The sequence below is a fragment of the Haemaphysalis longicornis genome, unplaced genomic scaffold, assembly GCF_048455015.1.
Source record: "Haemaphysalis longicornis isolate Haplotype H1 unplaced genomic scaffold, Haemaphysalis longicornis Haplotype H1 scaffold_2, whole genome shotgun sequence".
Taxonomy (NCBI): domain Eukaryota; kingdom Metazoa; phylum Arthropoda; class Arachnida; order Ixodida; family Ixodidae; genus Haemaphysalis; species Haemaphysalis longicornis.
Genome location: NW_027526295.1, coordinates 161,893,480 through 161,962,413, shown reverse-complemented (window position 1 = coordinate 161,962,413; position 68,934 = coordinate 161,893,480). Strand labels below are relative to the sequence as shown.

The window sequence follows — 68,934 nt, the reverse complement described above, 5'->3', positions numbered from 1 at the left end:
TATTTCTACCGGAGTCCTGAACGTATAGCCCGAGGACTCTGAGCTTGTCCTTTGCGGGTATAGGCTTGCCGCCGGCCTTCAGTCTTATGTCGCAGTCATTTCTGCCCATCCTTCTGTTGTTTTTGGAGACGAGGAAAAGCGCCTCGGATTTTTCGGCCGAACATTTGAGTCCCAGCGGCTCTAAGTAGCTTTCGATCTCGTCTATGGCATTTTGAAGAACGTTCTCAATATGTCCATCGCTGCCACGATTTACCCACAGCGTGAGATCGTCCGCATACATGGTGTACCTTAGGCCTTCTATCCTGTCGAGTTTTTCCGGGAGTCCAATCATAGCCACATTAAAGAGGGTGGGAGATAGTACCGAACCTTGTGGCGTTCCCGTGTTGCCTAGATTGATGTTTTCGAGGGACATACCTCCCAGTTCTACGTTTGCCGTACGATCTGAGAGGAAAGTTCGCACGTAGTTGTACGTTTTAGCGCCCATGTTTAACTTGCTCAAGTTGTGAAGGATGGCTGTGTGTCTGACGTGGTCGAAGGCCTTGGCAACGTCAAGACTGACGATGGCTCTCGTATCTTTACCCGTGTAGTTTATGATGTCCTCTCTGATCTGGAGCATTACATCGCAGACCGAAAGCTTAGCTCTGAATCCTATCATTGAGTCCGGGTACAGCTCCTCGTCCTCGAGATATCGGCTAAGTATAGTCTGGACTACGCGTTCCATTAGCTTGCCGACACATGACGTGATAGAGATCGGTCTTAGATTTTCGAGGCTTAGTGTCTTTCCAGGATTCGGAATGAGGGCCAGATTGCCTTTTTCCATTCCAAAGGAATCTCCCCGCTTTCTCAGCATTTTTGCATGTAAGCGGCTAAGTCATAGATAGACTCTTCGGTGAGATTTCGTAGCATTTTGTTGCTGACTTTGTCTGGCCCGGCGGCAGTTTTGGTTCTAAGGCGATTTAGCTCTGCTCTAACTTCCGCTACTGTAACCGGGGCGTCCAAGGCCTCGTTTGCGGCTCCCGCGTATTCAGGAAGAGTTTCGCGGGTGGACGGCCCCAGGTATCGGCTACAGACCTCGTCTAGTAAGTCTTGCGTGGTTCCTTCGAACTTGAAGACAAGGGTTTGGAGTTGCTGGCGCGCCTCCGATCTGGTCTTTTGCGGATCGAGTAGGTGTCTAAGTAACTTCCACGTTTTCGCGTTTCCAATTTCTTAGTTCATCTGACTGCATGTGTTTGCCCAATTTAGTCTGGTCAGCTCCAAAGAATAGTCCTCTATCTCCCTATTTAAGGCTGCAATCCTCCTACGTAGGTTCCTGTCCCATTTTTTTATGTTTGAGTTTCTCCTCTAATTCTTTCTTTTTCCTCCATAAGCCGACGAGGCGGCTGTCAGTCGTTTTGATCCCTTCGTCCGTCTCTATCTCGTCCGTTGCCGCTTGAGCGGCTTCGATAATTTTCTTACTCCACTCCCCAATGTCGCGTATCGGAAAGCTTCTGAAAGTTTCCCAGCTAGTGATTTTGTGCTTGCGCATTTTCGGAACTGGGGTGACATTGCTGACTACGATTTCTATGATTTTATGATCGCTGCCTAGGTCTTCCCCGGTATTTCGCCACGTGGCTCCGCCGTGTGTGAGGGTGAGGTCGGGTGTTGTGTCTGACGACACACTATTACCTTGCCTCGTCGGATTCATGGGGTCGGTGATTAGCAGTAGATCGTCGTGTTGAATTGTCTGGCACAAGGCCCTACCTTTGACTAGAGAGTGTTTGTACCCCCAAGCTGGATGTGGGGCGTTGAAATCCCCCATGACCAACAAGGGAGCACCTTTGGTTAGATTTTTTGCTCTGAAAAACAAGAAACGCTCGTTGGTTTGGTGCTTGCGAAAGTAAGCGAAAAACGTGGCCGCGGAAGACACGCGTTCAAAAGTGCGCAGTAAGGCTTCTGCTGAAAAATCAGAGCTTCTCGTAGTAACTAAGCACAATAGCAAGCAACCACAAGTCCAACTTAAGGTGATACTGCAAGACAGAGCCATACCCCAGCGTTCGCACATCAAAGTACTCGGATTGACACTACAAAGCAACGGAAAAGCCAATCATACAGTCCGGAAACTCTTAGATCAGGGAAATTAGGTGATACACATGCTCCGAAGAATTACGAACAGGCACCGGGGTCTTCGGGAAGGTGATGTCCTTCGCCTTAATGCAGCTTTCATCACTTCCAGGATACTTTATCATTTGCCATACCAAAATCTGAACAAATCTGAACTCAAAAGCATAGAGGTGCTTTTAAAGGGACACTGAAGTGAATTTGTCAAGCTCCCGTTTTTGCTTGCACTGCGTAGACTGGCTCAAATTGGCACACTTTTCATCGTTTTTACGATTGACAAATCGGTAATTATTTTACAAAGCGCGAAAGAAGAAAAACTACCATGCGCGGTTTGCGGCGGCCGCACCAACTAAAGCTGTGACGTTAGGAGGAGCGGGCACCGTGATTGGACGATGCCCAAGGTGAGCAACCAAACAAGTTTCGGTTTCGGTTCTGTAAAACACAACCGTTGGCGTTGTTGGATGGGCATTCTCAATAACTCAGTAATCATCGTACCGCGCTTCTGCCATGTTGTCAGCTGTAAAAATGCATAAAGATAAGCCTCCTAGGACGGCTTGGAATCGTAGCATTCACTAGCCGAAACCTACGCAGTGCATGAACGCCCTCCGCGTACCCGCAGACGCCCAAATGTCATGCGCTTTTCCCCCATATTTGGAGCTTGCCTCCCTCATGCCTGTATCGTAAAAAGCGCGTTCGCACCAGGCCAAGGGTCTGTTCATTCTGGCCTGTGCCCACTGCCTGCAAGCAGTCGGTGCTTATGGCAACAGCACGCCAACGAGAACTCGCTAGCGAGAAAACGAAAAAACGAAAAAGTTAACTTACAGAAAAAAAAAGCACGTACCCGCGGGGATTCGAACTCCTGACTTGCAAAATACTTGCGTTGGCATATCTAGCGCCCCAAACAACTCGGACACGGAGCTGGCTCCGCTGGCCATGGTAATATAGGGTATATATTGTACAACCAGTTTACACTTTTATTTAGTTTTGGCATTTCAAGCAGCTTAGGTGACTATTTGTTGTATTGCGCTTGTGCAGTAAGCGTCGCCCGAGTTTGCACAATAGCTCACGTCTAGCGATTGCATTTCTTAGACGGAAAAGCGTTCGCAGATGCGTAGTCGTGCTGCTGACCGCTGTGCTTGTTCGCCCAGCGCAAAAAAGTGCTTCCCGCACCCTAGTTTTACGCGGTACGGTAAAAATATCAGTTGATTTTATTTCCTTAGTACCTATATTGACTTCGCTGACTCTTCTCCCGCCTTCAAGAGGCCTTATATTTTCCTACTGGCGTACCAGTCAGCGAAGCGTCGCATGTGCGCTTGTGCAGCGCTTGTGTGAAGCGACCTTGACTTGGAGCTAGATACAGTGTACAAACTAACCAAGTAAAGAAAGGCAGATTCTACCACTCACAAACGTGTCCTGGCTTCGTTTCAACTGAGCGAACGAATTGCGACGACCCGTCGGCGGCCGGCGGACGAAACGCTGGGCCGACTGACTGTCTGAAGGCAGGGGAGCCGTGCAGTAGCGCAGCCACTTGCGAGCTCGGCTCCTCTCGACGTCACACGAAAACGCCGCAGAAAATGGGCGAGCGTAAAGAGAGGAGGACAGCATTTTCGAATTAATTTTTTTTTTCTACTAAATAAAATCGCGTAAACGCGCCCAGGGTGGTTGAAACATGGTCTGGGGACTCCGGACTACAATTTGCGCAAGTAATCCCGCAATGTTTACATATCACTTCAGTGTCCCTTTAAGAAAGGCCCATAAGATCGCACTCGGAGTGCCCCCGTATACCTCAACAAAGGCACTGGAAGACACCGGCACAACACATTCTTTGGAGGAACTGCTTAACGCGCACAAAATCAATCAGCTACAACGACTGCGAAGCACGGCACAGGGCATAAGCATCCTTCACAACCTAGGATACGACACCAGCCAATATGAGGGAAGCACGTGCGGACAACTGGAGCCTTACATACGGGGGAAAATCTGCACTGCTCCTCTACCCCGCAATATGCATCCGGAGGGGAACAGGGAAAGACGAACCCTTCGTGTTAAGGCCATCCTGAAGCAGATCAACAAGACCGAGCCAAACCTAAACTCTACTACACTGACGCCAGCCTCCTAGATGGGACGGGTGCCACCGTTGTCGTAGACGGAAGTCATACCCTCATCACAGCAGCCACAGAACTTGACCTCAGTGCAACCGTCGATGTGGAGACTAGGGCAATCGCGCGTGCTATAGAGCACTCTTGCCGTTCTGTGCCAGACACAGGTACAGTGTGCATCTACACCGACTCTCAATCTGCATGCCGGCAACTTCTCTGCAACCGAATGCACAGAAATACCGCTCACATACTGAACAAGGTACTCGCTTCAAGTCAAAAGTGCTACAAGGTAATCTGGGTACCTGGGCGCGAAGGCATGCCAGGAAATGAGAGCGCACACGCACTTGCCCGAGCGTTGAACCACCGGGCTCCTGAGCATGCACTTACACATTCAAGTGAACGTAGGGCGCAACCAGGACCTCAAGAACCAGTTGACACCAGGGATCTGCTACAGACAGCCCGTCAAAACAGACAAAAGTACCCAACACCACACAAAACACTCACTCGTCGGGAATCCGCTGTACTAAGGCAAATTCAGACAAACGCGCTACCTACTGTACACCTAACACACCGATTCCAACGATTACCGGTACCCCCAAGTGTCCTAACTGCGGGGACTACCCTAGCATCTATCACACTCTCTGGACATGCACCACAATCCCTAACCTTTCCCCCATACCCAATCCTACCCCCCCTTCATGGGAAAGAAGGCTGTCCGACTCTAGCGCGGAAGTGCAAAGAACACTCATTGAACGCGCAGAGAAGGCCCTGTCGGCTATCCCGGGAGCTCCGGACTAGGGGATCCTTGCAAAAATAAAGTTTTCTTCTTCTTCTTCTTCTTCTGCACGTGTGACATGAAAACAAGCACAAAAAGAACAGAACTCCCGCTCGTGCCGTTACAGGCACAGTGCGCGCAAGCCCTGCGTAGGTGGGAAATTTGGATTGCATTGGACAAACCTAGCTGTGATCAATCGACAGAGCACTGAGACAGGGAGGGGAAGAGCGTGACCGGTAGTCGCAAAGAGCAGAGAACGGCCCCACAGCCACTCTGTCGAATCACTGCTCTGCACTTCCGACAGCTTTCACTTTGAAAGGAACGGCTTTGACTTTCTCACAGCAAAGCAGCATACCTCTAACCACCCAAGGAAATGTTTGTGTCCGTGTCAGAAGAAACCTTCCAGGCTACTACAGGCTACACAAACATCCCAGACTACTACTGGCTACTGGCTGCCCGCTGGCTAACGAAGCAAGCTACTGGCATCGCCAGGGATAGAACCTGGGCCCGGAGAGAAGCGAAGCCAGAGCCGTCATCTTGCCGACTTAGCTACTCCCACACGTACACAGACGGCAGACAAGACGGTGGTTTGGTTTCAGCGTCTTGGAAGGGGAGAGCGCTTTTTGGAGGCGACGCATGAAACAAGAGCGAGGGGGAGACAGTTCGAGATATGACACCATAGCTTTGCGGGCGCCGCTCCTTCTCACCCTTCGAAAGACGCTCCTCTACGTTTTGCTTCTGCCAACGCTGCTGCGTTGGGACGCGGTGCCCGCGAATCCCGGTTAGCGGCTGGCGGGGTCCCTGGTTTCACTCTTGTAGAGCCACGTGTGTGAATTCAAGTGACGCCGCATGGGTAATCGTTGTGGACGTCGTCTACAGCTTCGCAGTCCAACCACCTTCACAGCGTGGATAGGAGCCAATTTTTTAAAACGCGGAGCGTTTCTTAATCGCACTATGTACCTCGACCGTCAGCGGCGGCGTCCACACGCTCACTGCGCATGCGCGTCGCGGCGAGGCGCAGGTGCGCGCTCTCCCCCGTACCCTCCTCGCTCTCAACAACAGGTGCAGCGTTGTTGTCCGTCCGCACCCCTCCCCCTACACTATAAAAAAAGTAATAGTTATCGGCGTCTGGTTTCGATCCCACGACCCTGTGGGCGGAACGCGAGGTACATGGTGCTCTTCCCACTGCGCCACAAAGCGACACAGAATCAAAGGCTACGAACGCGCCTTATATCCTTGACTCATTCAAACTACGTCAAGAAGCTGCTGATACACGGCAGCAGTTGCATCGATCTCGTCTTCACCAGTTGCTGCAACGCACGACCACTGCTTAAAGTCCCCTTAACAGTACACTTTAGCGACCACAAAGCCGTCGTTCTCAGCGTCCAATACAACGACAACAGCAACAAATAAATAAATAACGACTTACAACAACCTACTCCTTGCCTTCACTTCTTGCGTCACACAAAAAAAGAAAAATTGGGCCCATCTCTCCACGAGGGGTGACTCGAGTCGCAAAACCACGAAAGTAATATTTAATATATGAAAGAAATAATAATAATTAATAGTAATAAGCAATAATAGTTGACACATTCACTACCACCCCACCACCACCCCCCAAACACTAACGTTAACGCAATACACCCACCCCCTACGCGACGCATTTACTCGAGTCCCCCTCGTGGGGAGATGGGCCCAATTTTTTCGTGCTTGCTATCATCTCGCACGTGCCCGAGCCTTACTGCGCGGTTAGGAACACGTCGTTTTTTGCGGCCACTTTTATCGCTTACTATCGTAAAAACCAACCCAACGGGCGGTCCTAACTAAACGGAAGCGGGGGCTGCCGCTTATTTACGCAGAGTTTGCCTCAAATGTACCTGCAGTTTTCTTAGCGCTAAATAACAGAAAGATTTACGACAAGCGCCAGCGGTTCAGGAGTTTCCAAAGGTTATGACTATATTAACCGCTTGTTTTTCGAAGGCGCTTTTTGGGTCCGTTACGCCGCTACGCCGTGGGGCTCTGTTTTGGTCCGTTACGTCGCTACGCCACCAGATCGCGGCGGGGCTAGATAGCGTGACAGCGACCGAGCTGCGATGACCGGGCGGGACCCTAAAGTTCGCTGCCCCTCTGCACTTTTGGGTCCCGTTTTGTCGTCGTAGCTCATTCGCTGACACGCTGTCTAGCCACCACCGAAATCAGGTGGCGTAGCGAAATAACGGACTAAAACACAGTCCCATGGCGTAGCATGGTAGCGGACGCCAAGAGAGGCTTCGAAAAACAAGCGGTTTATATTGTCATAACCGTTCTAAACTCCTGAAAAGCTGGCGCTTCTCATGCATCTCCCGGTTGTCTAGCGCAAAGAAAACTGCAGGTACATTTGAGGCAAAATCTCTGTAAATAAGCGCCAGCCCCGTGTCCGTTTAGTTAGGAACGCCCGTTGGGTTGGTTTTTAGGATAGTAAGCCATAAAAGTGGCCGCCAAAAATGACGCGTTCTAAACTGCGCAGTAAGACTCCAGCACGGGCAAGATGGAAGCAGGCGGAAAAAAGAACAGAACTCACGCTCGCGCTGTTCCAGGCAGCGAGCGCGCTAGCACTCCGTAGGAGGGAAATTTGAATTGCATTGGAGAAAAGCCTCTGCTCAATTCATCGAGAGAAGAGTGAGATAGGGAGGGGAACAGTGTGTATGGAGGTAGCAATGAGCGGAGAACGGCACCACATCCCCTTTCGCGGATTAGCCACTGCTGTGCACCTCCGCCCGCTTTCAGGGTGAGTGGGACTACTTAAATTTGAAGTTGGAGGGCTGGATTTTCTGGTCACAACTTCATAAATGAATCATTTCTTTTCTGCCCTTCAAATCGGTGTGACCGCTAAAACGCGTATCAATGTTAAGCCTTGGCTGTGATCATACAGAGAGAATATTTCGTTGTTTTGACACTCAACACTAGCAAAAATAAGTTCTGAATGCGCTTAGCTCTCTTCTGGCAAGGTCGCGAACGTGGTTCCACGTGGCAATGCTGAAAACGAAGCCAAAGAAAAACATACTGCTGCCATATTTATTAGCTAGTAGGTGCCATCTGCGCTTGCTTTGGGCACATCCGCAAGCGAACTCAAATTTTATTTTTCATATCCCCACCTGTTTTGCAAAGACATGCAAAAAAAAAAAAAAAAACAGAAACCGTCTCTTTTGGCTTTACGAGGCGAATGCTTGCAGAATAACACATTTAAGTGCCATGGCGTGGTTTGTATGGTACACGTGCAGGACGCCATAGTGGTTAGCCACCTCGATATCTGCTGGTGTTTGTTACAGCCCTTCGTGCCCGGAGGTTTGTTGCCAAATCCGGCTTTTCTGGCTTCCGACACTGTTTTGTTGAAACCTGCATGCTGAAACGACAAAGCCAGAATGTGCACTTCCCCATGTTGGGATGTTTTCGAAATCTCCGCCTCGTGGACTACTCTAAAATTTTCGAATGCACCTAAAACAAGTGAATTGTCAACAGGCAGTATTGCTTCGAGAGTACGTTTTTTGCGTTTTATTCTAAACAAGGTGTACCTTGGGCGGAAAAAAATACCTCACATTTCAGCGTAATAAATAGGGCGATATATTCTCTGGCAAACCATTCCCAGAGGTTAACGGTACCCTGTAGCATAAGACTCAGCCTCGCCATGACCGCCCTGTTTCTTCTCCTGGTAATCTTCGTGCCCGCAGCCCTGGTGGACGCAAGTTGTACGGCACATTGTTTCATCCCGTACTGGTATCACCTGCTATTATGCAATTACGAGCCTCCCGCAATTGTGACAGCCGGCGGCTGGTTAGATGGCTCTACAGCAATATCTCACTATTCAGGTCAACACTATTGTGACGGGGCAGTCCCTGTTCGCGCCAAACATGCGGTGGGCGCTGCGCGGCTGATAGAAGACGACGAGAACGACAACGCTTGGCCCCGGACTCACGCTGCTGCCTAATCCAGCGCTTCCCAGCTTGTTCGCACTTATAAATAGCTTCACCTTACGCGTCTTCGCCACGTAACATCCTTGGTGGAGGTTGCGGAGTTCGAGTGAACAACTCATCCCGTACCATCGCACGGGCGTGCTCCACCAGCTTCACCCACCACGGAGCTTCGTAGTGGACGCTCGGTTCCTCGTGTCACCATGCCGACCGATGGAGCGACCGCGTCGACAACACCCCTCGTCATCGTGTCTCATCCCCGGGAGCCTGGCCTGTTTACCGGAACAGACGACGTTGATGTTGACGACTGGCTCAGCCTCTATGAGCGTGTCAGCGCTCACAACAGGTGGGACCCTACCATCATGCTGGCGAATGCCATCTTCTACCTGAAAGAGGAAAGTCCCGCGCGCAAGTGGTTTGAGACGCACGAGACCGAAATGACCAGTTGGGAGGTGTTCAAAACGAAGCTGCGAGCGGTATTCGGAAAGCCTCTTGGCCGTCAGCTTGCTGCCCGAAAGGAGCTCGCATCGCGCGCCCAGACGTCGACCGAATCTTACGTCGCCTATATCCAGGACGTCTTGGCCCTCTGCTCGAAGGCTGACAGCACCATGACGGAGACCGATAAAGTAGGCCACATACTGAAGGGCATTGCGGATGACGCATTCCACCTTCTTATGTGCAAAGACTGTGCCACAGTGGAGTCCATCATTACGGAATGTCGCCGATTCGAAGAGGCCAAAGGACGCCGTATCGCCCATAACTTCACAAGGCTTCCGCACACAGCAGCTACATCTTCATGTGAAGATGGACGTCCACCAGCCTGTATTTCACGCCTTCAAGATCCCGTTTCGCCGTCGGCAGATATAACAAAAATCGTGCGCCGAGAACTGGAGGCTATGGCCCCTACTACTGCGGTGCCATACGGGCCGGATCGGAACGAGCTCCACACCGTTTCCGCCATCCAAGCCATTGTCCGCGACGAAATAGCCAACCTGGGCCTTCACTCTGTGTGCGCGATTGGCTCTACTTTACAACGACAGTTTAGGTCTCCCGGTCCCCACATCGACCATCTTCCTCCCCGCTACCCCCGCCGGAACCCTGCTGAGTGGCGCACACCAGACGACAAACCGATTTGTTTCAGTTGCTCTGGAGTCGGCCACATTGCTCGGTACTGTCGCAACCGCAGGCCCCCGACCTTCCGCAACGGCTACAGTAATCGACCATCCTTTGGCTACCCCAATGACTGGCAAAACTGCTTCTCTTCCCGCACTGACTTCAACCCGCCCAACTCTACCAGTCCCAACACCCGAATGAACCGATCGCCGTCGCCGCTACGCCGCCAGTCCCGATCACCGCAGCCTCGCCGCTCCTCCCCCATGGCCGACTACTCTCGACCCCCTCCGGAAAACTAAGTCATGCAGCTCAAGGAGGTGACGCTGCATCAACGACCCGGCCCGTAAATCCTCTACTGACTTTGCCGACTATACACAATTTACTTGAAGTCCTTGTCGATGGAGTTGTAGTACGAGCTCTTATCGACACCGGTGCCGATTTGAGACACACCTGGAGCGCCTGTCAGATATCCTCGAAATATTACGACGCGCTGGTCTCCAACTAAATTCCAAGAAGTGTCGCTTTGGCCACCGCCAGATAACAATTCTTGGGCACCTGGTCGACGCCTCTGGAGTTCAGCCCGACCCCGACAAAGTTCGAGCCGTCACCGATTTCCCCGTGCCGCGCTCGACTCACGATGTCCGCAGCTTTGTCGGGCTTTGCTCCTATTTTCGCCGTTTTATAGAAAATTTTGCCCACATCGCTCGTCCTCTCACGGACCTTTTGAAGAACGGTGCCACTTTTACATGGGGACCCGATCAAGCCCAAGCATTCAGCACTTTGATTTCCCTCCTAACGTCACCACCAATTTTGGGTCACTTCGACGCTTCCGCTCCCACCGAAGTGCGTACCGACGCAAGCGGCCACGGGATCGGCGCCGTCTTGGCGCAATCGCAAGCCGGCCAAAACCGCGTGATTGCGTACGCCAGCCGTTTGCTGTCAAAGTCCGAGCGCAATTATTCCATTACAGAGCGAGAGTGCCTTGCTCTTGTCTGGGCCCTCGCAAAATTTCGTCCCTACTTGTACGGCAGACATTTTAAAGTCATCACAGATCACCATGCGCTGTGCTGGCTTACCAACTTGAAAGACCCCACCGGAAGGCTTGGTCGCTGGGCATTACGTCTGCAGGAGTATACGTTTTCCGTCACCTATAAGTCGGGTCGCTTGCATAAAGACGCTGACAGCCTCTCACGTCACCCTGTTGAGCCCCCTGAGGCCACCCCATCTACTGATGTCGCTCGCGTGTTCGCAATATCTGACTTTCTCCACATTGGTGACGAGCAGCGCCGTGACCCGTCGCTCCGTTCCCTCATTCAACGACTTACGTCTTCACCACCCGATTCTTCCACGCGCAACTTCACCCTACGAAATGGCGTCTTATACCGCCATAACTTCCGTGCTGACGGTCCGGACCTCCTCCTCGTTGTGCCCAGCCACCTGCGTTCGACCGTTATGTACCAGCTACACGACGTACCCACCGCAGGCCACCTAGGGATAACCAGAACTTATGATCGAGTGCGGCGTAGGTTCTTCTGGCCTGGCCTTTACCGATCTGTACGCCGCTACGTTGCCTCGTGTGACAGCTGCCAGCGTCGGAAAAAGCCTTCCACACTTCCTTCTGGAGAACTTCAACCCATCGACATTCCCCATGAGCCGTTCTTCCGGGTGGGTCTCGATTTACTTGGTCCCTTCCCACTGTCGTCAGCGGGAAACCGGTGGGTCGCCGTTGCGACAGATTACACGACGCGGTACGCCATCACCCGTGCCCTTACAACAAGCTGCGCGACAGACGTCGCTGACTTTCTTCTCTACGACGTCCTTCTGCACCACGGGGCTCCCCGCCACCTTCTAACTGACCGCGGGAAAAACTTTCTGTCCAAAGTTATCGACAACATCCTCCGCTCTTGCTGGACGAAACACAAGCTTGCCACGGCCTATCACCCGCAAACTAATGGCCTCACCGAACGCTTGAACCGGACGCTGACCGACATGCTGTCTATGTACGTGTCTTCTGACCACCGAGACTGGGACCTTGCATTACCATTCGTAACTTTCGCGTACAACACCTCCCGCCATGACACGTCCGGTTTCTCCCCATTTTATCTGCTGTTTGGCCGTGAACCGGCTTTGCCTTTGGACTCGCTCCTTCCTGCCTGCTCCTCTGAATACGCTCGCGATGCTGTCACTCGCGCCCATCAAGCTCGTCAACTGGCTCGCGACCAGCTTCTTGCTTCGCAAGTCTCACAAAAGACACGGTACGACGAACGTCACCGCGTGGTCCACTTTCCTCCGGGATCCCTCGTCCTGCTCTGGTCCCCTGCACGTCGTGTTGGCCTCTCCGAAAAACTGCTCCAACCCTATTCTGGTCCATACAAAGTGTTGCGTCGCGTCACAGATGTGACGTATGAGGTTGCTCCTACCGTCTCTACTTGGGCCTCGTCCTCTACTGTCCCGCCTACCAGTGTTGTCCATGTCGCCCGCCTCAAGCCATATCAGCCGCCGCTGACCGATTCTCCTTAGACAGCACCGAGACGGTGCCTCTTCCGCCGGGGGTCATGTGACGGGGCAGTCCCTGTTCGCGCCAAACATGCGGTGGGCGCTGCGCGGCTGATAGAAGACGACGAGAACGACAACGCTTGGCCCCGGACTCACGCTGCTGCCTAATCCAGCGCTTCCCAGCTTGTTCGCACTTATAAATAGCTTCACCTTACGCGTCTTCGCCACGTAACACTATGATTAATGCAATTCTGAGAGGATATCAAAGTTCTAGAGCGAGCCAATAACAGACGCTTTAATTCTTTCTCCTCAAAATGCGATGACCGCAGCACACCCTTTAAATAACGGACGCAGTATTAAACTCTTGGAAGTTTGTGGTTACGTTATAATAGAGAATATAGCAATTTATTGGGCAGTAATACCGTTATAAAACATGCATTCCCCTTGTGAGGTTAAAGCAAAATGTTAATTTGATTTCTTTTAAGGAAAATCACTTAAATGATAAGTTTCTTCTTTGGTGAATCTCCTGCGGGGGAATTTAATTAACTAATTTACTATTTCGCGTTTTATAGTCTGAGTAGGGACTAGTGAGCAAACCCTTCTTACTGTGTTCATAGAACTATTACGGTTGAGTCTTTTATGAATTTAAATTGAGACGTAGGGTACCAAAGCATTGTCCTGTCTCAATTTTTTATTTGAAGTTAACCGCACCGCACGAAAATCAGTACATGACAATAACAGCTTCCTTAATCCTTCCTATTTCAATTTTTTCAGCGCAAGGCTGTGTCAACGCAACTATTCCCAGTATCCTGAACCTTGGAACAGTAAGCATACGTTACTCTTTCCACCCTTAAGATCTGCGACTTTGTGGTTTTCGCAGGCCGGCACATAGCCTTTACATGGCGTTAAATGAAGCAAATAATAAGAGTGCGTGAATAATCAATTAGTGAATAAATCGCTTAACCACTCAACCATTCAACGCGTTATGAATGATCAAAGATTTTATTAATGCCTCAAGCAAACAGAAAGGCCCTTGTACTTGCGGTCGAATAACAAGAACGAAAAATATTTGAACGCGCGCAGAATGCATACAACGCCACATAAGCTAAACTGTAATGATGCAGAAGAAAAACATACTGCGGGGATACAAAACTTTAAGAGGGCAAATGTGAGACTAGAGGCGAATGTGAGACGGGATAACATAAAACTTTAATGTACCAACATCCCCCAAGTACGAGCGAAAAGGTGTTGCAGGATATTTTACAAAAAATGTTCGAGCTGCAATTACAAGGTAAACAGCTTTAGGCTATGTGAAGACATCTCTTTAGGAGCTTGAACATAAAACAAGCCGTATGACGTATTTTATTATGAATAGTTTTAATCTTTGCGTCAGCGCGAAAGCCGAGAATAGAGCCAATTTCAACAGCACCGCCGCGTCACATGATGAGGGATTTGTAGCCGAAGCATCAATGTAAGCTCGACCACACGACACTGTGCGTCAAGGAGCTTTAGGTGCATCCTTAGCGGTACAGTAGTCAAGGAACAGAGAAGTAGCAGCCTTATAGTTCTTTTTAGTTTTGTTATGCCATGAGGGTGCAGCCTGACTTATAGCGCCCATATACTGCGCAGCTTTGTTGGCAACTTCAAAGTTTTCCGGGCAGCCATGTTTTCCCGCCTAGGAGACTTCAAGGTCGCTGTCACGGAGCTTGAAATGCGGCACATGATGAACGTTTGCACTACCCGAGCGGATCAAGATTTATAGCTCAATTTTTATCCCCATTATCACTGTTTTCCTGGATGTGCAACTCCATTTTTGCCAAGAGCTCGATTTTGGCGAGCGGTAAGCAAGCGCAGCCGGCGCTACCTGTGCCGCTACACGGCTCCGGTCACCCCAGTATACGCTGCCGTCGGTCGCACCGCGCATCGTGCTGGAATGGTGTCATGCGACGCAGGCACCCCGAGCAGAACACGTGTCACGGGAGTTGTTTCGTTATGAAGGCCAGTAGAGTGCTGGTTTCATTGAAAACTGAAAAGGACGATAGAGGTTGCGATCGACCATCTGCTTCTATTATCAGTGATAATTGAGCTGGTAGTTTCCGACTGCACTGAGAAAAAGTGTAGCCCAAGAATTTTGTAACCTTAGTTCATCAACATAGACAGCGGACTACGCAAACATCACAACAAAGGGCTAGCTAATACCCGAGTCCTATTGAAGGACTCGGCTAATACTATACATAAAACTTTTTCCAACGAAGCAGTGCAAGCGAGAAGTGTAGTTCAATAAAATTTACAGTAGGGCTGGTGTCTTCTCCTCTGTATGTATCACGGAGAAGTGGCAACGGGTAAACCAGGGTACCCCAGCGGCTACCCAGAGATGAGACTATAAAAAGATAAGACCGACAACACTACGGAGAGACATTGTGAGGAATTTCGAGGAAAAGAATGGATTGCGGAATCGCAGTATCGGAGCAGCTAGAAGTGAGTTAGAGAAGCCTTGATTCTGTTTTGGGCATTACTTGGCTGATGATAGTAAGGGGTTCATTCCACGCCAAACATCCAACGTCTGGCAATCGACCCTTTTCAACTTTTCTGGGAAATATTCCCATTTATTCGTGTATCCAGAAAATCCCCGGTTGTAATTTTGCGCACGAAAAAAAATTTCTTGCAAGTGACAACCTGTTCAAGATGCTGTGCTTGTGCAAACGGCGTCAATATTGTAAATTTATTTAAAATATTTTTGCTACATGGACACGTGAAACTCGGTAAGTGGAAGAACTCTTACAACCTACCCTCATGCACGCCTTTGGCGACGACTCCAAACCCAGACATACTACAACACAACAATTCTACACAACATATCACCAACCATGTACCCCTACGAATGTCCATCCTGTAAAACCCCCAACACCACATACCACATTGTCTGGGCTTGCCCCTACCACCCCAAACCCATCCCTTCCCTCTCCCTGGAGCAGTGGGAGTGCGAACTGACCAGCTGCCTGCTATAGACTCAGGTTAATCTCGTGTCTCGGGCACGAGCAGCTGCCACAACTCGCGGCTATCCGGGCTAGGAAGACCACCCACAACAGCACTTTCCGCCCCAATAAAAGTTTCTCTCCCCCTCCTCCTCATGCTCCTCCTCCTCCTCCTTCTCCTCCTCCTCCAAGTGACAACCTTTTCAAGATGCGGTACTTGTGCAAACGGCGTCAATATTGTAAATTTATAAAAAAAATATTTTTGCGACATGGACACGTGAAACTCGGTAAGTGGAAGGACTCCTCTTACAACCAGACAGCTTAATGCGTGTCCATAAGAACAGCGGTGTGGGTGCAGTTGGCAGCGAAGCAAGTTTAAGAGGCAATGTACAAACTAGACAGAACTGAATTAAAAAAAAACATTTTTTTTCTGCCCTCAATCAAAATTTACTGTTCTGATTTCTTGTGGCACAAAACTCCAAGAATAAGTGTAGTCAAACAATTATCGCACGCATTTTTATTAGGATTTCAACAAGGAGTTATTGGCGTATGAAAGAACTACAAAAGTGTATTTGTGCAGAATTTTAAATTTATTGTCCAAGAGCGGATTATGTTGCCTGGGGTAAAAATATTTGTATAGAAAAGTACATGAAATAGCCTCACTTCAAACTTTTTCTTCGTTTGTTTCACGTTGTGGTCGGTGTTTTTAAAAATTGTTGATATTACAGCTTTTTACTTTTACCCTGTCAGCAATAACGGCGGTAAAATATTTTGGTATGACATCGAATTTGCATGAACGAAGAGACAAAAAAACACATGTGCCAAAACCGGAGTATCACGTTCCTATGTATAGATAATATTTCAAATGATTTTACTAATTTGGCTGCGTTTGCACCAGCACCACGTGTTTAAAGGGCTGTCACGTGAAAGAATTTCTTTGTGCGCAGTATTACAACCAGGATTTTTTGACAAGACGGGTATCAACAAGAAATTTTTCCAGTGAAACGGAATAGGGTCGAGTGCCATACATGGGACGTCTGGCGTGGAATTACCCAATGGTGGTAATTTTAATTAAATTTATAATATTATAAGTTGACGCTGATATGAACAACCCCGAACACTTTGAGCTTCCACCCTATGGTAGTGATGAATAAGAGTGACGTAAACTTCTGAAGGAATACAGGCGTTTAGTTCCTTGGTGGCATAAAGGTCGTTATATACATCTACGACAAAATCGGGTCTCGAAAATGCGTTGTACCGGAAAGGTGAAAACGGGCATTTGCAAGCTGGAACATGAGAGGAGAGTTTCAGAACGGTATTCCAGAATTAAGAAATTAAACGTTTTTTTAGCAGAAACAGCCTTCGGCTCACCGGCTTCACAGAGAAAACATGACGAGTCGAAGCATAATACCCGTAATTCTTTTTGGCCAAGCTTTTGGTATCAATAAGTGGTGCCTGGTCTCACTTTATATAGATATTACCTCGTGCGTGGGCATGAACTCTATACACAATAACTTGTAAAGATGTGCCTGAACTGTGGCATTAATCAGTAACTGCCTTATGTGTACCTTTGCAGTGCCTCAAAACGTCTTTGGAACTATGTGAAGCAAGTGCGGTAAGCATCGGTTTTTATAGCGCCCCACGACGCACATCGTCTTGGGGATTTTAATAAAGAATTTCCAAGGACTGTACAATTATAAAGTAGTAAACAACCGTCAAGAGGGCCGCAATTCTCATTGCTGCCGTTAGCAACGAAACCCGACATTCAGCATTCTTAATTATTGTTTATAACACAGCAACACAACGATCAGATAGGGTGATCTACGTGAGGAAATATTAAAAAAAATCACGTCATCCAAGCGGACGCGCACTGTAGCGTAAGGTGAACCCTCTGCGATGAAATTTATGAACAGCCGGGGGAGAGGCAGTATCTTTTCGGAGAAGAGGTTTGCTGCTAACAGACATGTCAGAGAAATTCATTGTTATCTTAGCGTTCCCGCTTGTCAGTTCTATGAATCTACTGAATCCCAAAAATCTATTTCTGAAAAATATTTACCACGTGCTGGCTTAACCGTGCCTACATGAGCTTTTTAGACAGGTACAAATGGTGTCGTTGTTCTTATTCTTTACCCGCAGGGTGACATCGTGAATGCGCTGGTGGATGTCGTTGAGGTATGGACCTGCATGACTCTTCAAAAACTATAGCAGAATGAGAAATGTTGCCCAGAAATAGTCAACCAAGAATGACGTAAACCATGCCTTGACCAATTTCATGGCCCTATTCAACTTCGCAACGAAGCGTCTGGAATTGTATATAGGCTTATAGTGCCAATTTGTACATATCAGATAATTGAGGATGAATATTTTGTAAACCTATCATTAGTCTGCTTACTCTTTTAAACGTTTTAAAGCTTCCACGTATTCACCATGTGCCCAAGCTAGGAAGAGGTTGCAGTACTTCCCGTACGATGTTCACTCTGCGAATAACGCGTAGTAGCGCTCGGAGGTCTAAAATAGGCACGATTTGTCGCTATTCCACTAAGCCTTTATTACGAAGATGAAATATCTGCCTAACATTGCTTTATAAAAATCAATTTTGAAGTCAGATAACAGGTATCTAGGAAGAGCGATGCATTTGAGAGTATCAGATTAACAATCTAGTTTGTGTTTATATGGTGAAACCAGAACCTTAGTGGCAATTTTATGGCACTCTTGCTTTTCCCGGTGCAAGTTTAGAACACCAAGCGAAGTGGAAGCGAGCGTAGCAAACCGGCAAGAGACTAAAGGCTTTCTTAACGCACATGGTTCATTATGGTGATAAGAGAAGTGTATTTAGGTTATCTACGCTACGCAGCACCACACAGAAGCATAAAGCAGACCAACTCTGTTATTATCGACACGCACAAATAAGTGATATAATGTTGAATAAAAATTGGGGGTATAAAGAACCATCGGTCTGTAAAAAACCGCATGCAATTAAGGTGGGGTTTTTGTATTGCGGAAGCTAAGTATATTTACATAGCATTACACTATTCAACCTGTCTTCACTCACAACTCCGTTTATTCTGTCCTCTCTAGTGTATCATCCCTGCCTTGTTATCAACGAACGCGTTGGGTGCCCTGGCAGCACTGTTAGACATCATATCCATTGTGGTCACTGCCGTTGGCGGACGTAAGTGCAAAGAAAACCTTTCTTTTTTCCATCTGTTAGGCTGTTAAAAACAGTAGTGCAACAAATGCATGAAAGCACATCTACAACACATAAGAATAGATCGTCGTTTTCGTTGTCAAGCAGATCGGGCGTCCAAATAGCCTGTAAGAAACATCCACGGCGCATTCTATGACGTGGGTCCATGCGAACAAGTTATACCGTAGTGCGCATGACCCGATAGTTTTTGACAAGTTAACTATGCTCGCACAGGCCCGGTAAGGGTTCCGCCTTAGACCAAGCTCGCTTTATACTTCGGTGTATAGCGTGTACCAGCTGCGTTCTTTGGTTCTTACCTACACGGAGACGAAGAGTTGGGAGCAGTGTAGAAAAGCGCAAGTCGGGAGGTGATAGTACTATCAGAGGGCTTCATTGTTCTACTCTCTACATTACTATAATAAAGAATTTTATAGGCGAACATTAACATTAGATTAACTGTGGTTCATCCATGCCCATCCGGCCGATCAATAGAGGGTTATGGGTCGGGTTCTGGTTGATTTACAGATCGCTCAACAGGTCGGGGTGATATGCTTGATGTGGCCGAATTGAAGAGAGAGAGCGAGAGAGCGAGAGAGAGAGAGAGAGAGAGAGAGAGAGAGAGAGAGAGAGAGAGAGAGAGAGAGAGAGAGAGAGAAGCTCTTTATTAGAAAACAGAGTGTTTAGCCGGCGCACACAATCGCCTTCATGCTACTCTGTTAGGGGAGGGGGAAAAGGAATCAGGCCTAAGAGAAAGAAGGGCAGAAGAGAGATACGAGCTGGAGAGGGACCAACGAACTTAGGTAAGAAAAGAAAAGTGCAAAAGTCTGAGAGTAAAAAAGATCCAGAGTTTTTTAATTAAGCGAGTGTCGATGAGGTACGAAAACGAATTTTAGGGCTAGGCTTTGCTGAGAAGAAGGCCAGGGATGTTTTTTAAAGTCACTGGTCCTTGCGTATAACCTATGCGTGCAACATTGTGTAGCAAGATTGATCTAGAGTCCTTGTAGGCAGGACAGTGTAGTGAAACATGTTCTATTCTGTCTTCCGTTGTACAGTTGTTGCACCTGGAATCGGGAGATAGTCCAATGCGGAAACGGTAGCTGTTGGTGCACGCTGCATTAAGTCGGAGCCGATGAAATAATGTTTCTAGATGACGGGGGAGCTGGTAAGGAAGTCTTGATGACAGCTGAGGGTCAAGGGAGTAGAGAAATTTGTGGTGGTGAGTAGAATATGACCATATTCTGTTTCTCTCTGAAAGGGCGTAGCGTGTGGCCAAGGTGGAAGAGTCGGGTTTGGTAAAAAATAGTCTCCGTATATTTCGGCAGGTGCGGCCTGCATAGGCAGCGTCATCAGTTTTTTGGATTCCTGTTATCTCACAGTGACCAGGCACCCACTGAAACACAATATTATGCCTAGCGCCTACTGCAAGGTGGTGTAGATAGAGAATATCTTGAACGGCAAGTTCGTATGTAAGGTGCTTGCCGCTCTTAAGCAGGCACTGAAGGGCAGGTTTAGAGTCGGTGAATATAGTCCATTGTTTGGGTGCTTGACGGAGGATGTAGCGGATTGCCTTTTTGAAGGTATGTAGTTCAGCTGATGTCGAGGACGTCGGTCTTAATAAACGGTAGGAGTAGAGTTTACCGGTCGATGGGACGTGTAATCCAGAGGAGGAATTTTGAGGCAACGAAGAGTCATCAGTGAAAATATGAGCCCTGGTAGACTGCATCCTGTGTATGTAGCCCAACGCCACTTGGAGCAGTTCAGCCTGGGGCGTTATTTTTTAGTTGTCATCCCTGGGATGCCTAAAACAATACGAGTAGACGCTAATGCCCAGGGCGGAAACTGGGATGGCATTGCTCGCGGTGGTTGCGTTGTTTCGGGAAGGGACAAAGCGCTAATAGCATCTCCAAACCCAGAACTCTGGGCTGCAGTTATCCTGCTCAGACAGTGGGGTGTAGGTTGAAGTAGATGCCGGTAATGGACACGGAGCGACCCTGCAACATGAGTGCGTCCAGAGGCAAGCAACGAACTTCAGCGATGGTCCCGGCACCCGAGGAACCTCTGGGTAGACTAAGACAAATGCGCAGGCTGTTCCGTCGCGCCGATGCTAGCTTCATTTTGTTAGTAGACGCTGCACAGTGCAGGAAGGGAAGGCTATAATGTATGAAGCCATCGATGTAAGCTTTGTGAAGCGGTAGTATCGAGTCGCAATTGCTGCCCAGTCACGAACCGGCGAGGTATCTCAGAACCTGAGACGTCGCAGACATGCGGACACATAGTCTTTTTATCTCAGGCGACCAGCAGAGATTTTGGTCAATGATTACGCCAAGATACCTGTGAGTCCGGGGTACGGGTGGGTGCGACCACTCAGCAGAATTAGGTACCGATCCATGCGCTCCCTTGTGAACGCCCTTGCTACGCTTTTCTCGTGCGATATGTAAAAACCACGAGCAGCAAGGTAGGTTGAAATGGAGAAGAGGGCCTTCTGGAGACGTGGCTGAGTGGTGCGTCGGGAGCGTGATGCGTACCAGATATAAATATCGTCTACGTAAATCGTGATTTTGGCTCCCCTCGGTAGGCACCGTTTCAGTTGTATGAGAGTCAAATTAAAAAGTAATGGACTTAAAACGCCTCCTTGTGGAACGCCTTTTTCGACGGGGAAACGTGATGTGTCACCGTCCAAACTGCGCATGAAAAGCTGTCACCGTCCGAACTGCGCATGAAAAGCTGACGTCCAGCAAGGTAATCCTCGATCCAGGCATAGAGTCTTCCTCCAAAGCCATTTTCTGCAAGAGCAGTAAGAATGGCAGTGTGTGTGTGACAGAGTCGTAGGAAGCTTTTATGTCTAAGAAAATTGTGATTGGTATGTGGCTAGAATCGAATTGCTCCTCAACTGACGAGGTAAGGGTAATTATATTGTCAATGGACGATCTGTGCCTACGGAATCCATTCATCTCTTTCGGGTAAAGGCGTCTGCTTTCGAGAAACCAGGACATTATTTTATGTACCATCTTCTCCAACAGTTTCCCAATAGAGTTTAACAAAGCTATAGGCTGAAAAGAGAAGTAGCACTTGGGCGGCCGGCTAGGCTATAGAATAGGATTAATTTGCGCGAGTTTCCAATCAGAGGGCAGCTTACCGCTCGCCCCAGAGTAATTGTAGGATTCTAGGAGACGGAGCAAGGCATTGTGAGGCAAGTGCGTGAAAGTTGAGTAACTAACGTCATCCGCACCTGCACACTACCCGTATTTACATCGGAGATTGCTGCGGTCAGTTCTTGTAATGTAAAAGGCAGGTCAAGTGCTGGAACAGCTAATTCGGGAGTCTTAAGAGGTGGAAGTGTACTGAGCGTTGATGAGAGAGGATCTTGCAATATTTTTCTGGAACCACTTTCAAATGGGAGCGCTCGTGCAGTGAGAGGGCAATGAAAGGGCGCAGCTGCTTAGGTTGCGTGCGTAACCCTTTGACAACACGCCAGATACGCGTCAATGGTGTGAGTATTTAACTTTGCGCAAAAGTTCCTCCACCGTTCATCGCTGAAGCTTGTTTAGGTGACGAATTACGTGTTTCTGACCCATTACAGAAGCTTGTAAATCTTCTACAGATTTTGCAAGGACGGCTTTTCGCTCCGCACGGCGACGAATGGCACACAATCTTTGATACTCAGCGTCATTGTTGGGTTGATTGCAGCGTTTTGTTCTTAAGCATGTGGATTTTCGAAAACAGTGAAGTATCTTTGGGATAATTTCGTCATCTCGAGTCGCAGCCGTAATGCAGGTGCGTATAGCTTTCGTGAAGGCACCCCAGTCTGTGCACGCGACCTGTTCCTTGTAGGTCTGTAAGGGCGAGTCACGAGTTGATATCAAAATCGTGTAGCTGTCACTTCCTCCTGTTTCTAAGCCTGTGCACCACGTGAATTGTGCGGGAAAAACAGCAGTGACGAACGATACACCAATACAGCTGGTTGTGTTGCGGGATTTCAGGAAGGTAATGCTGCCATCATTTAGTGGCTCAATGCCATGTCTAATTAGGAGGTCTGCGAGTTTTGCTCCACGTAGGTTCGTTTCGGAACTGCCCCAAAGTTCGTTATGAGCATTAAAGTCCCCACAGATAATGTGCGGCTTGGCAGTCGACGTCATGAGGTTTTCCAGCCTGAACTCATCAAACTTGGGGTTAGGTTGTAAGCTGCGATGAATGTGAAAGTATGAGAACCAATAATTGCAGTTGCGCAAATGTGCACATTTGTTTCGCGGGGCGAGACTGAATTTCAACGACCGGAACGTCAGTACGGAATCCGATAAGAAGCCGGCTTGTACCGTTTACTGTTTGTGAGTGGAGGAAATAGTAACCACTCAAGAGGAAATTCTGATGTTCTTGTGACCCTAAAATGACAATGAATGGGCATCGGTAAGTTTGAAGAAGGTGACGTAGATCAATGAGCTTAGACCGCAGACCACGAGCGTTTCATGGGAAAATGGTGCATCGTTTTAGGTGACTGTTCAAGAACACTGCTGGCGATGGTGATGCCATCATTTTCTCCCAATCGTGAATGTCACACCAGGTAGGTGCAAGATGCCGTTAACAGAGGTTCCAGAGCCATGGTAGCAGCAACTTCAGGCAAGCTGCTTGATGATAGTGTGGCGGAGATAAGGGCTTTGAGTGCCTTAAATAACATGAGAATTACCACTTTACTGAAGCCGACTTGCGTTGTAGGAGCGTGGGTCTCCACTAGCGGTTTTGTTGCACGCTGAGTCGCAACAGGTAGCACATTGTTAACGGAAGCTTGTGTCGTTTGTTTTGCTTTTCAGGCTGGGGCTTTTTGGGGCTTTCTCGAACAGTACGTGCACAGGACGTTTCCGTTGTAGCGTTGGTGTGCGATTAAAGTGAACCCTGAGCAGAGCTAGGTGTTGCACAAACTACTTCTGGATTCGGGGGCGGCTCGCGTTGTTTGGGAGCCCTACCTTGAACTTGCTCAACTGCGCGTCCAATGGTTGCGGCTTTTTTCTTTGGGCAGGCACCGAAGGTTGCAGGATGTGGTCTATCACAATTCGCACATCGAGGGTGCGCGCGCGAGGTGCAGTCTTTGTACAGGTGCGGGCCTGCGCATATTTTGCATCGGACTGGCCCATTGCACTGCTTTGCAACATGACCGTGCCTTTGACATTTGAAGCACTGGATAGCTGTTCCCAAGTATGCGCTTTGGTAAAGCAGAGCCGTTTGGGAACTCCCAAAGCACTGTTTTTCGGCGACGCTGTGCCACTACACTATTTTCGTCCCGGTCATAAGAGGCCTGCCTTTTGGCAGATGTAACACCTTGATCTCGCAGGAAGGAAATGAGTTCTTCGTCCGTGTCCGTGTCATGAATCTTTCCTGACGTCGCTGAATAGGAACGTGGTAGACGAGCTTGAACTGCCATGCCAACAAGCTCCGTCACGGCAGAAGGCGGTTGGCAGCGTTGGGAGACGATACGGTGACGACATGACCACCATCCATGTTGAAGCGATGCGTGAGCACGTTTTCCTGGGCAGTCGAGACGACTGCCGATGCAAGCAAATTGGGATTGAGCCTCCAGAAGGAACTACCTGGTTGCGTTGGTTGAATCACAACTTGGATGCCAGCAGGCCTAGACTTCTTATATCGGACTACAGAATATGCAGCCTGATTTTCCTCTTCAGCTGCATGTACATATCCGGTTGTGCGGTGTTGTAGCTCCTCTATGGCGCGCTTTTTCACGGCTGGTGGTTCATGTTCATCGAGCAAAACATTGTCCTCTGGTGGCAGGGTCGCTGTACGATGCTTCACTCGCGTTGTAGACATGATAGAAGGCTCCAGCATTGAGTCATGAGGCACCAGTGATGGCTGCACCCGCGTAGCAGCAGGGGCCGCTTATTGGGACCGTGAGTGGCTTTCTTGACGAAGTTATTTTGGGTCACCGTCATCCGCAGACGTTTATAACGCCATACTGTACAGCATAATGTGCGGGAAGCTTTGCAATGGCACAAGGAAATGAAAACTCACAGAGCAGCGAAAGCAGTGGACCGGCCTGCCCGTTCTTGTTTTCTTCCGAATTGAAGAGCTCGAAACGTGGTTGATACGATAAAAGAGTACAGTACTTTATACAGCATGTTTCTTTACGTTACAGATTACGTAGGGTAAGAAAAGAAAAACCAACTGAAAAATCCTGCTCCATGGGTTCATAAATCACTTGACCACCTTAACCTCACTCTAACACTTCTACCTATGGTGCTCATAAATCACCCGATCATCGTATAGAAACCTTTTCCTTCCTTTGAGGCGCCTAGCTTTCGCGGGTGTGTACACGCGCATTTCCGCAAGTCGACAGGGAGGGGGTTGTGCACCACACGGTTGCTACCTTGTCAGACTTTTGCCAAACGTTTCGGTGTTGGCTCATGCCGTGGCCAATTCAACCCGTCGATGCAAAGGTTCTGCTGCGTTGCTGGTGTTGGTGTTTACAAACCGGCGGGTTCTTTTATGACTCTTCTGCTGAAGCCTTGGCTATCATTGGGTCGTATTCGAACCATGCGAATGGCACGCTGATTTTCTTGTTTTATTCTCAAATTCGAGCATCTTTTGTGGAGTAATCGCGCAGCTTTCACAATAAAACACACTTCCATAGGGAAGATATAGGTTCGCACGTAAGAAGCTCTGCATTACATGGAAGTTAACTGGGCATCGCTCCTAGGTACTTCCTCCCGTTTCATTGGTGAGAGAAGGGCAAAATTACTTCGTCCTTTAATATCTTTGCCAATCTCTTATCGGAGCCTCAACTATCCACGATGTTATATAACAGCCTCGCCGGTGCCCACTTCAATATTAGGGTGAGCCTTTCTTTGGCCGGTACACCATCGGAGAGTGGCTTCAACGGAATATTTGGTTCACATAAATAATTCATATTCGCTATGTTTCCTTCTGTAGCGCTGTGTTAAGGGAAAATTAAAGCGCTACTAAAGCACGCCTTCCTTTAGGCTGATTCTTGCACCAGTTCAATATTAGGACTTAAGAGTGAAAACTTCAGTTCACTTGACGTATGAACATTTGAAGTAGGCAGACTGTCCGTTGGAGCTGAGCTGAAATGCTAACAAATGCATGCGGTGATGTTTTATCTACGATCAGCCCTTGCAGAAATTTTTGCGCGTCGTTTAAATAAAAAAAACAATCTGTGATTCCCAGAACTTGGTGACCTCCAAAAGTTACTGAAGCCCCTGTGCGAAGTCGCACACGTCCCCGGATGCCTGAAGCTGCTGACCAAAGGAGAGACATGCAAGGCCCCCATCTCCGTCACGCTTCCCGGAAACCTAAACCTCGCAAAGGTACTGGCTGTATTTTCTCTTCTCATCGCCGATATACAATGTCAAGAACACAGTGTGGACGTCGTTAAAATCCCTTTCAACTTAAAAGGAAAAAGATCGCCCACGTAGCTGCAGCTCCGCTGAGAACGAGAAGGTGATGAACAATACAGGCCACGTTAAAAAGAAAGCGGCTTGTTCGCGATGCTCATGAGCTGCATTTCAAGGCTCAATGCCCTAACTCTATATGCAGTGAGTTTTCCTTGCTATGGAATTTATTTGAAGACAGTGCGCCTTATGATGATGCGACAAATTTTACGCTCGTGGTTTCTTACTTTCTTTCGTTCTATCTTTTTTTTTCTTTTTCGCTTTCTTTCATTGATGTGGCAATTATTTCAACTGCAGTACATAACCTGTGGACCAGTCCGCTGACTAATGTTGGGCTTTATTCTATGAACCAGACCAGAGGACGATGTTCTGTTTTGACCGACCTTCAAAACGACACTCGCTCGTCGCATTCTTTGGCGCACATACAGAGCGCCGGGTTTTGCCGACAACGGCGTTGCTTAAAGGAGTAGTGACACGAAATTTTCGTGTCACGTTTTTTGCGCCGCTATGAGCGCCTACGTGTCCACTAGTCATATAACGGCACATTAGACGGTCGATAGCAGCGTAAATAATTATTTACAGCTTCTTATATTCGTGTAAGTTTCGCTTTCCATGAAACGAACACCGAGGCGGCTGCCATCACAGGAGGGCGCTCGTGACGTCACCGTTCTCATCGAACCACTGCCGGCGTGGACGCGCGTACGCGAGCACACACCGGCCGTGGTCCCCATCTCCACGCGCCGGGAAGCATGACGTGAGACTGAACACCGTGACGTGATACACACGGCGGAACAGCGCGCGCCAACCGCAGCCAGCGCGTTGGGCACGTCACGGGAGCCCTCACGTCGGCAGTTTGGGGTCAGGTGGAGCAGATGGCGTCATGCTGCTGTCGATTGCGAAACTGTATCCGTTCTGGGCTTTATCGTGCACGCAAAGATTAAAATGGATTTAAAATATGTTATACTCAACGGTGGTTGCCGTTGAAACCTGCTGGGAGACATCTGTATATAATTCTGATGGAGGCGAAAATCAAGAACGCCCGTGTGAACGAGCTTTCGGCGCACGTTAAAGATCCCCAGGTGGTCAAAATTAATCCGGAGCCCTCCACTACGGCGCGCCTCGTCGCCTTTGTTGCGTCAGCTTGTAAAACCCTATAATCAATCAAAATAATCAATCTCCATGTACCAAGGAAGCCTTTTACATATTTATCCCAGCTTTGAAATCTCGTGTAAGTACTCCTCTACGCTCCAGCAGCCGTGAAGTTTCTCTTTTTTCAAGTTGTTTTTTTTTACTGTAGAATGTTCTGTTAAGTCAGTTTTAGGAAATTTCTGTAAATTAGGGTGGTTTTGCATCTTCAAGGTCGGATTTTATTAATAAAATTCACCTACACCGTGTTGCGGTCCGCAGAATAGAGCTGAACATTACCGTGTGATGTGGTCCACAGAATCATTCTGCACATTATCATGTGGTCCGGTTCGCCGAATAGGCATGGTCTATTTCGGCTAAATAGATATCAATTTTGACGCAGGAAGTAGTACACCTGGAAACGGCGGTTATCAAAAGGGAATTAAATAGCTGGACACTCTGACGTTCCCCCCCTCACTTTTGAGCTGTGTAAGCTTCTTTAACGCTACCAACGCTACTCCTGAGTGCTTAAGCGGTACACCTACACCCCTGTATTAGAAATACTGCGCTAGTTATTGCTCACAAAAAATACTAGTATCAATGCCAGCCTGTCTAGTAAGGATGCGACCAAAGAGATATCTGCGGGCTGCAACAACCAGAACCTATTTGTACCTCGAACATACTCATAGCAGTGGCTAGCATTTGATACACGCTTTTTGGTAGACAGATGTTGAATAAGATGCTAGGATGAACAAAACCATTCTTTTGCAGTGCCTGGACAACTCCCTGCTTCTCTGCGAAGAAGGCAAACTGGCAACCGTAAGTAATGGCGCACAAACATTTGTGGCGCATTTCCCCTACGTTACCGCGAGTAATACTTTAACAGCGGACATATTGTAGGTCGTCCCTCTTCGCAAGTCTGCTGTAGGTCGTGCGGAACGCAGGGGTAGGAGCGCGATCCCGTACCCATTGATAGAAGGTGCCCTGGTCACGCCGCCGCAGGCGTTGCAGAAACCGGCTGCTAGAGCCAGCAATAGAGGGCGCAGTGGTCACGGAGAAGCGGGTTCCTGTCCCTGCCGCTAGGGTAGGTAGCCTCCCACCGCTGACATTTTAGCTGCTGGTTCCTTTCTGCGAACCGCAGAATTTCCGCGGCGACGGCGCTGCCGTCTTCGGACCAGCACCCGTTGACGTTCGAAGCAACACAAGGGAACCACAGCTCCGCTGCTTCAGCAGATTTCCCACTCGGTGGAGCTCATCTAATTATTTTTAATGAGAATTTTAATGGTAACTTGGCTGATACTAGAAGTACGCGTTTTCTTGCATACTATTTTGGTGTTGTAATTCAGTGCCGGAAAAAGCTGCTGCAGTCTAAAATATTTACACATTTCGTGAAAGCGCTATCAACAAATCACTAATGGCTTGCGTTAATTGCACGGGAAAGACGGACAAGTTATGTAGTTCTAGGAACATGACAGTCATTACCGAAATAAATAAAAAAGAATATTCCAAATGGTAATGCTCTGTGCATCATGTACCATGCATACCAATAAAGTTACTACTCCGGGACAATCTTTTTCATGTCTCCTCGTTGACGCATCAGTTATATTGATATTTCATATATGCTGCTTGATCCTGCCTGCTCCTGTTACAATTCCACTAGAAATCGGTACTATGTATGTACGCACAAATAAATCATAGCTAAGTCGCCACACCATAAGATCGATAACTTTCGCAATACGTCTGAATGCTTCAGCAAATGGCAGGGACGCAAAAGTGCAGACGGTGGTGTTTGCTCCCGCGGTTCGTTCTTCGCAAATGTCTGCGTCTGGAAACGGCGAGAACTCAAGCCTCCTCAAGGGTTCAAGTTTCTCAGCATGTGGAGGGTATAGGAAGACGACACGCGCAATTATTGGCATCACTAGATGAAAAGTGCTTTTGGATTAACCTTCCCTTTGTATAAAAAAAGAAAAATAATGGCACCGTTCAGCAATCTGAAAACTGCCCAAGGATTGATGTGCTGCGCTATAACTCTTTTTCCCAGAAATATTATATCAAACCATTTTTGAATAAGTGAATGTGTTCTTTTTTTGCAGGATGGACTCGTGCTTCAGCTGATCAAAGCGCTAGCGGTAAGAATCCCTATTTTCCTCCCCAAACGATCCGCAGCCTTTAAAAAAAAACTGTCTCGCGGCTTCCATAAAACCCGATGTTCACTGAGGGGGAACCAACATGCACGTGCTGAGAGGGGCCGTCCAACACTTTCTTCAACTTTTTATGAAATGTTAAATTCTTGCAGAACGTAGTCAACACACATCCAGTACTTATATTAGCGGGTAGCAAAGTACCGTAACCAAATGTTACTGCTGTATGCCCGCCATATAAGTTAGAAACGTGGTCAAAAGACTTTTCTGTCTTTTCCGGTCATGGCGTTCTTCACCTCTAAATTACGTCATTGCAGCGGTGTCGTGGCTAATGGCCGGATTTCCATCAGTTCCCGCAATGAACGCATTGGATAGCCACTTTACAAAGAAAGCCAAAGAAAGAAAGAAAGCGTGGATTGGAAGTGTTGCAGGGTCGCTTTAGGCCATTTGCCATGGCCAAAACGTTGATATAAGAACGCGGACGAAGTCTATGTTACTGCAGGCGTGCCCAGTACGTCTGGCCCATAGCTTTTCACTCGCAGTGAATCCCAAACACACCGTGACCACGGGCAACAGAGTTCAAGCGCATGCCCAAATATTAAGCGGGAACAGTCAATTTCAGGGTTATTCACATGCGCAGGCAGACTGGTGTGGGTGGGTGAGCTTGGTGGAAATGGCTCTGTGGGCTAGTTCAAAAAAAAAAAAACATTTTCAAAAGTCTTGCAAAGCACTAAGACAAGGAAGCGTAAAGCAATGAAGACTGCGCGAAGTGCTGACTACAACTAAAGTTTTATTCGTAGAAGATTCGCGTTCATGTTTAACTGGTATGACTTCACATAAGACGAAGAAAACCCACAAGACAAGAGCAAGCGCATAGTGAGTGTTTTTTGGAATGTCCCGTGTGTTTTCTTTGTCCTCTTATGAACCATTACCAAATACCCACCATCTAAACGTTGCTAAGATTTGCATATATACGTCACAAACAATGAGACAGCTTACAAGCGGAACACCAACAAGCACTCGCACTCAACAAAGTACGGTGCAGAGAACAGTTGAATAAATGTTCATTGGTCAAAGAATAGTACCGGAATAGCTGGTTTAACTGTTATTTTAACGCGTACGTCTTCCCTCGCTAGGTTGGCGACACTACTCACGAGGCCAGCGTCCGCAAAAGGGCCACCCTGCTAGCGACCGCAAAAACGTCCACAACACAGCTAATCTCTGGGGCGCCCTCAATTCACATTGTATGCAGAAGGCCCAGAGCGTGTGCACCAAAAAAAAGCAAGAAAGCGTCTGCACCAGATACAGAGAGAACCATTTAGGGGTCGAAGCACCGTTAGGAAATCGTGGTGGCCGCAAGCTTCAGCCTGGCGGCGACTAGCAGAGCCCTGTCAGGAGGCAGATTTCTGTCGCCAGGTCAGAGTTACCCAGCGTCCTTGCCCACCCCTCGTCAAAAAAAAGTGCTGGCAAAAAGTCATTACCGCAGCCCCACAAGAGTTCGGGTGCAATGGGGCGCGTGCCATACGTGGGACAATTCGGAGAGGGGTAGAAGCAGAGGTGGATGTGGTGAAGCACCGCTCGGCAAGGGAGAGTTTAATCTGAAGGAGTCTCCGTGATCGCTCCAGGACGTAGCTGAGTTCAAGATGAGCAAGGGCCCGGGGAAACTTGCAGAGGGCAATGTGTTAATTAATGATTGACTATGTCTTGGTGCGTTATCAGTCTATACCTCGCGTACGTGGCCCCATGAGAGGGAATGAAGCTACACTATAAGAAAAAAGGGTGTGGTAGTTTCTCCCTTAAGGGTGAAACAGGAATGTATCAAATATTGCTCCCTAAGAGGTAGAAAAATTCTCCCTTTAAGAGGGAGGAGCACGTTTCTCCCCCTAGGAGTGGAGGAAGATTTCCCCCTTTTGTGAGCTAATGGAGGAGCGTTCCTCCCCTGGCAGCGTCACCCGAGCAAGGCTTGTCATGCGAGAAAGGCCTAGCGAGCTGATCGGTTTGAGGATCGAAGTACAAATAGGCAGGTTACTGTGGTTGTGTGCGCTTAAAATGCGCTAAAATAACCAAGAAATGACCTACCGAGCACCAACCGCACACGAGATCACAAGCATCCAATGTGGCCTTTGAGAACAACCAGTTGTTAGTCGTCTTACCATGCTACAACCGATGCACCAAAACGCGGATCGTCTGCAATCGTAAATCTAAGCGGAAAGGCAATGCAGGCAACACGAAAAACGTATGCGTCCTGTCGCATCCGTCCGAGCGAGGAGATGACAATGCTCGCTCTCTAGCGTGCTCGAACTAAAGCAGTCGTAAACGTTTTAAAATGACCAATAGATGACGCAAAAAAAAGTAGGGGTGGGGAGGGGCAGCTACTAAGCATCACCATCAGTACTAACACCAAGGCGTTTCCTTGGTTTCCTTTATGGATAACCTATATTATTATTGCCAACATCACGGAGGCCGCATGTGGGCGGGCACATATTGGGAAGAAACATAGCACAACACAGCGACATACACTTCATTAAAGGCACTGCCAACGCACAATACATTTAACACACAACATCGCAATCATATACACGTATACACCACCACATATCGAACACTTTTCACAAATCCGCATGATCACAAGCCACAACTAAACATTGAAACGGCCACAAAGTATTTATAACCCTGATCGCCGAGAATGCAGATAGGAGCAATGAGCTTGTTCCTTGTTGCTTGTTTCGATAACCCACGGCAGTGCGTGAGCCTTAGGTGGGTTTTGTCATTTCATCAAATGTAACCCGTGCAATTACAAACTTTTATTAATTTGTCGTTTTGTAAGAAGCAGTAAAATATCTCAAAGAAGAAAAAAACGTTTCACGAAACAGTACGGCAGGTATGCTTGGGTAATGACACTCATTGCCTCGCCTTCGCTCTTTTAGCGTAGAGCGCACCGCTGGTCTGGCAACCATTCAGCCAAGATGTTACTAGAGTGTACTAATGTTACCGAAAGGGGGCCTTTCGTTGTTGGTAACTGATGCGTCAATATGCTGCGGTCCGTGCTCGTTGACGAAAAAAGGGGCAGTTTGCTATCATCGCTGACCTCTTTTACCCTTGGGCGTCAGTATAAAACGTCCACAAATGCAGTGGTAACGTTGAACAGGGCGCAGGTGAGTCGCCCACAGCAAGCATGCAGCGGTAACCAAAGAATGTGCTTCAAACACACGGCTGGTGAGCCGTGCGTTAGCGTTGCGTGCACATGGTAATAATAAAAAAAAAGGCAGCGAGAAAACAAGCAAGCAGCACGCTGCAGGGGAGGTGTTGCTCATAGTCGTCGTATGCGCCCGATCGGCGAAAGCCACCGTGCCAGGATGAATGGTTTCGTTTTCGGCGTCAGCGTCGACGGCAGATTGCAGACGACAGGGGAGAATATTTCCTCCCCCGTTTCGGTGTTTCGTAGAGGCCGTACAGAGGGCGCTACGTGTAATTAGCTAACGGGGGAAGCTCGCTGGTCTGGGGGAGAAAACCCTCGATTTCCTCTTAGAGTGTAGGGCCTGCTCGGACGGTGAGTCATCGAGCACATTGTGGGCTGCCTCATTTCCCAAGAGGCCGGGATGAGCCGAGGCTGACATTAGTTTTATATGGAGGTTGAGTAATTACGAGCCAAACTTCCGAAGGCGAGTCACGAGATCACGCCACGAGCGAGTTTTCGCATGGCCGTTTGGGAATCTGAGAATAAAATTGTGGGGATTGGAATGCGTGACAGTGGTAGCGCTAATGTAGCCCCGTCTGTCTCTTAGGGATGGGGATGTTCACCGTGAGGGAGTTGTTGGGCGGGGGTCGAGCCTGTTGAGCACGGCTGTGGCATATGCACCACGGTGGCGGTATCCATCAGCGTCCACGTAGTAGATAAATGGGTGGATTGGAAGATGTTTCTCCAATACCCCAACCATTGGTCTTCTTCGGGACACATTATATGTTGGATGCATATTGCGGGGTAGAAGCCGAACTTCAGAGTTAAGCATGGGTGCATGCGGAACTGAGACTTTTTGGACTCAGCGTGTCGGCATAGTGAAGCAATGTCTGTCAAGAATGTGGAACCCTGCGCGTTGTAGTCGCTGGGCGGGTTCCTTGAGCAGAAAGCTGCGCTTCTACCAGCTTTTCTGCCGTGTTTTGCCCTCTGGATGATCGAATCCGAGAGTGGATGCGTGCAGGGGCAGTTGTAGCGCCGCTTTGTGAGCTTTCCTAATGAGGCAAATGGTTTTTGCAAGTTAAGTAGCGCTGGCGTGGAGGTAAGGAAGAGAGTACGTTGTCATGCTTACGACAAAGGCTTGGATCAAGCGTAGGCTCTCCTCCTATCGTAAGCCCTGACGCTGAATGGTGATACGTTTTGTAAGTCCGATAGTCTGAGCGATGATCTTGATAAGCTGCGCGACGACTTGTGTGTTTGCCTTGTTTTGCTGTATGAGCATAGCACCTTGAGCGTGGCTACCGCTGGAATCCGGTGACTATCAATGGAGATTCTAATATTGGGTGATGTTTTAGTGCCACGTCTCGGTTACATGAGTAAAAGTTACGATTCCTCATCTTCGGTGATCAGTCCAAGAAGTTTGGCTTCTTCCGCGATTGTCTGGGTTGCAAGTTGTAGGTTTTATGCAATGGTATGTAGGCTGAAATACCGGTGAGGCATCTGTTCGAGCTTTCTCGGACTATTTAGTGTCGCCAGATTAAAAAGCAATTATTTTAACACTGCATTTTGCAGTGTGCCCATGTATGAAAGATATATGGTACTCAATATAACATGACCAATTCGGATGAAAGCCTAACGGTCTGTCAAGAAATCACAGATGTAGTTGTATATGCGTCCGCCTGGACTGATAGATGCGAACCTGTGAAATAGCGCTGTTTGCGATGTCATATAGAACGCCTTGGTCAAATCAAGGGCCAGGATCTCCGCGGTGTCTACTGTACGGGCGTAGAGTTGTTTTTCTCGTTGTAATTGAAGCAGAATGTGCTGAGTGGATAGTCGCTGTCGGAAGCCGATCATGAAAGGTTAAAGGGCGCATGATGAGTTAAGATGAGAGGTGAGGTGGACTATTTTGATATGATTCAGTACTTTGGCCATGTATGAAGTCAGGAAAATGGGTCTGAGGTGTTTGATGGACATTGATTTCTCGGACATGGTAATGAGGGTAACTTTAGCGTGCTTCCAGGACGGGGCAATAAGCCGCGTTGCCAAAACTAGTTAAAATACGCCGTGATAGTCGAAAGGGAATTACCATCTAGATTTCGAAGCAATATTGGTTGTGACGCCGTGCGGCCTAGGTGCTGACCCAGGGCGTTGTTTGAGAAGGGCTCGTCTTACCTATTTTTCCATTGTGTCAGCTTCGAGGTCATCGTTCTTGGGAGCTTTGTAGGGCGGGATAGGATAGTTGCCTACCGTGAGGACGCATACAGTGAACGGACTTTGCCTATTGATTTCTCATTTCTGCTCGGAAAACTGCGAATTGCGGGGGCAGGAGGATGATTTTGCTCGGTTTTTGAGCGGCTAGGTTCAAGCAGGTGTTTGAAGAGGGAACAAGTTGTTTTCATGCTTGAGTTCACGTACATTTGATCACCTGATTCCATTGATCGCACGAGAGGCGAACGGCTTGTTCCTGTTAATATGCGGTGAACCGTTTGTTGCCTGCACCAGAAATCTCGCCGCAGCTTCTGAACCCATTATATCACGTTCATTAAAATGATTTCTCTTCCAGTGGAGGCGGTGTCGTGACAGCATCGGTAATGATGTTGCAACAAGTACTATTAGCAATTCCGTTGAATTCCGATTAACAAACCCACCAAAAAACAACATCTTCGTGGTGTCAGCCTACGAAACTATGCTTAAGAGTCCTCAGCAATTCTTTTACTTTGTAGTAGTCCCGAACAACATGTTACTTGGCCCTCAAAGTACCTACACTAACTTGGGAAGGATTTCCACGCCGCCTTTTTCGCATAACTATTTTTTGAAACCCTTTTTACAAACCACTGAAAAAGCATTTCTGCCATTAGGCAATAGCATGAACACGAAATATGTATAAGCAAGAGAGCCCCAAACTCCTAGCACTCTTGGCATGGCTGCTACATGTCAAAATTGTTCAGTAGAAAGTAAGTACACAAATGAGCATTAATTAAAACTTCCCATCGGAATTACTTTTACAAAAATATCAACGACCCCGGCTTCAAAAGACCGTCGAAGATAGGGTGACAAGAAGCAGAACAACAAGAAAAGAAGCAAAAGGTGGTCTTGCACTGTTACGAGCGGCGCGAGACACAACAAGAACAAATCAGAAAACAAAATCTGCTGCAGTTATCTGCTCCAGCCATGCAAAAAACTACGTTCAGATTGTTTAAACCACCCATATCCGATTATTCCGACAAACCAGAGAATTGGCCCAGGGCCGCCGGAAACCACGTCGGGGCGTTCCATTTGGAGGTGACTTCGTGCGTCTTCAGAGATGATGCTTCCTCTATCTTAGACATCCCACCTAATGGTTACTGTCCGTTTAATTAAATTGTCGCTTGTTAAAGAGGTGAGAACTCTCTCAAAAATTACTTAGTGTATTTTGTTTCACTGTTCTTTACAACACCTCGTAGCCTCAAACGCTTAGAGTTGCATTAGCATGTGGTCTCATATTGTCCCTCGTCCCTGTGCTACCCGGAAGGGTACCGATCCCAATCAATTATCTCCGAAAAGATCAACCCGCTTTATAGCGGGAACTGAAGCTACCAATAACAAAATCGAAAAACTCATAAGTATGTCGCCTTTACCCGCAGTGCCTCCTGACTGAACTCTTTGGCTCGAGCCCCGGAGACTTGATCTTCAGACTGGCCTCCGCCGTGGTTGGATTCCTGTGTGCAGTGGGCAATGCTGTGCCTGTTTTAAAGTACGTCCTGAATGAACTGGCGACTACGATCGAAGACCTCCTGTACCGTAAGCTTTTTCGCTCATTTTTGCTAGCAGTATCCCCTTGCACGACCTGCAAGAAATTCGTCTATGTTCGCGATGATGCCACGGTAATTGGATGACCAGCTCTACTTTGCAACGTTTAGAGGTTTCTGGGCGGAGGTTGGTCAGCTCGTCGATGAAGGCCGCCAACTTCAACCACATGCACCCGTCAGTTGGGAGTAGGAGTGTTATGGTAATGAGGGGGCTGTTGGGCAGCCGAACAGGTGAAAAGGACGTGCTCAGCATTTGCGTGCGTACTGAGGCAGTTGGGACAGGATTGGTCTGAGCGATACCGATGGCACGGGCTTGCGTTCACGTAAATCATTCCGGTTAAGGCGGGGGCAGCCTACCAGGGACATCTAAAAGGAGATTGTAAACGAAAGTATTCTGTTTAAAAATATTTAAAAACAAGCAGAAAATTTGTACCTAATGGGTTATCCGTGATGGAATCGTCACTCTATTTGCTACGATTCTAACAGTCTAGCTAAAGTTTTTTTGTAGCCTCGACCTCAGATTGAACCTTTGCCATGGTCATGCGCCTTTGTACCATTGTACACTTATGACTCGGATGGGATGCGTCTTCATTGTTGAAAACGACCTTTCGGGAAGTAGAAGGTATACACTACGCTTTAGTTAGGGTGTGCCAAGATCCCAATCGTTGAAACGAAGCAACAACTTTTTTATTGTGTCTCTTCCTCTATGTATACAAAATGCGTGACCCCTGGCAAGCCCACTGTGCAGTTCCATGCACAAGTAAAAATAATTGCACGGCCAAGTTAAATAAATATATAAACTTAACTTTTATAAATTCTTCAGCCATCTACGCTATAACCCAGGCTTTCACGCGTGCCATTGAGGTTCGTTTGATGCGTGTTGCAAAGAAAGGCGCCATGAATAATTTTATCTGCCTCAATGGTCACGAGGAAGAAAACCTGTGGTGATATTTAGGTAATGCTTTTAGAACTTTCAACCCTGAAATCATAGGAAACGGAACGAAGATCACGAATAGATTTTTGGTAGCCATAGCGCGTAATAAAATTCGCCCTAGATAGTGGTTATTCAGATTCTTCACCGTCGGTGCGTCGGTGTCATCGCAATAGATATACTTCCGTTGTTCTACATACTCAAGGAGGCCAGTGGAGGCAGCACAAAAGACCCCGGGACGATATGGGAAAAATCTCCAATACGGAAAGGTCTCGGCCAACACGGATGACAGAACCGGGTAAAAGTGGCCAATAAAGGCTTTTATCCTGGCTAATGGGGAACGCTATCAAATTGATGATGATGTTGTGGCGGTGATGGAGGTAATAATCCACCAAAATGATGCGGTCATTGCGGTGGCGACGTTGTATTTTTAATAGTTTTCAAGGACTAATTAAATCATTAGTGTTACCACGGCCCTAGGACGTGGGTTCGATTCCCGGCCGCGGTGGCCACTTTTCTGATGGAGGCGAAAAGCGAAAACGTTAAAGATCCCTGCACGTTAAAGGCGCACGTTAAAGATCCCCGGGTGGTCAAAATTGATCCGGAGCCCTCCACTGCGGCGCACCTCGTCGCCTGTGTAGCGCCGGCGCGTTAAACCTCACAATCAATCAATCAATCAATCAATCAATCAATCAATCAATCAATCAATCAATCAATCAATCAATCAATCAATCAATCAATATGCTATCATGAACTGGAGAGGAAATGCTAGAGGGACGGAGCCTCTTCGTTGATGTATTGCCCAACAAGCTATACATTTAGAGAGCTGAGCACAGTACTTGATCTGTGCTTGGTAGACAGGTATAATGACGACTTTGTCAGCCGCATGGTGCTGTGGCAAATACATGATGTTCTTCTTTCGCCATGCTGAAAAACACTTTTTTCTGTTAGGATAGTTTCAATGAGTGACATTATCCGTACTCCCTGGAAGAATTAGCCAGGTGAGAGCCAAAAGTAAAAGTGTGTGTGAAAGAGGACTCGAAATAACTGGTAACCTATTCTCTAACCTTTCTTTGTTTATCTTTCCAGCCGACTAGACCTTACTCTTGGTCTACAAAAAGCGACCGTAACCCGGATAACATGTAACCGAGATCGTGCGGCATGGAAAACATCACTACACAATTTTACAAGCAGTCCTGAAAGGAGCCATGAAGAGAAAACACAAGTTTGGTTCATTCAAAAGATTGTCGCGTTAGAATCATACTGACACCACTTTTAACGTAAACTTTGCTCAAATAAGCTACATAATTAGGAAAAACGGGAATGGTCATGCGACCCACCAGCTCATTTCCCGCAACAGAACCTATGATGTCACATGAGCTAAGCTCTGCGATTGGCGGAGGCTGGCAGAAGCAGACGCAAATTAGGTAGAGCTTACAAACTAGACGAACGAGCGATTTGCGCTTAAATTTAGGGCACATTCTTTACAAAGCAATAAGAATGATGGGACAAACAGTGGAAGTTACGAAAGCACATGTAAACATAGAAGTACTGATGCGTTCTGCTGTTCGTACTGCGCACAACATTCTTGGTTTAGCTGCACAGCACTTCGGGGCTTGGGGTTGTCTCAGACGACACTGGCCGATTGACGCAAGCAACGGTGTCTTACGTGACCCCATTTGTCGAGCGAGCACTGTTTCAGGGAACGAATATTTTCTCCCAGAACAAAAACAAGCCAGGTTTAAATGCGGGCAAAAACAAACCAAACGCTTGCCACGGTATGGTGGCAAGCGTTTGGTGGCAAGCGTATGGTGGCAAGCATCTAGGTTACGGAACGTAAAGAAACGCGGGAAAAAACCAACACCGCTGTACAGGGTGGAGACAACCTTTGAACGGTCCCGTGCCGCCGCAATTGGGCCAACGGGCTCAACGCGTTATTCTTTTCGTTTCCCACGAGACCTAGCAACGCGAAACAGACAATATGATTCAAACTTCTTCAGTAAACCGCGTTGCGGCGATAATTTTAGCGCGGTTTTGACACAATGACTTGCTTCGGCGGCGAGCGAGCAACCTAAAATGGCGGCGCCAGCGTATACGTGTCTCTACCCTGTACGGCGGATGCGTGAATGAAGGCACTCTAGGCTGCAGAGCGGTCGGTTCCTGTGATGTCATTTGGGACCACGAAAACGCACGATTGAGCGGGAAAATCAAAATTTTAACCTAAATTGTTTAATTTCTCAGTGAATAAAGCACCGTTTGTATCCGGACAAGCGCTGGGGGCACTATAAAACACGAAATCTTTCGAATAAAACCAACTTGCATTTTCTCTTCATGGCTCCTTGAAAGAGCAGGCTGGATGTTTGGTTTAAACTTTCCCGCAGAAGCGAAGTGTTGTCAGTTGAGCCCTTTATAGTAATAAACGTGTGATGCAATCGAATCAACATTGGATTTTTTCCCGCAGTACTGTCAAACGATTCCTCAACGGATGCCTGTTCATTAGTTGGGAGCCGATCATTCAACCCCTCCTCTTCCTACAACAAATGAATTTGCAGGCTTCCTTACAAAAACACCACGCAACGCTGCCAGCGTCGTGAAGTCATTTGTGGAGTAGTGGGAAGGTCGGGCTCGTTTTTTGACAGCCTTTTCATAAATCTGGTGTAGGTGCTGCGTCATACAGACGGCTTCACGGAAGCCGTTTCCAAGACCCACCGATAGAGAGCGCAGTGGTCTGGCAGGAGCGGGTTCCTCTCCCTCGCGCAAGGGCAGGGGGAGGGATCCTCCCGCCGATGAAGTTTAGCTGCCGATTCCTTTGCGGGAACCGCAGAATGTGCCTGGAGAGGGCGGCGCCTTTCGCCCGCCCGTTGTCGTTTAAGCCGACGTACGACAAGCACCAACCTGCTGGTTCAGCAGATTTTACACTGTGTGGAACTGGCTTTAGTTTTTCTCTCTTGCCTAGTTGAACGTGGCATGCCGTGGCCACTGTTTTTGTTTTTACAGCACGATCGACTGGCTGCAAAGTTTCTGACGTTCTGTGCATGCACGTGCTTCCTTCCTGTTGTAGATGCTTTGTTATTGCAGTTTTTTTAAAAAAGCGTGGTCTTCGATAGAATGTTGATCCTTTCTTTCATGTCACAATTATAATAAAAGATAACGACAATTTCACCAGAAGTCGAACCCGTGCAAAGTGACCCAAACTCAAAATCGTTCTTAGGAAACCAATCTCCCGTCGCCGACGCTACTAGTCACGTCACACGATATGCTGAATTTTGTCAGTTTGTTTGCAGTTCAATCAAGAAAGCTTAACAATATTCCGGTTAAAATATTAACTAAAATCACTTATGTTTACGAGAAAAAATTCGCAACGCCAAATACTTTTTTGATTTCTACGCCAATCCATAGCAAGAGCGCTAATCCTTGTCCATGTCTGAATGATTGAGTTATTGACATAAAGCTGAATACTACTGCGCTTCTAGCGGATGCTCAAATAAAAGAATTTGCGTTCGTAGCCAAAGCAATGCTCGCCAGGCTTGCTATATATTTATATTATACATAATTGGATATATAGCTTCTGCTTTTCTCACACTAGCGGTCATTTGATTGCGCTCTTGAGTAAACGCTCTTGACACTGCGGCCAAGTATGCTCAATATTCAGGATTCCACGATAATCGAGAGATGGCGCAACGGTCAAGAGAGTCTACGTACGGCCACGTGAAACAACAAGCGCATCAGTTCATTTCATAACCGTGGTGCAATCTGCCTTTGGTGACCGTTGAAGCGCTGCGTAAGCTTCCTCACAATTGCAATCAAACACTCTTATCTAATTCATAAAAAAACACACGGCAGAAATCATCCTTCTGGGGATTTTTATCTGCGTAAATTAAATTGACTTCGTATTAGAGGTGGTGGTTAAGCTAACGGGGGACATCACTTTTACTCGGTCACTTTGGGTAGCCCCCACATTACCTCTACCTATGGCAGTCAAGCAAGGGTTACAAGCTGCTCTGGCACAGGAGTTATTGTGCAATTAGTAGATGGTGGCGCGGAGAAACTAGGTACTCCTGACGAAATCCTTCCGATCGATGCGGTGGTGTCTTTGCAAGCACGGATATTCCAATTTTGAGAAATATTTGTGTTCACGACTTGGATTCACGTCCGCTACTTTCCTTCGCCCGCCATCCTCCCACCCCTTAACCCCCGTGCCCCTCGGTTTTTTGCTGCATTTTTTTCGAGGATACTGCGGCCGTGTTTGTCAAAACTAGACAATAACACACATTTTCTTTGTGTTCAGAGAGAGAGAATAACTTTAACGAAGACCAGCGATGTTAGCCGAGCCATGGGGCTGGCTTGTTACAATGTTTTCTTTTTAGATGCAACGCATCTCATGCTCGCCCCTCTGCCCTTCCTGCGTCTGTCCGGCGTTGTCCGCACAGCTGCGCCTGTCCTCCTCTCCTCTCTCCGATAGCGAACACTCTCTCCCAAACAGCTGCGGGTTGGCGCAGCGCGCTCTCACTCCGTTGCTAGGCGCCGGTGGGCGGCGCTGCGCGCGCTGCGCATGTGCAGTACTCTCTCTCTCCGCGCTCTCCTCTCCTTCGGGCGCTGTGAATATAAAGCGGCATGCTGCGCTCAGGCGGTCTCAGTCGACGGTCGTCCACCCACCTCCCCTTCGCGTGAGAATCCGTGCTATAAGCGTAATCAATACGATGAAAAACGCCAATGGAACCCGCCATGAGATGCGTTGCATCACACCAGGGTTCCCGCGAGGGGAGGTGGGCGTAATTTTATTCCGCAGCTTCCATTTGGCCGACTTTATTGAGTGATTGTGGGATCTAACGCACCGTAGCTACACATGTGCATTGAGGTGAGGCGTAGTGGAGGGCCCAGGATTAATTCTGACCGCTTGGAGATCTTCAATATGAAAATTGCCAATTTGTCTTTCGTCTTCTGTTCGGGAAGTAAGCAATATAAGACAGGGTAGACATGTATGTATCTAAAACAAACCCAACAACACTCCTAAACACAATGACGGCCGAGCGCGCATAGTATAATTTCATCTTTCCTCCTGTCCGAATTGTTCCGGGCACTGCGCCTTGCGCCAGGCTGCGCCAGCAAGAAAGACGAGGAACAGACTTTGGAACAGCCCTGCCACCGCATTGCACGGTGCTTTGCTCGGCTGTATATAGATATAAAATTTGTATTTAGGCTCTACATCATAACCTAAGACAAAGTTGGATGTGTGAATGTCTTTGCTAATTCAGATATGCATAGCAACCAGTATACTGCCTGGATACTTGTAAGCCAAGACTAAACAAGAATCACCGAAAATATGAGCCCCGCTTGCGAGGCTCTTTTCGAAGTGTACCCACCAACCTTCGACGCTACATGTTTGAGGCGGATGCCTTAAATCTCTCTGTTCTACGGTATGGGGAGACGCAAAAAGATGGGAAGAACACGGAGTTGTGCAAAATTCACGCATCTCCACGAAGTGAATCCTGACGAGTGGACGCAGCACTGGGGATCGTTCTTACCGTAAATCACAGGTGGCATTGCCCACTCGCGCATGTAAATGAGTGGCAACGCGTGTGTACAGTATCTACAATTCCAATGCAATCCAATCCGATACAATTCAATTTATTCTAATCCAATCCATTTCAATCCAATCCAAATCCAATTCAATCCGATCCAATCCAATCCAATCCCATCCAATCCATTGCTCCTCGCGCATGCGCAACACTGTGTGCACGGACACCAAGCCCCGGACGAAGCGAGGTCCTAAGCACTTCGCGCCTAAAAATTATGCACCCTTCCGTCTAAAGACGACGATTGTTAAAGGCGAAGCTTTCTCGGGAGGGATTCCTTGGTTTTTGTCTGAGCTTGGACTTTGATTCGCAGACGGGTTGGACTTTGACTCGTACTTTTGATGGCAGAGGCTTTGACTTTGACCCTTCGCCTATCCATTTGGCGCGCAGAAACCTTCGCTTCGTTTTCAACCATCGTCATCGTTAGACGGAAGAGTGCATGAGTTTTCTCTGTAATGTTTCTCGCCTATGCACCCCTCTGCAAATCTAAACTGCTTCGACCCTTGCGGAATGGCGCAATAGGATAGACCAGGGGTTCATAACGCGACGGACCCAGGTTTGAATCCAACAACCGGAAGCGTTTTCATTTTTATTCACTACACCCATGATCATCGTCATCACCAGAGAAAGTTGGCTTTCTTTTAGTGCGTTTTCGACGCGACATATGCCATTAGTGAGACATAGAAAGCGTCGATTTAAAGGGAGCCAGGACGTTCCGGCAAAAGTAGAAAATAAAACTAATGGCGACTCTACAAAGCAGTGAGCTTGGTTTCCGAACATTTCAAGAATGTTTGGGAATGTGTCAGCACATTTTTGACTTCATCGCGGTCACGAAAAAACTGGCAGAAGCAATCTTGATCATAATAACAATGATCCTTGGTGAAAAAAACATGCCCAACCAGGGAATCGTCGAATCATCAGCGGTTACAAAAAATAAATACATATCTATAGGGGCACCGCATAAAGATAATTTAAACAGCTTGGAAATTAGTTTGAAGTATAGATGAAAATTATACTCGAAAAGATTAAGAAGAATTTAATAAAAACCAACATTTCTCTGTCTACGACGACAATGGTTGCTTTCTCGTCATGGCTTGTGTGGTTGGCCAATCCCAAGCTGCTAGTATGTGCTTGTTTGAAGGTACGTACCACGTTTCTAGAATACCCACACCAACTCTCGGGTGTGCACTCCGTAGGCCTAACGTTAGGATTTGGGGTATACGGCGCGAATCGGTCCCGGCTGCTTGGCGTTCGCTTCGAGCATGTTGAAATGGAGCAATCATAACTGGAAGGACCTAGGTTCGATTGAGGCCACAATGAAGCGTTTTTTAAAAGCAAAGCTTCACTACTTTCGTCCAGCGGTTTCACAGAGGATGCGCAAGTTAACCTTTTGTCTGGAAACACCGTCCCGGCGACACACCTCTCGAAGCCCATCGCGTGATTTGCGGAGCCCGCTTTCGGCGCTGCGCAAAATTCCTCGTTTTCAGTCGTTCTGCTCTATGAGCGGCGGTCACCGCAGCAGTAGAGGCCGATCAGCTGATGGGCAGCCAACCAGCCCCGCAGCCTCCGATGCATGCGCCACTGCGTCGTCTCAGGCTACGTGACCTGTCTCGCGCCCGGAGAAGAGGAACGGCGCGTTCGCCGTGAATGCAAGTGCAACAGCAGATCAACAGAACGTCCACCTACTAGGATTTTGCCATCACATTATGAGGTAATCTTTGGGGTCCCCCGTAATTTCTCGTACTGGCATCAATACCGTTTCCTGCAGTAACCTTATTTTCAACATTGGCCGGTCTCCTTTGGGGCTATTTTCGTCTGTGATAGGGCCCAATTGACAGCTGTCGCAAATAAAAAATCCACACATGTCAGTGTAATATACCTGGTGTTCCACAAGGGTCCGTACTTGGGCCACTGGTATTTTTGGACTTTATTAATGACATTGAAGGCGAAATTTCTCCAACCGGATCTGCTGGTTCTGGTTGAGTGCATACTATATACTATACTAAACAATACTAGACTATATTTATACTACACTATACCATACCACGCATTTCAAGTACCAGCTACACAATATTCTTCACAATGACTTCTTTAACACACAAAAATGAATTCACCATGGCTGATGCAACATAATATTATCCCGGGACAATATAAACAAATTTAAGTCCTGATAAGTTCGCGCAAGCGCAGTAACTTTTTCTTCCAGTGTTCGGTAAACTCGATATCCCTAACCCAGGACTATTCGTACCGATATCTTGGCGTAGTCATATCTGGTCCGATCAGATAAAACAACTAATCACCGCCCCAGCATAATCACTCGGCTGTATCGAAATATCCCGAACTTCCTGACCCCCCCCCCCCCCCAAATTGCAAAACTGGCTAATGAAACTTTAACGCGCATTAAACGTGAACATGAATCCGCTATTCAGGGCGCTCACCAAAATTACTTAATTTTCTGGAATCCATTCAGAATCATGCGTGTAAATTTGTTTTTTAACAATGCAACCGGCGCTCCAGTATTAGTACTATTAAATTATCTCTCGTCCTCCCCGTCCTCGCAATTCGCAGCAAGATTTCTCGAATTTGCTTTCTACACCAATTATATTCTAGTTTCACTTCACAACGCAGTACATTACTCCTCCCTCCTACCCATTCATCGCGCAGCCTCTTTAACTCGTTATGTTTACTGCGCCTATATCTGTTAACTAACGCTTTCAACAAATCTGTTAACTAACGCTTTCAACAGCCTAAGAACATTGAGATCATTGTACTGCCGATCACGAGGACGCGAGTTCGATTGCCGGCCGCGGCGTCCGCTTTTCTGATGGAGGCGAAAAGCAAAAACGCCCGCGTGTACGAGATTTCGGCGCACGTTAAAGATCCCCAGGTGGTTAAAACTATTCTGGAAACCTCCACTACTGCGCGCCTGATAGACTGCGCAGCGTCGGCACGTTAAATCCTGAAATCAATCAAATCCAAGAACATTGAGATAACCTGCCCGGCACCAAATTCAAGGAACGGGACCACTTAATATTCAAGCAGTCAGACACAGGTCCTTTCAGCGGTTTTAGCTAGTTTACTTTTTACAGTTGCCTTTATGTAAAGTCTTTGTCAAAATTTTGTGGGCCACAGCGACCGTGGCCGGAGCAGGCGCGCGGCCAAGCAGGGGCGCTGCGCTTGCAGCTGTCGGCTGGCTGCGCGGCTAAAGAGAGCGAGGGGAACTTTTCCTTTTGCTTTTGTAGTGTGTCCGGCGCGACAAGTTCTGCGCAAAGTGCCTGCGCTGAAGTGAAGTGCGCCTGCTCTGAGAAACCGGCCCCGTTGCACTTATCGCGCCAGCCATACTACGCAAGGAAGCGCGAAGGTTCCCCTCACTCTCTTTAGCCGCGTAACCAGCCGACAGCGGCAAGCGCAGCGCCCCTGCTAGGCCGCGCGCCTGCTCCGACCACGGTCGCCGTGGCCCACAAAATTTTGACAAAGACTGTACATAAGTATATGCCTATGTCTCTGTCATTTCATTATCAACCTGTCTCACGCTTATGCCTGTACCATCGCTCATCACCCATTATGGAATTTTGACCTCCTTTTATGTAACTGCCCGCAAGAGGAAATTATTGGCGCGGAAACAGATGATGATGATGGTGATAATGCTGGTGATCCGTTGCTCCGAAGGAGGCGAAGAAGACGCCCCATGTCGTCCGGGTAGGAAGCTGTCTGAGTGGCCTCCTTCGATCTTGTACATTTAAGCAACAAAATTTTCCTGCTCCTGCTGTTGGGTTCACACTCCAGGGTCAAAAAAAGGTACGAGTGCAGTAATTGAATTGCCAGAAAACTGAGGATGATATCCCGTTCCCAACATTACTGTGGGATTCTAGAGTGAGGATCATCGCAATAGCAAAGAGCCTTAGTCTAGACCACTGCTCACACAGGCGTAAAGCGCATCAAACCAGTCCTGAGTTTTGCCAAAATGGTAGTTAATGGAGTGCGGACAGTTGAAAGAGGAGCCGAGGAGCCCTTTACCATCCTCCATTTGTAAAAAAAATGATAAAGTTTAATCAGCCGATGTTCCATTTGGTTTAATAGGCAGGCCGTAGTAGAGGGCTTCGGGTTAATTTTGACGACTGACCATAATGAACGTGCTCTGAAATGACTACTCACGGGCGGTTCCGCTTTTCGGCTCCATGAGAAAAGCAGCTACCTCGGCCAGGACCGAACCTAAGAGTTTGGGCGAAGCAGTGCAACATGCTCTCTTATAAACATATCCCGCAACACTAAGCAATACTTTCATGCGGAAGAGTGTTCTCGACTCAGACCAGTATTGAGCAGATGCCAGGAGTCAATCCAGAGGCAGGAGCATGTTAGCGCTTATGCTTATCCAAATAGAATTCGCTTCTTGTTCTCCGGGTAGTTTGAGCACCCCTGGGGATTATATTTTTAGGTAGTTGCGCTCTACCTCAAGCTCCTGGCATGCACAAAATTCTGAAGCCACCACCATTTTAAAATCATTCAATGAAGTGGGGGCTCAAGTTATCGTCTGAGTCTTGCAATGACCTAAACGATGGACGGATCAAATACAACACGTGGATTCGTCTAACGAGATTCCATTCTCATACGATAATCTGGTCGCAATCCTACTTTTCATTAGAACCCAATAAAAGCACATTGTTTTGAAATTTGGCGTCCAGCGAAGGCGCGACCAAATAATTGCTCAATGTTGACCAGGGGCGTTAAGAAAGTGGAGGTTTTGTAAATCAAAAGCTCTGTTAGGGAGTTAAACCCTGTCTGTGAAAAAACGAGGTTAACCTGCATTAACGCCTTGGGACCTTCAATTCGACAGCCCTTGTTGCAGACATGCACTGAGGACTACAGGAGTAATTGGAATATGCTAATTACAAAAGTAGCAATGCTACAGCTATAGCTGAACGCAACTCATGCAGACGATTATAGATGTTTAGGGAATATGTGTGTTTTGCCCTTCAATTGTAGGTTAACTAAAGAATTTGGTTGCATGGTTGGTGGGATTGAAAGCACTCCCTCGTGATCGTTTTCAGTGCAAAATAAAATACCGAAAGATGAAATCCCTTTTCTGCTAATTTCTTATATGTAGAGCCAACAAGTGCGGTTGGCAAAGCCTGCAGTACTCATTGCAACACATAGAGAACAAAGATATGCAATAGGAAAAGAATCGTGAGAATGGCAGCGAAATGACAGATTTGCGCCACTGGACACGTGTCTACTGGCGGTGGTGTTTCTATGGCGATGGACTTTAAGCGAAATAAGGCAAACTTCGCCGGAAGACAAAACTAGGTGTCACATAATGAACCGCCGATTTTTTTCATAACTTGAACCTCCGGGTTACCTTTGAAGGGATGATTAATGGCCTGATTTACTCTCCTTGATCGTGCGAGCAAGTGTGGTTTTGGTAAGAACACAATGAAATTTGAAAGAGCACATTTCAAATCGAGAATTCTCAACAGGAAGCTGTGCGCAGTAGATAGCAGTGGGCAGTCAATATTCAAGTGATATTTCGGTTTTTCTCGGTTATCGTCATCTTACTAGAGAATTTGCAGAAAGTATTGGATCGACTCAAATCAGTTCTCCCGAGAAGGGCAGAATGAAATAGCGTGAGGAAAGTGAGAGGGTAGGGGTTATTTTCAAAGTCCTCATTATTTACTATCCCTGAGCACCGAAAATACTTTCCATTGATGAATGATTGCCTATGTTTTTAAACTTCACTTTCCGTGTTGCAAAATTCAGCTAGACTTTACACTTTCTTGTTGAGCGAGCTGCTGAGGGCTCTAAAACAGGTTTGTCGAGAACAGTCTGTTGTTACCTGTCAGGAACTAAGCAAGGGATCCACAAAGAACGTATGAGCTCTCGCACAGCCTAATGACGTAGAATTACTTTTTATACGTCTAGAATGATAGAAATAGTGGCCGCCACAAGAATACTATATTTTTTGTTATAGAAGATGGCAGACCAGTGGTATGTATGGTTGCAGCACTTCATCTTAATAATTCGGTATTAGCGCAGCAGGGAGGCAGTAGTCATGGCGCTTCGTCGTATTATGTAACGCGCAGTGTTATCGTGAATAATGCCAGGACAGCCACTTAAAGCGAGCAATTAACAAATAGGAAAATCTCAAAAAACGACTTTCCACATCTCTCGGTTCGTCTTTAAAATTATAGACATTGCCTATTCTAAAACCTAATTTCAAATCTGGTTTCTAAACATATATTTCTTCAGCGAGATACTGTAGGCAACCAGCAAGTTGGTTTCATCCGAAAGACTGACCTACGCACAGACAGTTTAGCTCTGATCCAAAGCCTTAATTGCTGCGTAATCACTAATCAACCAATGCATTCCCTTACTTGTTCCTCTCGGAGAAATTTCTGAAAACAGCTGCAGCCGCAGTTTGCGTTAAAACGCTGATAAATGCCGACAGGCCACAGCATGCTGCGGCCTATCGGCGTTCCAGTTTGTTTAAAATGCACGAGAACACATTACGACGAATTCAAACGAAGACGTTCTCAAACCTAGTACGACTAAATCATACATTCCCTACACAATACTCCACTGAGTCTGCTTTTTTGGCAATTCAGGAACACCATATTGCATCACCTGGGAATGCGTCGGAAACCCCGAGAGTTCCCCCCCTCCCAGCCCTTCGCGTGAGCAGTGGGAGGGCCTGTTATCCAGCACGAGCCCCGTCGACCAGATAATCTTGGTTGACGAAGCCACGAGCGCCAGGGTTACACATGGATTTCTGGACTGGGAAGCTACCCCAGAATTTATTTTTGCGGATTAAAGTTTCTTCCTCTTCCATGGGCAGCCAAGCCAGACGATGCATACTCCAGACGTTGCGTAGATTTTAAAATACTGACTTTGGCTTATGGAAACGTTACAATGTTTCTTGCATTGACCAAAACGATGGAGGGAGCAATGACAACACGTGGATTCTTCTAGCGAGCATCCATTCTCACGTCACGATCCTACTTTTCATTACAATCAAATCAATGCTCCCTTGTGTTGAAATTTGGCGTCCCGCGAAAGCGCGACCAAATAATTGATCCCAAATGACCAATGGCGTCAATAAAGTAAAGAATTTGTAAATTAAGATAAGGTCTGTTAGGGAGTTGAACCCTGCTTCTGGGGAAGAGAGGCTAACCTGCATAAACACCTTGACACTTGAATTTGGAAGGGCGTGTTACAGAAACGCACTAAGGCCTACAGGGGTGCTATTCCAGAAGGCCCGAGATTGATCGAAACTCGGGAAACACGAGCTTTAGCGACGCCCACGCAACGTAATGATAATATTTCGAGGCGGAGTTCAAGCGCTTTAAAAAAGCAATTCTTACTATTTGCTGATTATTGGAGTGACGTAACCGGTCTAGGGCAGCGCGTTCCAAGGAGGCGCGACATTTTTCACGGCTTTCTCTCGTTCCACTGCTGCATTGGTGGCTACTGGGGGCCAGCGAATACAACTGGATTATTTGATCACGCTTTCATTTTATTTATCTGTGTTTCACTGCAAAATTCATTTATTTTTTATTTTAGGTGTTCTTATGAGCTTTTCGTTCGTAATTTGCCGTTCTAAGTAGCAGTTTCTGCCCCTTTCTGCCGTCGGTGGCAGACAATGCAACAACGTGACAAAGGCCGACTGGCAAAAAACGAAAGTTGGTGATGGAAACGCGCCATATTCAAAGTTATCGCCACTCGGTGTTATCGAAACCCTCCGTCCGCTTTCAGATACGAAATTTCCTAGGGGCACTTAAGTATGCTTGCCTGATTTGAAGGCGGAAGCTTGGTGATACCTAATAACAACTGATAAATTGTAGTTTTCATACTTATTAACAACTCATAATTGTACTTGCGGTAATGCTTATTTGATATATTGCACTTGCGTATTTTTCCTCGCTTTTATTCTCTTATTTCTCTGTGTCTTTCTGCATGAATTTTGGCATTACTTCGGTCGCCTTCTTTTCTGCTGTACCGTGTTTGCGTCAGTTTCTTCACTTTCATTTCGCAGTTGACCCGTCAGAAAAAGACTGGCACAAACCACAGCCTCCCTATAATCGGGGTTCTGCGTGAACAATGTGCACTTGTCCTTATCAGTGCCATCCCGTTCACGTGCCACGCATTATTCTACAACTTCTGCTTTTCCAATTCACAGTTCTGTGAATTTTCAAAAACCGATCCCATTCGCTCCTCGAAGCTCCCAGTTGAAGGCAAGTCACCCAAGTGGGCATGTACTACCAAGAAAGAAAAAAAATCCCGGCCAATCCCCCAAGTGGGTATGCGCCACAAACTGCGCAGGAGGCCACCTGGTTCTTGCTGCGGCAGGAAACTAAACATCCCCCTCGCGAGGGGCACGATCAAATGCAGAGAATTTCCGGGGGCGCACGACGTTAAGTAGTTTGCGTTACGTTAATGTTGTTGCACTTGTTGCTGTTGGTTGTTGTATTGTAATTAAATGAGGAGACGTAATTATGTGGTCACGTGACATCATTTATTAGCAGGTGGGTATGATTATTGTGGCGCAGTGGGAAGAGCACCATGTACCTCGCGTTCCGCCCACAGGTAGTGAATGCGTTGTATCAGCAGCTTCTTGACGTAGTTTGAATGAGTCAAGGATATAAGGCGCGTTCGTAGCCCTCCATTCTGTGTCGGCTTTGGGGCGCAGTGGGTAGAGCACCATGTACCTTGCGTTCCGCCCGCAGGGTCATGGGATCGAAACCAGGCGGCGGTAAGTATTATTTTTTTTATATAGTGTAGGGGGAGGGGTGCGGACGACGATGGACAACTAGAACGGGTGACATCGTGAGTTAAAGAAATGCTCTGCAGTTAAAAGCAACAACCGCACCTTTTCAAATTTGTGTCTTTTATTTCAGTTTGCTCTTCACAGCTCTTCTTCGACTAAGCTCTCTACACTCGATCGTTTTTTTAATGGACTCTATACTTCAGCCCTCCTTCTGACGTCAAGCTGTTTGTTTCAATGGAAACCTCCTTTCCATGGAGCGGTCGCGACTGAAGCGTCCGCTCCCCCGGCTACAGACGGATAAACGCATGGTAGAACCTGGGGAAGCCATGCCAGACGAACCACCCAAAAAAAGTCAGAAAACATGTCTGCAGTAATCCTATTGCGCCCACACCGGCTGACCGTCGACTGGGGCGGTCGCTGGCGCGGTCGCTATCACCGCTTCCGTTGAAGGTAACCGTCGCGTAAAACCGCAGCGCACACAGCACTTTTCCTTCGGCAGTCATGGAGGGAAAGCCCCCTCAAAGTTATCGCAAAGGGTTCGGGTTCCAGATGGCTGCACAGCCAATGCATAGTACTTCCGAGAGACAAAAAAGGGCTTGAAATTTCTCCTCCTAAAAAAAAAATAAATAAATAAAACTCTGTCGGGATAAATATATGCCTGCTATGGCGAGCTTGAACAATGAACCACGCCGCAGCAGCCGCCAACATGAGCGTCCCGAGTTCAACTCGGCCGGGCCATATAACTCCCGAGTTTCGTCCGAGTTCTCGTGTCAATCACACACACCAAGCTCATTCGTGGGCGCGGCGAAGCGACCGAAGCCCCACCCAACTATGGCTTCCACGGCGTCCACTCTCCGGTGGGGTAGCGTCGCAACCACGAAGTAACTTGCATTTGATGCTGCGGTAACCAAGGTTAGCAGCAAACAATGAACGAACGAAATCCCCAAGCCACCGTCAGTCAAATGCTGCCAGAGTCGCTGAGGGGGGTGTTGCGACCGGGCGGGGGCACCCGATCCTTCCTCCGTGGCCTCCAACATACGATGGGTAGCGTGTATGATGCTAGCGGCCAGCCGCTGTTGCAGCCGTGAAGAAGTCCAGAGCAGTAGGATAACGTAACTGTTTACTTCATAGCGAGAGGTGAGCCGAAGCCAAAAAAAAAAAAAAAACATACAATGCCCTGACGGACGAGGTTACAATACAGGACTCGAGCAGAGCGACCGCATGGATTCGCTGCTCAGACAAGAATGAATATCAGCTTTTGGGCGGTTTCTATTTATACCCAAAAGCAACAAAGGTCAACGCGAACAAGTAGCCACACGCCACGAACACCACAGACACATACACGCTCTTTCCACTGGTTCGTGAGTCATTCATGGCTTCGCCCCACGTGGCGTCCGAGAGAGGGGAGAGAGTGTCCCCGAAAGGGGCCGGGGTCGCGCTATCGAATGTTGATCGCGCCCATAGCGAAACGTCTGAGCCGGGTATGTCGATGCGTGACTCACCGCCGCGCTGGTGCCTGAAGGGTGTGGCGAACGTCGTGGCTTCGCACGTGGAAGCTGATGCGGGAAAACACGTGGCGTTGGCCGATTCGTAACAGCTAAACACGTGTCGTTGGTCGATTCGTAACAGCTTCTCCGCCGGGGGTCCAAGATCCCGATGGATAAGGGTCTTCAACCGTTGTCCGGAGGGATGCTTTCGAAGTGAAGTGCTCAGCAGACGCTCGACTCCAGGCCTGGGCTGTACGACACCGTGCTGGAGCTTCACAGGGCCGATCACTGGACGAGAAGTGGCTCCCCAAGAACGTCTCTGGATTGGTCGGGTAAGCAACAGAACAACACAGCCAGACACAACCGCATCGCCGGCAAGTGCGAAGACAAATCCACACTGAAGATCTACCAGGCTTTTAGTTGCGATAAAATACGCTAATAATTAACTACACTAGTTATATTTTTAGCCCAGCAGTACTTTAGACAAGTGCACAAACCTGAAAGGTGACATTTCACGTGATTGGAAATGTCCCACATACAAAAAAAAAACGTAATCGTAAAGGGCGAAACCTGCTTCAGGAAAAAGAATGAACTTGAGAAAGTCAGGCGTCTACAGGCCACTTCTCGCGCCGAGAGCTGCGATTTCAGCTCTCGTCAATGCCCTGAGCCTTTCCCCTTCGGTACCGCACTTTAAGTGCAGCCGTTCTCTCAACGCTGCTGTGACCGCGTGAAATGACACCGGTCGTCTTCTTCGACAAAGGTTGAGCGCGAGTAGGAGCTAGCGGGATTTTCCACCGTTCATACGTTAGGCGCGCACTGCTTCTAGGTGGCGTTCCCTCGGCGCGATGCGAGCTCCCGGCTTTGCACCTCGGTGTGCCCGCACTAAAACACGCGCCGCAAGTATACCGCGGACGTTTTTGCTACCTCCTCGTTGCTCGCCTTTTTACGAACGCGTTCGGCAAGCAAACGCCGGAACGCGTTTGCGTTCTCTCCTCTAGGCTGGTCGGTTCCCGACTTCGGTTCAGCCATAGGCGACACCGGAACCTCAACTAGCTCAGCCGATGTTGGCCTATCATCGGGAGAATCAGCTGGGAGTGAAATGGGCACGACGAGCTCTTTAGATACCTTGTAGTTCCCTACAGTCACTACCTCGTCGTCCCTCGCGCTTTCAGCGACAGCCTCAGTACGCGAAGCCCGTTCCCGTTCTCCTTCCTCACTGCCAAAACTACACTACATCCAGGCTGCCCTGTCTCAAAAGACGGCTCAGCCGCCCGCGACCCCTGAATCTTTACGAGCTTGGCTGGCCATTGCTCGAGGTCAGCTACCTGAGCTGGTGGCAGGACGGAATCGCCTTTCCCATTGGCGAGATCGCCATGACTCCCAACTGAACCGTGCAAACCGTTTGCTGCCTCGGCTGCAGGCTTTGCCACAACGTCGGTCTCTTCTGAACTGCCGCCGTCTGAAGAAACAACCTCCGTTTCAGCGGACTCGTGTTGCCTTTCGGTAGCAACATGGTTTGCGCACTCCAGCGAAACCTCGCCATTTCGCGAAATGTTCATGTTCAGACCGGTAGCCGTTCCTAGGGCCTCCCGCGAATTTGAACCATCTGAACACTCCGCCGAGATGTCCGAAACCAACACAGACACATTTCCGCTCTCAGGGGACTTACATTGCCCTCTGTCGTGAGCCTCCGGAAATGCGCTACCTCCGCTGTCTCTCTTAGTCACCTCGCCCCGCTGCTGGGCCGCAACTGTCGCTTCCGACTCGCGCTCCCGAGCGTCTGCTACTGGCAGCGCTGACAAGGTGCTTTTTTCGGCAACGAGGTCTTTTTCGAGCATCAATTCTAACTCGGGCTTCACTTCTTCCTGCTCGAAGTGAATTTCATGCTCTAGGTGCTTGTTCTCCCGTTGGAGTCTCTCTCTTTCGAGCTTCTTTCTTTCCCTTCGGGTTCGCTCGATATCGAGGTCGTACCATCGCATCTTTTCCTCGTGCTGTCGTTTTCTTTCCTCGCGTTCCTGCTCTCGTGTCTGCCTCTCGAGCTCCTTACGCTGGCGCTCAGCCTCCGCCTGACGTTTAGCGGTCTCCCTGTCATTGATAAGCTCAATGCACTCCGACAACTCGTCATCGTCAGCCCCAACAGCGAGTATCGCCTGTATCAGCTCTGGCTTTCTCAGCGCGTCCGTAACATCCAAGCGCAACTCTTTTGCAAGCTCCAACAACTGCGGTTTTTTCAACGCTTTCAAATTCATGGCCGGTCTAGAGTACTGCTTTCCCACTGCTCCAAAAATGTTTTGCGCGAATAACCCACGCGACAAAAACACACGTCCTACCAGCTATCCTTAGAAGCCTGGTAAAACTCAGTGAAGAAAAGTCCCGCACTCACCCTTGACCGCCGTGAATTCTGCGAAGTCCGAAGCCGCCTTGACGTCCGTGGTGTTGGGTATCGCATCGCTGGCTCCAGGTGTCACGAAGTTGTCATCCCACCGCTGCCAACCAGTTGTTGCGACCGGGCGGGGGCACCCGATCCGAGCTCCGTGGCCTCCAACATACGATGGGTAGCGTGTATGATGCTAGCGGCCAGCCGCTGTTGCAGCCTTTAAGAAGTCCAGAGCAGTAGGATAACGCCCTTACAAAAATGGATTTTGAGTTTCAATTCAGTTCCAGTTGAGTTTTTATTGAGTCAACAGAAACCTAATTCAAACTCAATTGGCTATTGAGATGTGTGAGTAGAAACTCAAAAGGATTTGTATTGAGAAAACGCAATACAAAACCAATTGACACCAGTCTATTGAAACTCTTTGGAGAACCAATTGACAAAACTCATCAGGCTGAAACATACACTCGAATGGCTATTTTTTTCAGCGCTGCCCACTGTGTCTACAGAATTAAGACTACTAGGTTACTTTTATGTTTTTTTTATTCTACATTGACATTTCTATTAAGTGCAGTCAATAAAAAGTCAACAAGGTTTCAATAGACAAAACTCAACAGAATATCAAATGACTTCGTGTAATTGAAACTCAATAGAGTTTCTACTGACAAAAATCAAGTAAAATTGAGAGTCGAGCTAGTTGGTGAACAGACGCTGTTGAAAATTATACAGTCTAACCCGGCTATAACGAACCCGGATAGAGCGAATTATGCTATATATCGAACAAAAATAATTCAGTTACGAAAATACATGGGAAACATATTCCTTATAACGAAGTTCACATCCGATATATCGAACTCTGCGCGCCTAGAATGGCCGCCGAAATGCATGGTCTCGGAGCGGCGATTGAGATGTGGATTGGCCGCGACCACGGAGCAAGAGCCGCGACTGAGACAATGCGCCGCGCATGGAGCGATGTGACGCCCGACACTTTCCGTAACTGTTTCCGACGCGCGGGACTCACGACGAAACCCACCCAGTCAGCGAGTCCGGACCAAGACAGCAGCATCGGTGAACTCTGGGAGGAGCTTGCCAACGTTCCAGATGATGTCGCGAGTGAAAGCCGTCCGACGCTTACAATGAAGCGCTTTCGGCAGTCGATGTGCTCAGCCAATGCTTCTTCGATTTTCGAGGACGTGGTCTCGAACTGGTGCAAACAATGTTCCGTGTAGAGAATGCTATGCTAGTTGAAGCCGCCAAAACGAAAGTGAAAACAAAAGTCACCGCTTGTCTTTTTTTTTCTTGCAAAGTAGGCAGTTAATGCCGAAAATAGCTTTATTACTTGCAATAAATAGATTATTTTGGGTGTGGTAATGGGTACCTTACTGTGTTCGTTTCTGCATGCGGGGATGCCGGAGTTGGCGAGGGGGGGGGGGGGGGGGGCGGATTGCGAACTCGTAACAATGAGCTCGTTATAGGCGGCTTCGGCTATATCGAACTATTGGATATACCGAACTAATCGCGGTGCATATTGCAGTTCGCTATAAACGGGTTTGACTGTACCAGTGTCCTTCTTTTTTGTCCATGTTTTATGGTTCGAGCTTAATTTTCAAAGCTGATAAAACTCCTTAGGCCAGTAGCCTTTACCAGCAGCATGTTCGCCCAAATAATAATTATACCTGCTAAGTGGGGAAATCAATTATTGGACAATTTTTGACTGCATTTCCTCAAATACTGCCGCAACATGTTTTGCACAAAACAATGAAGGAAATAAACATTGACAAAACTCTAGTGACTCATCTCTTCTGGCACGTGACTCCCGCGGAATCGTTTCCTTGCTATAGCAGCGGATTTTCTTCTTTATACCTTAGCACGCATTGACATATGGATGAGCAATCTCCACTACTGCTAAGCTTCCGCTTTAGCGGCAGTGGACATATTCGAAGTCAGTCTTCCGGGAAAGTTGGAGCGGAATCATGAAGCATGCATATCTCGGCCGGGAAAAAACGGAAAGGCGGGGGGGGGGGGGGGGGGGGAGGCTACACATCTCGGGTCCCAGTAGTTCTGGGGACAAAAAAAATCGTCACTCCCCCTACGTTTCCCAGGGAAATATATGCAGTCTGATGTAAATATGTGGTACCCAAGGACCTGTGTTTAATATATCTGTTAAGCCCAGAATATGTTTAGAGAACTCGGAGCAACGTGCCTCTTGGAGTTGGCTGTAGCACTGTTGCAAATTCATAACCGGGAAGACGTTTTTTGATGGTCAATGTAAACGGTCTCATGCAGAAATACATGTGTTAAAAGACGCAAAAAGAAAACTACTGAGCATGCCTATCTCACCGTGAAGGGGGCCTTGAAAGTACATTTGCTTGTCCTCTCTACGCAGATAGAACCGAGAGACCTCGGCGCCTTTTGACGCTTCCTTAACGCTAAGTTAAGCGCCCTCAGCGGGCGGACTGTTGACAACAATGTAGCCTCCAAAGTGCTCCACGTAGCTTGTGGAATGAACTGTATAGGTGCTTCAAGTACCGGAAAAAGACAACAACAGATGCGTTTTTATTCACGCCGTAAATGACCTGTTACGGAAATGAAAGCGTGTAGGACGCGACAAATATCCGCGTGGCAGAAACCTGACCAAGATGACCTCAAAGCTAGGAAATTATAAACAGACAAGGAAAGATGCAGAAACCGGAGGGGAACGTCCAGGTATAAGTTTTTGAGAGAGGAGAACCGCCGGCAAGATAACGTAAATGGTCAATTCTCCCCTACCCTTAAAGGGGCCTTGAAAGGCGTTTTGAGCACGTTAAATGAACTAGCGCAATCGTTAGATTGGGTCGTCAACGTCATGTGTGCCAAGTATTACTCTTTTACGCGCAGCAGAGAGCTCACACTTTTGTTGCAAAGTTTGTCGCTTTTTTCTCATCCTTCCCTTGGTGTTTTTGGACGCCGCCATCTTCATATGTCTACGTCATCGATTCCCAGATGTTCGTCATGAGCTAGACATCCTGCTATTGGGAGGCTTCTTCACGCACTTCCGTCAAAAAGATGAGTCGTCTGCTCAGCGTCGGCTCGCCGGCTGATCTGCCAGCGGAGTGCCGGAGTGCTTGGACGTTTTACGACAAACGAAACAACATTAAACAAACGCTTAACCGTTTGTATTGAATGCGACACGGCAATAACACGACATGGATATTCTCTTACCTGAGTACGTTCCATAAAGAAAGCGTTGAAGCCCCGTGGCACTTCTTTTGTGCAATCGCATAGAATACCCTGAGCCGAATGCCCGGGTTTGACGCATACATTTTATACAGCTTCAAAACAATCCAGAGATGCGTTTCGAACGAACACAACGTCACAACATGCGTTGCAAGTCTGAACCGCGATTAACAGACGATGGGTTGCCTCCTCCTGCCCGACGTAAATTCCGCACTCACCTCGCGCGCGGTTTGCGGGGACGAACAGCAAGTCACCTAAAGGGGCCCTGAAAGGCATTTTGAGCGCACTAAATGAACTAGCGCAATCGTTAGATAGGGTTGTCAACATCATCTGTGCCAAGTATTACTCTTTTACGCGCAGCGGAAAGCTCACACTCTTGCTGCAAAGTTTGTCGCTTTTTTCTCACCCTTCCCTTCGTGTTTTTGGACGCCGCCATCTTCACATGTCTACGTCATCGATTCCCAGATGTTCGTCATGAGCTAGACATCCTGCTATTGGGCGGCTTTTTCACGCACTTCCGGCAAAGAGATGAGTCGTCTGCTCAGCATCGGCTCGCCCGCTGATCTGCCAGCGGAGTGCCGGAGTGTTGGACATTTTACGACAAACGAAACAAGTGTAAACAAACGCTTAACCGTTTGTATTGAATGCAACACGGCCATTGCACGACATGGATTTTATGTTACATGAGTACGTACCATAAAGAAAGCCCCGTGACACTTCTTTGGTGCAATCGCAGAGAACGCCCTCAAGCGAATGCCAGGGTTTGACGCGTACATTTTTTCAACTTCAAAACAATCCAGAGATGCGTTTCGAACGAACGCAACGTCACAACATGCTTTGCAAGTCTGAACCGCGATTGACAGACGATGGGTTGCCTCCTCTGCCCGTCGTAAATTCGGCACTCACCTCACACCCGGTTTGCGTGGACGAACAGCAAGTCACAACTCTGGCGCGCAAGCGAGAAGGCTTTTAGCCAGGCACACTACACATACCTCATGCGAGGTTGAGTCGTACGTCGTTCGAGAAAGATAATCGAGACCATGGGAAGCACTATCCACCCGCAGAAGTACAACGTCGCATTTCATCGCGAAACGAACGTGTCCACAACACACAGGAGGCGATGCACACACACACCCAGCTTCGGGCACTGCATTGGCTTAGCTGCAAGCTTCGTTCGGACAATCAGCGATGCTACGACGATACAGAGCTGCGTGAGGACGACGTGCTAACCACTTCACGTATTTAAAAACACAGGGGCAAAGAACTAGGTTCATCGGAAGCAAAAAATTCCCCCGCATTTCCCCGAGGGGGAGAATGTGAAAGTGCGAATGCACGGTTGTCGGCCCGCTTGCGGCGCTTGCGCTCGGCCCCCGCAGCCCACCGCCTCGCCGCCTTCTCTTCCATCTCTTCCATCGGGTTTGTAGTATCACGTGTACACCACGCAGTTATCAAGCCGCTATAACGCCGCTGAGTCGCCAACGCACGCCGCTGACGACGTAGTTTGAATGCGTTAAAGATATAAGGCGCGTCACTAACACTGATATCAGCGTCGCGTCCGTGGCTTGGTCGGTAGAGCGTCGCGCTGCGGCCGCAAAGTCCTCGGATCGAAACCTGGCGCCGGATGCTGTTTCTTTTTTAAATATAGAGGAGCACTGCGGACGCCGCCGCCGCCGGCGGTGGATGGTTTGGGGTCGCTTATAAAGTGCATTCGCACTTAAAAATCTTTCCTCCATTATAGTGCCTGAAATATACTGGCTAGTGTGCCGAGGGCGGGCTCCAGGCGGGCGCCGGGAGCGATGTACGCGGCCGGCTGCAGCTTGTGGCGCTGCCGTGCGGGAGTGTGCGCGTTCGTTCGGCCCGAGCAGATCGCGCGGTTACCTCCGAGCTGCGGCGCAGACGGCAGCGGCAGAACTTTCCATTCCCGCTTGCGACGAAAGCGAGCGAAAGCGACAGAAAATCTGTCGCGCGACGAAAATTTGTCCCGACCATTCGACAAAAACGATCGTCGCGCGACAAAGCGACGGAATTCCTGCCGCTTTCACTCGCTTTCGTCGCAAGTGCGAACGGGCCTTTATGCGCAATCACATAAAACAAGCTCTTGCTTGTCGCCTGAGCATACGGTTGATATCTGACTACGTTACACTGTGCTTGCCAGTGTATTTAAACGATGTCACTAGGTTTGAAACGTACGCACTCGGCGTGCAGCTTTGTAAACGCAAGCGGCCTGACATACGCACGCTATTTTGCTGCTAATAGAGTTTTAGTACAGCGTTTGTGGCCTTTGCATACGCTAAACGCTAAATTTTTGCATCCCGCTACGTAAACACCGCGAGGGGAGTTTTAGTAGAGCGCCTCATCAGTTTTGCGTAGCGGCACACTAATGCATACGGCGCCATCTGTCAAATGTTTTCCGAAATGTCTCGCCGGCTCATCTGCTGTCGGAGTGCCGGAATGTTTGGACATTTTACGACTATACAAACAAATGCAAACAAACGCTTTCCCGTCAATGTTGAATGCAACACATGGGTGCAGCTTGTCAGAACACGGGTTCTCGCTGATCGAGTGCGGCGTTGGTTTGCTCTGCGCCTTCCCGTTCATCGCCGCTGATAAAGCGATCCAATCCGGAGCGTTTTGTGCACGGGTTCTGTGTCGGTTTAAAATGTCTTTTTTCACTTGCCGCCGGTAGTAGGAATTACAACCGCCGCAAAATAACACCCGGCACCAGCGAGGCCACATCTGAGACCGCGCTTTTTGGATAAACAGTGCGCGGTGCACCAAAGGGAACGAGCGCACGATTCTCCCCGCGCGGCTGCGAATTCGCCGCTGATACCAACGGCAGCTACGTACACCGCGAAAGGGCAAGGCCAGGCCGCACACATGCGGCCAGGTCCTTCGTTCACTTTTCCAGCCTTTAGAGGAGTGTCCATGGGGTCAACAAAGATGAAAAAGCCGAAAGAGCTGGCCCGTAGCAGACGGCAGTCTGTGGGAGCGCAATAGCGGAAGTTCGTCACCGCTGAGGAGCGGAGCATCATGGGAGGGGAGGCCAACAGCGAAGAAACAGTTGAAAGGAGGAGGAAATACGGCGCGACGATAATGCGCGGTTTTTGATTTACGATTTCTCAGCTAATACTCATCGCTTTAACAAAATTCTTGCAGGAGGAGATTGCTAATACATTGCTTTATTTGGTTACATGTACATCCATGCATCGGCGGAAGGCATTTCAGGACCCCTTTAAGTTTTGCTCACAAGCCGAGGTGGCTTTTTGCCACGCACACTGCACATACCCCATGCGAGGTTGAGTCGTACGTCGCTCGAGAAAGATAATCCAGACCATGGGAAACACTATCCACCCGCAGAAGCTCAACGTCGCATTTCATCGCGAAACAAAGGCGTCCACAACACACACACCATCGCCTCCTGTAATGCCAAACGCATCTCGCACTTCCCAATAGGAGTGAGTGGTACGCCTGCAGTGCCCACATGTCGCGAAGTGGGGCCCCGAGCTGAACCGGGATCACGCAACCGTAACTGACTTCTAGAGCGGTTTGTGCCTTGTTGCCAAGGCAACCGATGTTTGTGATTGTCAAAGAAATGGCGCTCGCTCCAGCGCTAGAACGCTCAGAGACGCGGCGGAGCATGTTTTGCCAACGTTGCCGCTCTCCACCACGCGTCGCCCCAAGCTGAACTGGTCTCATGATTGAAGCGTTTTGTGCACGGGTTCTGTATCGGTTTAAAATGTATTTTTCACATGCCGCCGGTAGGAATTGCCACCGCTGCAATATAAGACCCTGTACCAGCGGGGCCACATTTGATACGGCGCTTTTTGGATAAACAGTGCGCGGTGCATCAAAGAGAACGAGCACACGATCCTCCCCGTGCGGCTGCGAGTTCGCCGCCGATAAAAAGTTACGTGCCGCCGATAGCTACTGCAGCAACGTACACCGCGAAAAGGCAAGGCCAGGTTGCCGCACACATGCGGCCAGATTTTTCGTTCGTGTTTCCAGCCTTGAGCGGAGTGCGGGATTCATGGTGTCAACAAAGCTTGCCCGTAGCAGACGGCAGTCTCAGGAGTGCTATAGCGGAAGTACGTCACCGCTGAGGAGCCCAGCATCATGGGAGGGAAGGCTCTCGCGCCGTCAAATGCGAAGAATAAGTTGAAAGGAGGGGGAAACGCGGCGCAATTATAATGCGCGGTTTTTGATTTACGATTTCTCAGCTAATACTCATCGCTTTAACAAAATTCTTGCGGGAGGAGATTGCTAATACATTCCTTTATTTGGTTACATGTACATCCATGCATCGGCGGAAGGTATGGGAGAAGGACCTTTGCATGCGCGGTGAAGGTAGAAATTTCAGTTGTGGACTCGGCTGCCAAAAGCGGTCAGCGCGACACCGCAAAAACGATACTGCGCAACGTCACTGCGATACTGCGCAAAAACGATACTGCGTAACGTCACACTTCCACAACTACCGGAGGTGCTCGTTGTCGGAGCAGCCAGGTTGGGAACCTGTAACTCAGGGCTGTTTCTATGCACTTTACGTCCATGTGAGCAGCGTTCTAGACTAAGGTTCCTTGCTATTGCGGTCCCCCTCACTTCAGAATCTCTCAGTAGTGTTGGGAACGTGATATCACCCTCCGTTTTCTGGCAGTTTAATTACCGCACTCGTATCTTTTTTGACAATGGACTGTCAACCCAACAGCAGGAGCAGGAAAAATTTTGTTGCTTGAATGTAGATGTTCGAAGGAGGCCACTCAAACAGCTTCGTACCCGGGCGACCTGGCGCGTCTTCTTCCCCTTCTCCTTCGAAGCAACGGATCACCATCATCATCGTCTGTTATTGGGCCCCTAATTCCCCCTTGCGGAGTATTACATAAAAGGAGGGCAAACTTGCGCAATGGGTAGTGATCGATGGTACAGGCATAAGCACGAGGCAGGTTCATAATGAAATGCAGGCGCATAGACAAATAAATATGTACATGAAAGGAACTGTAAAAGGTAAAATAGCAAACCGCTGAAATGACCTGTGGTTGACTGCTTGAATACTAAGGGGTCCCGTTCCTTGACTCTGGTGCTGGGCAGGTGATCTGAATGTTCTTTGATTAGATTGGTTTTAGGGCACGTATTCGATTCGCGGCCGCGGCGGCCGCTTTTTCTCACTCTAAACTTTTTTTCCTCCCATATACTCCCTAGAGGTTCTTTTTCGCCTGTCCTCTAGTGGTCCTCCTTGTAGGAGTTTTTTTACTACATGGAACAGGGAGGTTTTCTTTACCTCCTAAAAACAGGGCGTTTTTAGGTTATAGAAAGGAGGTATTTAGGGAGTGTTAAGAAATGTTCGGGAGAATTTAGGAGGTCAAAATGGAGTATTCTTTACTTCCTGAAGGACGTTTTTAAGTGATGTTTATGGAATTTTTAGGCGGTTGAATAGGAGCCTATTATGGCTCCCTTTGGAAGTACTTATGTTAGTTTAGGGGCGTTTTTAGGAGGTTGAAGGGAAGCATTTACTTCTTTTGAATGGAGTTTGACGAAAGCTTGGGGAGTTTTGTAGGCCTTCCGAAAGGAGGTTTTCAAGGCCACAAGGGAGAATTTCTAGTTCCCTGCGGGAGTACTGGTTTCACACGGTTTTTCTCGATTTCAGGTTTATTTCAAACGAACTTTCGCAGACAAGTTTACATGGTACATGGTGTACACAAGGAGGTTCCGAAATAAATACTTATGGCGACCTCATATTGGAAATCAGAAATGGTACATTGCTAAATAACACGCCAGTTAGGAACTAAAGACAGCAATACGATGCTAGTTGAACAAACCGTAGAAACAATATTACTACAAGAACTGGAAAGACGCGAAAAACAAAGGCACAAACACAACCGCATGGTAAGTGAAATCATTATAGAATACTATCGGATCGAGAACGCGTCAGTACTTATCAGAACTTATCAGTACGCATCAGCGCTCAGTACACAGTGAAAAAAATGGTTGCAGTGGTTTACAACAACAACAAAAAAAATCAGTAGGTGGTGAAATGAGCGAGAGCTGTGTGCTAGTTGAACAAATTGTAGAAACAATAATAATACAAGAACTGGAAATACTTGAAAAACAGATAGGCAAAAACACAACCGCATGGTAAGTGAAATCATTATATAATACTAGAAGATCGAGAACGCGTCAGTATTTATCAGAACTTATCAGTACGCATTAGTACTAAGTACACAAAGTGAAGAAAAAATGGTTGCAGTGGTTTACAACAAAACAATTTTTCAATTTGTGGTGAAATGAGCGAGAGCTGTGCAACGATTTGATATTGAAAGGTAACAAGCATTTTGTAGGTGGTAAAGGCACAAGAGATAAATGATGTAGGAGGCAGACTGCAGTGAGATGGCTATGGATAAATGAGTAATATAAAGAACGAAAAATATGCTGTGGAAAATACCAGTGCGTTTTGATAAAGACACAAATGCGCCAAGAAAAGTGACCGAGTCTGGCGGGTTAATTGCAATGATATAGAACAGAATGGGTGGTATCGCGACAGCTTCTTTAGAGTGAGAACAAAAAGCCATGAAATTCGTGTTTTTCGGATAATGTTTAGTTGATTCATTTCGCACCAGTTGCCGATATTATTTAGATAATTGTTTCAAGTTAAATTAGTTTGTTAATATTATTGCTTCACTGAAAGATAGCTGTATTATCAGCATACAGAACGGCCCATCAAATATCCCCTTTTCAGTAAAAAAAGAAAAAAGAAAAAGTCAAACATAATACGGAATTCTTTTTGACTACTATCCAATGATTACAGGGTTGAAAACAAATATTAGTGAGCGATATAGATGCGACAAAAGTTAATTAGTTCTAAATCCTTCACACGTGGTTTGGTGCTGGCAAGGTCCAAAAAGGCATGTTCCACAAACGTTAGAGCTCTGTGTGCCTTCTTGGGATATTAATTGTTGAAAACCCAGAACGATGCAAACAGACTACACAGTCCTCCCAGTAAAGATGATGCAGTCAAGACACGCTGGCCATCGATGTGGAGGCTAACTTCCCCGTTCACGGAATGCAGGCAGGGAGTCAGAAGAACATCTGCCTGAAAAAGCAAAAAAGAAAAAAAATGCCCCACACGTAAAATTCAAAACACACACTATGGTTAAATGAACTTAATAATTCGGTACAGTAATAAAATTGTAAGGCCAGGTTCCCTGCGAATTCCAGTACCTAAATTAGGAATGCAAAGGCTTCATAAAACCAAGTGCCAGTACATTAACCGTCGTGGCTTTGGCAGCAATCAATAAAAAAGATATTACTTCCGCACAATATACTCGAGCACAACTTTAAATGACAGTGAAGATAAAATGTAAGTCTCTGTAGGTTGATAGATGTTTTTGTTTTTGACTGAAAAACACTTTGGTATTGCATGATTTGGTTAACTGCTGTCTCTTGCTTTAAGATGACAGCTTGCATCTATTCGAGTGAATGGGCACACAGTTAAAGATGCAAACCCTTACACTGCCTCTCCCCTACCATGGTGGCTCACTTTCATAGCAAAAGTGCAGCTTTTTCGAGCTGGACGGCTGTTGCAAGCCGTGGCAATACTCACTTCTGCTGGAGGGGCCAACTTGGTTTCCGAATGCAGCCTCGCCTTGTACAGCACAGCCTATCCTGCCTTAAGATCTATGAAGTCATTCAACTCGATCATGTATCAGGATCTGCAGAAGAAAATCGTGTCAGCAAATGATGAATTCATGCCGGACAGGCACCCACTGTTTCAGTTATACTTGCAGATACCTCCATTTCCCTCCTGGTGTTACATCCAAAGCTAATTTGTTACGGCTTGTCTCATCAAGTATGGTCATCTGTCATAACACAGCTAGTCATACAGGAAAGTCCTTCACTGGGTCAGAAAACACTTTCTTTTTTTACAGTAGTGATAAACTAGGCGACTCAGTCATCCGTATTCTGACAACTTAATATTCTGTGTCACCGAGCTGACAAGCATGATTGGTGCATAAGGTCATTTGTAGCCGCAACCGTTACTACAGCCTTGTTAGCTAACGTAAACCTCGTTCATGGCACCAAATTACTTGTGATTGCATGGCAACCAAAAAAAAACAGCTCAAATGGAAACGCTATTCTCGCAAACTTACCAACGCTGCATGCCACACACACCTGCCTTAGTTAATTTACCGTGTGAAGTTTCCGTCACGCAAAACCACAGTGCACTTTTTGGAGCTGCAGGCTCCGTGTCAAAATCGAGTGTCAGATGAATCGAGTAATTTTTGTGTATGGTCTTAGTATTGATTATGACAAAGTTATTACCAACAAAAGAAGAGTGTGTGCATTGTTCTTCTAAAAAATGATATCCTTTTTTATGCCCGGCAGACTTGTGTCATGCTACGGCAAACTCGGTTCTCTTCCATAACGGCATGAATTTTTGTTTTTAATTACGTGGCCTTAGCTGGCGACTGACGGGCCCCGATTGTATACAGACCCCTCATTATCATCCGAAAGGGAATAAAAACATTTCGGTTTCGAACCAGGTCGCCGTCGTGGTCCCCACTATATGCATTTAATCGTTCCATAGGCTCATAGCATTTTTTACGCATGTCACCGTTTCCTTAATAGGGTACGCTGTTAGATGTGAAGAGTCGACTCAAGCGAGAAAACAACCCCACCGAATCTACAGGGCACAGTTTTCGAAGGGGGTGGCCGTCTGATCTGCGGCTTTCGCCGACCAGAGCGATAAGAATGAGTCAGAGCCTTGAACGAAAACAACACAAAGTCTTATATTTGGACAGTCAAGCCATCAGGAGCGTTAACAAATAGATATTACAAAGTAGAGCAGTTAACTAAAGAGAACACGAGCAGTTCGATGCATATGAGAGACAGAGTCCCACAATATTCACCGACCAGGCCCGACGATGCACCGCTGTCGGAGGCGATTCGGCTACCTGAGTAACCGTCACGTTGCTTTGAAACGACGCCGCGCACGACAAACGATTTCATCTCGAATGCCCTGTTACAAACCGGCCTACAAAAGAATGCGAATGCATACCCCAAAAGCCACAAACCAGTACAATAAAACGAGTGTGCGCTTTTTTCTTTGCCCGTGCGTGTACGTGCTGTGTGCGGCACGGTACTTCGCAGTTAACCCTTTCCAAACGTTTGACAAACGCATCGACTGATGACAGACCACTTACCAGCGAGCTGTCCGCAGCTGTCGCCGTATAGGCCTCCTGCGCTGCCCAGGGGGCGCTGCGCAAGCGGCTTCCGGGCAGTACTTCCGGGTAGTACAAAGCTGCGCGGGTCCCATAGGATCCCGTGTTGACAGAAGCAAAATGAGCTCGACGCTCCCGATTATTTTGCGACGTGGTCACCAGTTCATCCCCGACGCGTCCGATCTATTTCAGCGATCAACTTGGCATTAGGGGAAAAAGCTTTGCAGCGCTTAACACGTTTACAGCGCCGACGAAAGTGCCGGGACCGTGACGGCGTCTGCTACTCGCAGGTTCACCGATCGATGGTCGTACGAAGTGAAATTTTAAGTGAAATTTCTAGTTTAAACTTCTACTCTAGGTGACAGAGAGTTCTCAAAAACAGCCAAGAAGAGTGACGCAATCGGTGATGATCGCGCTTTAAAAAGCCAGCGAATCCGGCGGACCGCAGGCTCGCCTGCTGCGGTGCGCCGCTCTTTTGCGTACCTGCACACTATGCGTGCACTTTCATTCAACAGTGCTCGTTTGCGTCGCCGTTACGAATACACGGTGCAGCGTTAGCTTGCGTTTTGTTGCGTGTCTCAGTGACAAATTGCCGCGACCATCAGAAGCGTGAAATCTGTTTTGCGATTCCTAAACTAGTGGCCGTAAAACAAAGTGGTCGGGCGAACTAAGAGGCCGCTCGCTTTCCTTGTTTGCTCTCGCTTTACTTAATTACGCTCTTGCAGTATACATTCCCAGCTCTTAATAGCCTAGAATGAGGGTCAGCAACGGCCGAGTTCCATGCAGTCGACACAGCGGAGGGCTGGACGGCAAATCGGAAGGGGGGGGGGGGGAGGGGGGAGGAGGGGGGCTTTGAATGCAAAGAGAAAAAATTCAGCGAATTTCTAATAATATTTGACAATAATCTGGCGAAGTGGGAAGATGGGGGTGCAATTCAACTGGAGGACGCCAATTCTCTGTTCTTGCCTCGCTGTCTAACTCCATTTGAAGTCAAAACTGGCGTGTCGGCGTTCAGATTCGACGACCCCTGCACTAGAAAACCAACACAGT

The 68,934-nt window shown here is 47.9% G+C and overlaps 2 protein-coding genes across 3 annotated transcripts; both read left to right on the top strand.

Moving 5' to 3' along the window:
• Positions 1-8,203: 8,203 nt before the first annotated feature.
• On the top strand, positions 8,204-39,701 carry LOC144169410 (uncharacterized). Of its 2 annotated transcripts, none has more exons than XM_077698539.1 (10): positions 8,204-8,295; positions 13,302-13,351; positions 17,079-17,117; positions 17,639-17,674; positions 18,581-18,674; positions 25,878-26,017; positions 27,998-28,045; positions 29,320-29,355; positions 36,169-36,325; positions 38,354-39,701. In XM_077698539.1, the coding sequence occupies exons 1-10, from the start codon at positions 8,217-8,219 to the stop codon at positions 38,359-38,361; spliced, it is 687 nt and encodes a 228-aa protein (XP_077554665.1). In that variant the 5' UTR covers positions 8,204-8,216; the 3' UTR covers positions 38,362-39,701. The 2 variants fall into 2 exon arrangements, with proteins under 2 accessions (XP_077554665.1, XP_077554666.1); XM_077698540.1 differs by lacking the exon at positions 8,204-8,295 and adding an exon at positions 8,576-8,696.
• On the top strand, positions 9,122-10,330 carry LOC144170932 (uncharacterized). The gene has a single exon (XM_077700929.1). The coding sequence runs from the start codon at positions 9,122-9,124 to the stop codon at positions 10,328-10,330; it is 1,209 nt and encodes a 402-aa protein (XP_077557055.1).
• Positions 39,702-68,934: the final 29,233 nt, after the last annotated feature.

What these genes read in the sequence shown, in the direction of transcription:
- LOC144169410 (XM_077698539.1), top strand. Translation starts at nt 8,217, where the DNA reads ATGGTACACGTGCAGGACGCCATAGTGGTTAGCCACCTCGATATCTGC. An exon ending in GGTCACTGCCGTTGGCGGAC is followed by an intron (nt 18,675 to 25,877) that starts GTAAGTGCAAAG and finishes TGTGATTCCCAG; the next exon opens with AACTTGGTGACCTCCAAAAG. An exon ending in AAGAAGGCAAACTGGCAACC is followed by an intron (nt 28,046 to 29,319) that starts GTAAGTAATGGC and finishes CTTTTTTTGCAG; the next exon opens with GATGGACTCGTGCTTCAGCT.
- LOC144170932 (XM_077700929.1), top strand. Translation starts at nt 9,122, where the DNA reads ATGCCGACCGATGGAGCGACCGCGTCGACAACACCCCTCGTCATCGTG.